We start from the raw sequence: 71,628 nt of genomic DNA, 5'->3' as shown, positions 1-71,628 counted from the left end.
GAGGTATGTGGTGTGAGAAGAGGGTGACTTCATTCTCTTGCCTGTGGCAACCCAGAGCTCTCGGCACTTTCGTGGAAGAGACTCTCCTTCGCACGCTGTCCTTAGCATCTCTGTGGAAAAACAGTTTATTTTCTTCTTTCTCTGTCCCACTGGTCTGTGCCTGTTTTGGATCTGGGGTGTAATATTTTCATTACTGAGCTTTTAGAGTTCGAGAAAGATACTGTACTGAAACGCTAATCATAGTAGAATACGTAGTTCCTGTGGTACACATGCGCGTGTGTGTGTGTGTGTGTGTGTGTGTGTGTTTCTCTCTCTCTCTCTTTCTCTCTCTGTGTGTGTTTCTCTCTCTTTCTCTCTCTCTCTCTCTCTGTGTGTGTGTGTGTGTGTGTACTTTCAATGATGACCCATGCTGGGGTTGGAGAGATGGCTCAGTGGGTGAAGGATTTGTTGTACAAGCCTGTGAACCTGAGTTTGGATCCTGAATCTAATAACAGACTATAAATCCCAGCGCTCTTATAGTGAGACAGGAGACAGAAACAGGAGGATTCTCAGAAGCTTCAGAGCCAGCCAGCCTGCTGTATATGTCAGAAAAACAACAGAGAGACTTTCACAAGTAAGGAGGAGGGTGAGGGTGGACCCACACAAGTGTGCATGTGTATGTGTGTGCATACAGGCATGTGCACACACACAGAAAATAATTTTTAAAAGGAATAAAAAATTTAAAAACTACAAAAGGGTAAGATAACAGGGATAAGAAGGAGTTAGTGGCCGTGTGTCTGTCCCTTCAGCCGGATGGTCATGTTGAATTCTGTCACTAAGCAGGAGGTGGCTTTAGCTACTGCCCGTCAGGAGACTTTGGCTGTCTTCAGGTGAGAACCACTATAGAGACAGAGGCTTGTGTGGCCTTAAGGAACCCTCTGGAGGACCACGAGGAGCTGCGGAGCTGGAGGCAGGTAGTGCGCTGAGGTGCAGAGGCTGGTCCCTCTCAGTCTCAGGCCCTCGGGGATGGAGGAAGCCGGTGTTCACCAGCCGTGAGGGGGGCGGCTGAAATGCTGTGTCAGGAGAAAGGCGGGGACTGGCTGGATATGAGGACTAGAGTTTGTTAAGTATAGGGGGAAAGGTCTTTTAAAGGTTTGTATTGTAAGGACTTCTCTCGGCCCCTTCACTGAAGAGCCTCTCCCAGCATTGCACAGCACCTGGTGGGGGCGCTGGTGAGCAGCGCTTCTCAATTCTGTGTGAGATCAACTCCAATGTTCCTCAGGAGCTGTACACCTTTTGGGAAGTCAGTGTCTCTTACTGGGATCTGGGCTGATTAGGGTGTGCTGGCCTGCTGGCCTGCTAGTGAGCCACAAGGTTCCTCCTGTCCCTACCCCTCCAGTGCTGGGCTGGGTGTATCTCCATGCCTACATTTTTGTGTGTGTGCTTGGGTCAAAGGTCCTCATGTTTGTTCAGCACATACTTTATTGACTGGGCCATCTCCTCAGCCCCTCAGACTTTATTTTTAGACCAAAAAAGTGTGTGTGTGTGAGAGAGAGAGAGAGAAAGAGAGAGAGAGAGAGAGAGAGAGAGAGAGACAGAGAGAGAGAGAGAGAGAGAGAGAGAGAGAGAGAGAGAGTTTTTTTTTTTTGCCTGCATGTATATCTGTGTACTAGGTGCATGCCTAAAGCCTGAAGAGGCCAGACAGGATGTTGGATCTCTGGAACTGGAGTTACCAATGGTTGTGAGGTACCATATGGATACTGGGAACCAGACCCAGGTTCAGGTCATCTGCAAAAGGAGCCATCTCTCCAGCTCCCTGCCAAACATTTTAACAATAATGTAGTGAGACTTTTGACTTCTTTAAAAAACCCAGTTATGAGCTGGGTGGTGGTGGTGGCGGCGGCGCACGCTTGTAATCCCAGCACTTGGAAGGCAGAGGCAGGCGGATTTCTGAGTTCGAGGCCAGCCTGGTCTACAGAGTGAGTTCCAGGACCAGCCAGGGCTATATAGAGAAACCCTGTCTCCGAAAAAACCAAATCCAAAAAACCAAAATAAATAAACAAACACCCAGTTATGTCATGTGAATGTGTTCTTGTTTTAGTCCCAGGTGTGGGGTGCGGGACTGCTTCAGATTGTCCACAGCTGCTGACTATGATTTGTTTCTTGTTCTGGCAGGGGCGTGATTTTGCCAGCCAAAGATAGTTTACATTTGGAATTCTGAGGACTCTTGAGAGGGTGTAAAAATGCCAGAGCCCTGAGAGGCCATGGCAGCAGCTATTGCTGCTGCTGGTTGCTGGTTGGAGATATCCTGATGATGAAGATCAGACTTGCCCCAAGGAACTCAACACCCCTACTCTAACAATATCGACGCCCTCTTTCCCTCTAACCTTCTCTCTCCTATCTAGTGTTGGGGGGGGGTCAGAAGAGATGAGGGTGGAGTAGGGCAGCAGAGGAAAAAGAATAAAATAGTCAAAAGTACAGTTACACACTAACTGCAACAACAGGCATGTCATGTTACAACAACCTGTACAGATACCACACAGGCCATCAAAACATGGGAGCTGTGCCTCCCAGTGGTGCCAATTCACCTCAGCTCTCCTAACAGTCCTCAGTGTAGTCCAGGGAGGCGCTGCAGTTGTGCCAGGAGGTCCCTTCAGGCAGGACTCTCCGGAGGCCTCCTGTCTTTGCCTCTCTGTCACCGCCTGCCTTCACCTGGTGGCTGACCTCCCAGGAAGTTCCCATCAGTATCAGCAACCCAGGCAGATAAATCTTCATTTTTAAACTCATAACACTTTTTAGTATAAAAATGATACCGTGTTAGGGAAAAAGTCAAAGGGGAAGGGGAAGATTGGAGAAGGAGGTTTTAGTGGGAGAGAGAAACTGGGGAAGGGAGGGGAGCAGGAAGGGAGGGTTGGAAGAAGGGTGATTGACAGAAAGGATGTTTGAAAAAGCCATATGGAAACCTACTATTTTATCAGCTTCCTGTAAAAGAGTTTAATTGGGACGACTCCACACAGGATAACACTTCTCCCAGAAGCCACAGGTCGTCAAATAAAATTCTCAGTGCCACATGTGGGATTCTCTCTCAGGTTGTAGGCCAGAGGTATCCTAGATACCCAAACAGATTCCTATTTTCTCCACCACTGTCTGTCCACAGTCAGAATAATGACCACGTAACAACAGGGCCATGGGAGAAAACTTAATGCTAACACTGGATTTCCCACAGCTATGCCCTGACCCTTCCTCTCCCAGAAAGACCGGCTCCTTCCCTGCCCAGTGTGAGATGGGGTGGAGGTGGCGTGGGGTGGGGTGCTGTGTGTGTGTGTGTGTGTGTGGCTGAGAAGACTCCCTGATAACCTTGTGCCTCCTGTTCCCTCACTCCCACCCCTGCCTTGCAGGGCTCTCAGGAAGAAGGGTTCAAGCCCTGCTTGTTGACCCTCACATGACAAAGCCCCATCCTTGTTCCCTGATCTATAACCCAACTCCCGCACACTCCTTCACTATCACAAAACTCCCTGTGGGGAAAGCAGCGTGGTCACGTGATCCAATCAGGTCTGGAAGCTCATCCCATGGAGACACCAGGGTCTGACCGCCAGGGCTAGAGCCTCAAGTCCTCCTTTCTGTGAGGAAGTGTGAGGATCAGATTAGAAGCCAGGTAAGAAAATTCGCACTTCCAGGACCTTGAGTAGAGCAGTCTGGTGTTTCGATGCCTACAGGGGTTCAAGTCCCTGGGATGACTTCTTTTTACCTTCGGGGCAGGATGTCCCCGGCTTGGGTCAGCTGTGTGGTTGACAGCTGGCTTCTGGAATCATCTCGGACAATCGATACTACAGGAATGCAGAGCGAAGGGCAAGCGCTGGGGGGAGGAAAGGAAGAGGAAGCTGCAGACAGCCGCGGCTGTCGCCCTGTCTTTCTTTCTTAAGTCAATTTTTAAATTTTTATTTTATGAACTTAATTAGGAAAAAAAACTCTTGCAATTAATAAATCACACCAAAACTAACCTGACCCAACGTCTGTACAACTCGATGAAGTCTTTACAGTTGGAATAGGCGTGATAGAAGCTGTGGAGAGGCACACTGATTTTTACACCTTCAGAATCAAATACATTCTATGCATTTATCCAACACCGAAACCAAAAATCCCATGATAGGATTAAAAAACTAGAAAAAACACTTAGCTTTATAGCCTCTCTTTCATAGTTCATGGGCATTACCTGCATTCAGCCTTTCCTGTTTTATTTATTTATTTATTTATTTATTTATTTTTTTAACATATTATACAGTATCTGTGTATACTGTGTATATGCACGTTTGTTTAACATATATACATATATGGTTGGCTAGATTCTACTAATGAGAGAGAACATGTGGCTTTTTTTCTTTCTGAGACTGTGTGACCTCTTTTTTTTATTTTTTGTTTTTTGTTCCCCCCCCCCCCCCCCCCGACAGGGTTTCTCTGTGTAGCTCTGGCTGTCCTTGAACTGACTCTGTAGACCAGGCTGGCCTCGAACTCAGAAATCCGCCTGCCTCTGCCTCCCAGAGTGCTGGGATTACAGGCATGCGCCACCAATGCCCAGTTGTGTGACCCTCTTAATGTTATACATTTTAGGTCCTTCCATTTTCTTACAGTTTTTTTAAATTTCTTTTTAACACAGTACAAAATTCCCGTTATCCATTCATCTGTTGATGGACAGCTAGGTTGATGCCAATTCTTTGCTATATGGATAAACAATGATGTTTCTATAGCAATACATATATAAGTAAATATATTTATTTCAATTATATAATCATACAATTATTGTAATTACATTAATAAACATAAATATTGCTATAAATATATGAATAAATATATCAATATTTATAGGTAAATATTTATAAATAAATAAAGGAATATAGCAGTAAATGTAAGGTACAAATATCTCTATGATAAGAGTGTGGAATTCTCTAAGTATATGCCCAGGAGTGAAATAGAGGGGTTATATATTAGTTCTATTTTTATTTTTTATTTTTTGAGGAATCTCCAAGCTAATTTCCACAATGGCTGTATTAATTTGCAGCCCCACCAGCAGTGAATAAGGGTTCCTTTCAACCTCCACATCCCTCCAACGTTGTGGTCAGGTTTGTTGATGACGGCCATTCTGAGTGAGGTGAAGTGATTATTTCAGAATAGAATTGATTTGCATTTACCTGATGGCTGGGGGCATGGAATACTTTAAAATAGTTATTGGGCATTTATGTTTACTTTCTGAAAACTACCAGTTCAGTTAACTTGCCTACTTGTTGACTGGTAGTTTTACCTCCTTGGTGTTTAATTACAATTCTTTGTAAATTCTGGATCTCAGCCCCTTGTGTCCGTGTAGCTGGTGAAGACTTTCCTCTCTTCTGAGGGCCTTGTGCTCTGAGGATTGTGTCCTCCACTGTGCAGACAATTTATTGTAACTTGGCCCTGCCTGTGATGCTTGGGATTTGTCCCTGCGCTGTTTGTGTGCTGTTCAAAAAGTTTTTGCCACCCCAGTGTCTTAAAGGGCACCCCCATGTTTCCTTTTAAAAGTTTCAGTGTCTCTGGTTTTAAATTAAGATCTTGGATCCATTTTTGAGTTGATTTTTGTATCAGGTGAAGGCTATACTCTAATTTCATCTTCTGCAGGTGGAAACCGGTTTTGCCAGCACCATTTGTTGAACAGTTTATCTTTCTCCCCCCAAAGAATGCTTTTGCCTCCTGTGTCAAAAACAAAGGGGTCACAGCTGTGTCATTTTATAGTCGAGTCTTCTATTCTATCTATCCCATCGGTGTACCTGTCCTTTATGCCAGTACCAGGCTGTCTTCATTACTACAGACCTAGAGCGTGACTTCTTCTTTCTAGAGAGATTTGACTCAAAGGGCTCAGGTAGCTCAGTGGTGGAGCACTTGCTCTGAGTTTAATCCCCAGCACCGCTAAAAAAAAAAAAAGGAGGAGGAGGAGGAGGAAGAGGAGGAAGAGGAATCTGGTCCAAAAGTTAAGGCAGAGATGATGAATGTGACATGAGAATAGAGATGCCACCAAGCTTTTTTGCAGCCCCAAGGAAGGAGCCACTACTTTGAACAAAAAAGTTCTTCCACCCTGGAAAAGTAACCTAGGCAACCATTATCATCATAACCCACGCATCCCAGTGTTACCTACAGTGTGGCAGGCTAGTCAGAGACTAATAATGTGCTATCCAGGGAGTGACCTTCACACTCAGTCACAGCCTGAGAGGAGGAAGGGCTTCGTTACCTTCTCCACCTTCTAGCAGGAAGCATGAGAAGGAGGAAGACTTGAGCTGCGTAATACAGGATGGGTGATTTCCCCTGAGTTCTCAGAGGTGGGTGGGTCTGTGCATTGCAGTTTGCAACACCCTGGGCAAAGAAGTCCGTCAGCCAGCTGTCATCGAACCAAAGCAAAAGAGGAATAAAAAGAGGAAAAGACACAAGGGCAGTTTCAATCAGCCAACTAGCTGATTAATGGATAAGCATGGCCCTGGGCAGGCAGGCTGTGGGGTGGGGAGAGGGTGGGGGTGGGGGTGGGGGGATTATAGGGGTGGGGTGGGGGTGATGGGGGTCAGGGTTGGGTTGGGGTAGGGGTGAGCATGGGGTCATGGTGGGGGTGGGGGGGTAGGGGTGATGGGGGTCGGGGTTGGGTTGGGGTAGGGGTGGGGGTTGGGGTGAGCATGGGGTCATGGTGGGGGTGGGGGGGGTAGGGGTGATGGGGGTCGGGGTGGGTTAGCGGACATCTCAGTTTTAGTTACTTATGGATTCTCTGGGAGACCCTGAAAGTGAAGCCATGCAGACTTTATGGACTTGCTCAGTTGGTTCCTCTCACAGTCCTCACATAGGTGGGGTCCCCACCTCTCACTCTCTAGAGTCTCCCAGAAACTTCCTCACAGGGTCAGTGCTATGGCAGCAGTCTGAGTCTGAGTCGATCCTTTTGAACATTAGACCAGTCAGTGTGGCTACAACGCTCGATCCACAAACTTGTTCCAGTGTCGTGTGTGTGTGTGTGTGTTTGTGTGTGGTGTGTGTGGTGTGTGTGTGTGTGTGTATGTGTGTGTGGTGTGTTTGTGTGTGGTGTGTGTGTGTTTGTGTGTGGTGTGTGTGTATGTGTATGTGTGTGTGGTGTGTTTGTGTGTGGTGTGTGTGTGTGTATGTGTGTGTGGTGTGTTTGTGTGTGGTGTGTGTGTGTGTGTGTTTGTGTGTGGTGTGTGTGTGTGTATGTGTATGTGTGTGTGGTGTGTTTGTGTGTGTGTGTGTGTAGGGGTGCTATCAGAGGAGAGCTATCAGAGGAGAGCACCGTGTGCAGGAGTAGAGAGTTCATCTTTGGAAATCATCACTACATAAAAGAGCAAGAAACTGCATCTAGTTGAACTGATTCCTATAAAAATGTGAAGAGCCACACACCCATAGGCATCACGGGCCGTCCCAACCCTCTTGGTTCACCTCATGTGTCACAGGCCACCTCATTCCATATGTAGTGTCAGATAACCCTCCTGCCACCCTTCCCACCTCTCCCACGCCATGGCCAAAGACCAGTCGCATCTCTTCCTGGAGATAAACTGCCCTGGTGTAGCAGAAATGTGCTTCATGGCCTTTAACTGTACATGTGCTACCATTCCTATGAGTATTTATTTATTTTTGTTTTGTTTTGTTTTTGAGATAGGGTCCTCTATTAGCTCTGACTGTCCTGGAGTTCGATCTGTAGATCAGTCTAGGCTGCCCTCAAACTCACAGAAATCCTCCCACTTTACCTCCCAGGGCTGGGACTAAAAGTGAGCACCACTCTGCCTGGCTAGGTGTGTGTTATTAACTCAACAAAGATGAAGCTTTTTAAGGCTGAGAATAAAGCAGGGTCTTGTTAGGTAGGCCAGGCTGATATCAATTTCAAGACGCTCCTACCCTCTGCTTCTCAAGTATGGTGACCACACCTAGCCACCAACATGGCTTTTGAATCTTGTCTCCCTAACTCCATTTCCCTTCTAAGTTCCCAGGTTGTTTTTGTTGTTGTTTGTTTGTTTGTTTGTTTGTTTTCCTATTACTTTGCACAGTATTCTGATTTTCAGGAATGTATATGTAGGACCACTGCATAATTTGTGGAGGCCCACCACAAAACTTCCAATGCCAAGATGTGACAGAGTACCAGACCAAGCAAGCAGGGCGCCTTTGTGAGGCATGGGGGATGGGCCACACAAGTCGTGGATTCCTGAAGTTAGCTGTAGCTACAGAACTGACAACTGCTGTAGCCTCTCTACTAGTGCTCCTTCCAGTGGGTTTGTGTATGTGTATGTCTGAGTGTGTACATGTGTGTGTATATCTGAGTGGGTGTGTGAGCACGTGTGTGTGTGTGTGTGTGTGTGTGCGTAGATCAGAGGACAACTTGTGGGAGTCAGTTCTCTTCTACCATTGTGTCCTGGGAATTGACCTCAGCCCATGAGTATTATCAGTATGTACCCTTGTGTTGTTAAGCTATCTTGCTGGTCTCGGCTTCTTTCATATTTAATCCATTTATCTGTTTATATATGCTTTGGCTCCACTCTGAAATGTCTCCCAAACTCGGGTGCTTTTCTTTTCGAGGCCATATCTTATTTCTTAACCCTGTTGGCCTCTATTCACGTTCTTCACGAGGTGAGATGCTTTCTCTACCACACCCTTTCTGCCTCTCCAGCAGCGGAGCCGGGGACTAGCTGACTGTGGAGTCACCCTTCTGAAATCGGATGCTCAAATAAACCTTTCTTCCTTCCAGTTGTTTCTCTCAGGTGCTCCCACAGTTACTGAAACCATGATTGGCATAATTCTTTTTCTTTCTTTCTTTCTTTCTTTCTTTCTTTCTTTCTTTCTTTCTTTCTTTCTTTCTTTCTTTTTCTTTTTTTTTTTTTTCTTTTTTTTCTTTTTTTGGTTTTTTCGAGACAGGGTTTCTCTGTATAGCCCTGGCTATCCTGGAACTCACTCTGTAAACCAGGCTGGCCTCGAACTCAGAAATCTGCCTGTCTCTGCCTCCCAGAGTGCTGGGATTAAAGGCATGCACACCACCTGGTGATTGGCATAATTCTACAAACACTCGGCACTTGTCAGTTATTCATGTGTCCATTTGACAAACGTTATCTTTTCAGGGATGGAGACTTGACTTGAGGGAAGGGATTCTGTGATGCCTACAGGAACTACTCAAGTAACCCAGAGACAGGGGAAGAGCCAACAGCCCGTGCTATTTGAGCCTTGGTCTTCTATGACTCCTGCATGGTGGGAGACAGTTTTTCTATGACTCAATCATGTTTCTGCAAATTTCAAGAACAAATGCACTGGCATTTTGTCCTTTTATTCTGGGGTCTTCCAGAAGGTTTATACAACAAGAGCATTGGAAGATAGGCAGTGTCTCCCTTAGTGGCAGAAGGTAGGTCTGTTTACTGTCCAATAGCATAAAGATAGCGTTTAGCTCTGGGGAAAGGCTGAACAGGTTTGTTTTATAGCTGTAGATAAGATATTGGTGTCCCTTACCTGGACAGCTGGGACACAATGTCACTTTGGATCACAGAACCCATCTGGGCCTGACTCTGTATTGTCTCAGACAAAGTAACGGTGGAACCAATAAAACCCTGAAGCTGCTGTTACCCGCTGTAACAGAGTTCTTTGTCTCTAACCCAGGTCTGGTGTGAGTTGTTTTGCTTTTGCTATTGTTTGTTTGCTAACATCTGTAAAACTGTGGCAGGCCAGCTAGTGGCTATGATATCAGACCCTTCACGGTTGCTGGCATCCATGGGTCCATGTTTTCAGACCAGTTGTTGGACAGTGAAGTAAATCCTGCTGCAAGCGGGCAAGCCTCTGGGGTTCTCTTAAAGACTGGGGTGGACTAGGTAAGAAAGCTAAGGACTGACTGGAGACCAGGCTGGCCCCACAGTGCCATGGCAACTCTTTATTGCCTACACTTCAGTCAAACCCGGAGGTCCTTTGGAGACCAGCCAAGGAGAGTGATGACCACAAAAGGCCACCATTGCAAGCTTCCTCTTCCCTGTAAGGAGAAGGAAGACCCAGGGGTAATCCCTGGGGCATCCTGAGTGTGTATGTATGTGTGTGGTGGTGGTAGTGGTGGGAACCTGGCCAAAACTTCCTGAGGTGGGTGGGAAGAAGGACAGGCCTGGGGTCCAGGGGACTCTACAAAAAGGTCCCCTCCTTAGATGGTGACATTCTCATGACACAAGGCATCTTTCAGCTCTCCTATGAGCTTGAGGACTCCAGCCAGTGAGAAAGCAGAGATGCCCCAAGTGCGGATACCCTCCGCTCAGAGCCCCCTCACGACACCCTCACACACTGCATGCTTCTGGACGGCAGCCACCACTCTGTGCACAGCCCTGAGGCTCTGCTCCAGTGTCCCCCCCTTTTCTGAAGGTGCTCAGTAGGACCTGGGGTTCAGCCAGGGATGTGGTTCCATGCTCAGGAGAACCTAGGAGAGCCAGCTCCTGTATGCCTCATATTCCCCAGTATGTCCCATGGGCCAGAGCATCATACTCTTCACACCCTGGGTGTGAGTCCAGAGGGGGCTCTGGACTCATTGCCTCGCTTATTCTTGTTAGTGCTTCTGAGCCTGACCTGAGTCGGGTCCACAGCTGCTAGACTCCCAATCCACCCTAGACAGGATTGCTTTTCCCGACCCCAGGAGGGAAGTTGGTCCCCTCCTGGTTCAAGGTCTGAGCCCTGTGCTGGAATGGGCCTTGTAGGTGTGCTTAGCACTTCTCTGCTGCCTGCCTCACTTCCTGCTGGCCTTCCTCATCTTTATGGGTGGGAGGAAAACACAGACTTAAGGTCCCGAGGAAGACATATTTCTGCTGTTCTTTAATGCATTCAGATGCGTAGAAATTCATCTTGCAGCTGGACAGTGGTGGCGCATGCCTTTGATCCCAGCACTTGGGAGGCAGAGGCAGGCAGATTTCTGAGTTCGAGGCCAGCCTGGTCTACAGAGTGAGTTTCAGGACAGCCAGGGCTATATAGAGAAACCCTGTCTCAAGAAACAGAAGGAAAGAAAGAAAGAAAGAAAGAAAGAAAGAAAGAAAGAAAGAAAGAAAGAAAGAAAGAAAGAAAGAAAGAAAGAAAGAGAGAGAGAAAGAGAGAGAAAGAGAGAGAGAGAGAGAGAAAGGAAGAGAGAGAGGAAGGAAGAGAGCGAAAGGAAGAAAAAGAGAGAAAGGAAGAGAGAGAGAGAGAGAAACAAAGAAAGACATTCATCTTGCCCCTCATCCTCACCAACAGGAGTTGCGTATTAATACTGGAGGCAGAGTGAAAAGCCTTTACTCCAATGCCAAGAGGCCTGAGGTGAAATGCCTTCTTCACAGCTAGGGTTCTCAGAAAGCCAGGCCCTTGCAGGCTAGAAGCCGACATTCAAGTTCAACTTCACAGACCTTGCAGCTGTCACCTGGGAGGTGGGAGGGCCTAGTTAACTGAGGGCAGTTGCTTTACCTGCCTCAAGGGAACCTGGGGCTTGAGATTCCACTGTCCAGATGTGTTAAGAAGGATCAGACATTCAGGGCCACCTCAGGCAATAACAGCATCTTTTAAAGACCCCCTCACCCCGTTTTGTTTTTAGTTGTAGTTTTCTCGGGCTGACTTCAAACTGACATTTCCCCCACCGGCCTTGGGAAGACTAGGATGATAGGCATTCCATCACACCTGGCTCTCTTAAAGCCTTTCAGAAGTCACTTTCAGTTGTATTGTGACTGGATGTACGTTTTATATACATGTACTGAATGGTTAGTATAGAGTACATACTGTATAGACTCCAATACATACTTAAACATCAACTGGCCCTGTGTTATCAAGCTGTAGATTAATTACCGTAAGATGGGGCTGGAAGCACTGGAGCCTGGATCTGCTCTGTCAGGTTGCATCTCAAGTTTTGCTTGAATCACTCTGTGAAACGGTCTGGTGCCAGAAGTTTTTTTAAAAGCCTCAAGTAAGGGGCTCAACAGTTAAAGAGTCTTTTATATAAAGAGATGTGGCATCTTATAACCATCTGTAACTCCAGTTCCAGGGGAATCGGTGTCCTTTTCTGGCCTCTTTGGGCACCAGGCACTCATGAAGTACACATACATGTAGACAAAGTATATATATATATGTGTGTGTGTGTGTGTGTGTGTGTGTATACACACACATATATATATACATACATATATATGGGTGTGTGGAAATATATATTCAAATTAATTTGGTCATATTCTTTTCTCTCTCCCAGTAGTTCCTAGATCCTACCCCCACCCATCCAACCTCATGTTCTCTTTCTCTCTCTCTCTTTTTTAAAGATTTATTTATATGAGTACACTTTAGCTGTCTTCAGACACACCAGAAGAGGACATCGGATCCCAGTACAGATGGTTGGAGCCACCATGTGGTTGCTGGAAATTGAACTCAGGACCTCTGGAAGAGCAGCCAGTAGGTGCTTTTAGCTGCTGAGCCATTTCTCTAGCCCCTCCCCCTTAACAACAAAAATCTTTATTTTTTCTTTGTGATAAAGAGTCTCATCATGTACCTCTGGTTGATTTGAAACTCACTATACACACCAAGGTGGTCTAGAACTCACAGAGATCTACCTGCCTCTGCCTCCTGAGTTCTGGGATTAAAGGCTTGAGCTTTAGTACCTGATCTCAATAAAAAAACTAAATAACTAAATAAATGACTCTCTGCTCCTCCCTAGAGACAACCCCAACTTCTAGAGTAGTGCGAGTCACACCCTCAGACATGATACTGAGGGTGGGATGATTGGATTGGGCCACTTTGGACCAGGGCTGTCTTCAGCTCTTGCTTACTGGATACTGTTGCCATCTTCATTGACCTGGTAGCTGACATGGTCTATACTTTCCAGCATGACTCTACCTGAGGCAAGTTCAACAGAACAGCCAAGGCTAAGAAAAGAAAATGTATCATCAACAGAAAGGTCATCACCTACAGAGAGAGAGAGAGAGAGAGAGAGAGAGAGAGAGAGAGAGAGAGAGAGAGAGAGAGACCTCTAACATCAAATGGGGTGATGCTGGTGCTAAGTGTGTCATGGAGTCCACTGGTGTCTTCACCACCAGGGAGAAGGCTAGGGCACACTTGAAGGGTGGGGCCGAAAGAGTCACCACCTTTGTCCCTTCCGCTGATGCCCCCATGTTTGTGATGGGCATGAATCATGAGAAACAGGACAGCTCACTGAAGATTGTCAGCAATACTTCCTGAACCACTAACTGCTTAGTCCCTGTGGCCAAGGTCAACCACAACAACTTAGGCATTGAGGAAAGATTCATGACCACAGTCTATGCTATCGCTGTCATCCAGAAGATTACGGATGCCCCCTGTGGGAATCTGTGATATAATGACTGTGGGGGCTACCCAGAACCATCCCTGTATCCGCTGGTGCTACCAAGGCTGTGGGAAAGGGAGCTTTCTGTCATGGCCTCCCATGTTCCTAGCTGTGGATCTGACATGCTGCCTGGGGAAAGCTGTCATGTATGATGACATCAAAGCAGTGCAGCAAACAATGGAGGACACCTTTGAGGACATCCTGCACTACGACGAGGACCAGGTTGTCTCCTGTGACTTTAACAGTGATGCCCACTCCTCTAGTTTTGATGCTAGGGCTGGTACTGCTCTCAATGACAGCTTTGTAAAGTTCATTTCCTGGTATGATAGTACACATGGCTACAGCAACAGGGTGGTGGACCTCATGGCCTCCAAGGAAGCCCTGACCACCCACCCCAGCAAGGACACTAAGAGCAAGAGAGAGGCTCTCAGGTACTGAGGAGTCCCAATTCCAATTCAGTCCCCAAACGCTGAGCATCTTCCCTCACGGTTTCCATTTCAGATTCCCAGAATAAGGGGAGGGGGCTTAGAGGGCCCTACTCTCTTGAATACTATTGATAAAGTTCACTGTACCTGGAAACAACAACACAAAACTGAAGTGGCAATTTCTGGTTTCTTTGGAGACTTAGTTGTGTCATGTGATGTTTTTCTGGAAGTTGTCTGATGAGAGGATGTTTTGTTGAAGCAGACGAGTTGAGAGGATGTGTGATGTCTGGAAAGAGTATAAGCAGAAACCAATAGACAGTGAATGATGTTCTTGCATTGGTTCATCTTGCAATACCGGTCTTAGCTGATTGGCGGAGCCTCGAAGTTTCTTCTGGATTGAGCTGCTGCTACTGATTGTGTTTGGTGTTTGTTGATTGGAGTGGACTGCTGCTACTGATTCCTGTTTGGTGTTTTGTACTAGACTGCTGATATGCTGACAACGAAGACTGGAATCTGCCCAAAGAACCACTTCTGAACAGGTCCGTGTTCCCCTTGCCCTATTAACCATCTTTCTCCCCTGTCTTTGATCGATGGGCTAAAAGGGAGGTTGAAGCATCTAAGAACCCTTATTAAAGTAGGTTTTTGAAAGTCTAAGCCTACTCAAACCCCACAGAAATCTTTTAAAAAGTCTCAAATAAGAATATCCTTTCAAACCTGTCTTCTTGTTCTAGTTACATCTCAGTTGTACTGCCTGTTTGTCTAAGCCTCGAATCTCCCCTAGCTTCCTATTTCTCCGTCTCTAAAACAGTCTCTGGGATTATTTATGTAGCTCAGATGTCTTCATTGAACCTTATTTGTTTGTTTTTGTCTTTTTGAGATAGGGTTTCTCTGTGTAGACCAGGTTGGCCTCGAACTCACAGAGATCCACCTGCCCCTGCCTCCTGAGTGCTGGGACTAAAGGTGTGCACCACCACCACCCAGCTCTGATTGAACTATTGATTGTTCTATCTCAGCCTTCCAAGCTGCGATTACGAGGGTGTCCTAGTCCTGCTCAGTGACTTTCTCTGTCTTTTCATCTCTACTTTCCTTGGAGGGCATGGGACTCACAAACGTTTTGAGACTCAACTGTGTCCTAAGCTAAACGGGGTGACTGCTAATAGCCCTGCTAGGAAGTCACTTGCCCAGAATGACATCAAAGTCCTTACTCTTTCTCAGTACCTACTCTGCCTTGCAGGGCACAGCAGAAGGCACCTTCAGAGACAATCAGGCTAGTGACTCCCCTGGGCCTGGGCAGCTTCTCCCACACCAAGGAAAGCCTCATTCCCTTACATGTGATGAGGGTTTTCACTGTTATCCTCTCTCCTCGCCATCTCCCAGGATGAGTGGGCAGGAAGCAAGACTGGAAGAGAGGATATCCCAAGTAACATTTGGGAGACTCAGTTTCTTTAAGATTTGCTTTTATTTCTAATTGTTTTCGTGTGTATGTGTGTGTCTGTGCAGGTGAGTGCAGTTGCTCAGAATCAAGGTATCAGGTCCTCTGGGGCTAGAGTTATAGGCAGTTGTGAGCTCCCTGATATGTCCTGGGTCCTCTGGAGGAGCTAGCTGTGAGTGCTGTTGACCACTTAGCTATTTCTCCAGTCCCCAGAGAAGCAGCCTCCCCTCCCCTCCCTTCCCCTCTCTTCTCCTCTACTGTTCTCTTCTCTTCTCCTCTCCCCTTTATTCCCCTCCCCTCCCATCTCTTACTTCCCCTTATTCCCCACCATCCCCACACACTCCTTTTTAGACAGTGTTTACTCTATAGCCCTAGCTAACCTGGAACTCACTAAGTCTCTCATGCTGGCCATCAGTTTCCCTAGTGCTGGGATTATAGGTGTGAGCCACTGCCCCTGGCTCTGAAAAGCAATTTTGAGAAATCAGGTTGATGTTGAGAAGTCACACTTTTCTGTAAAGGGAGAGTGTGACTTGGGGTAGGTAAAGGGAAAATGTCCAGGCCCTGTTCCTCCCACCTGGAGCTCCGTGGGGGATCGGCAGGGGCACTTGAGAGGTTGATTGACACACCCGGCTGTGGAATGCTTGAGGATGGGGTGGGGTTAACTCATTCTTAAAGGAATTGCCCTCCTGTCCCTGTGCCCTCTCTCATCCTTACTCTCTAGAGTTGTGCAGGTAACTAGAATTTATTAAATTCATATTTAACTGTAGCCAGTCCACCTTTGAGGGAAGATGGTCGACATCGGGGTTCAGGGATGGCTGGGATGGCTGACTGGTATCACCAGGGTCTTGCCCTTCTGCTTCTATCACTTCTCCCAGGTCCTCTTGGACACTGGGCGGGGGCACTCAGCAGGGCCTGAAGAGGCCACTGTAAGGCTGGAGTTCCAGAACAGCTGCCTGCTAGACTTCAAGCCCTGAGGAAATCTGGTTAGGAATTAGCCTGCTGTGTCTCTTGGTTACCCAGCCTGGCTTGTGACTCCTTGATGTCCAGGACCAGCCCAGGATGAAATGGGTCACTTGCTGGCATGCCCTCCCATAAGGTCACCAGTCAGCTAGAGCACTGTAGTAGGCAAATGTCCCCACCCCCAACTTCCATGTAATGATCCAAACATTTATTCTTCCCCAGTTTTATTTAAGGGATTTGTACTAGATCCCTAGAATGTCACCTAGAATCTCAGAATGTGGATTTATTTGGAAGTGTCTTAGAAGATGTTATTGGTTATGTCAGACTGATCATATTAGGGTGGACCCTTGCCCAGTGACAAGGGTCCTCCAGAAAAGAGGATGGATGCATGGGGGATGGGGGGATGGTCATGTGACAGTGAAGAAAGAGATTAAAGGGGTAAGTCTAGCAGTGTTAAGGACTGCTGCACATCCCAAAAACCGAAAGGGCAAAAATAGGCTTGCGACACCCTGACTTTAGACTTCATGTTCCCTTAACTGTGAGAGAACAGCTTTCTGTGGCTGGCAAATCTGTTACACTCGGAAGCTCTTACAGAGACCTTGGACCCGCCCTTATTGATCTTCCTCCATGCACAGCGAACAACAATTCATCAACGTCACAGACCCAGAGGCCTCCTTAAATGCCCCTCCCTTCATGCCTAGGTTCCTTTAGACAGTGGCTCTGGCGATGCAAGATCTTCTTCTTGTCCATTTCATCAGTCTCTGCGCTAGACACGATGCCTGGGACATGGGGTTGGGCAGTTATTGGCTGCTGGGTTGCCAGGCTGACCTCTGTCTAAGCTCTCCTCCTCCTCCTCCTCCTCCTCCTCCTCCTCCTCCTCCTCCTCCTCCTCCTCCTCCTTCTTCTTCTTCTTCTTCTTCTTGGTTTTTTGGATTTGGTTTTTTGGAGACAAGGTTTCTCTGTATAGCTCTGACTGTCCTGGAACTCACTCTGTAGACCAGGCTGGCCTCAAACTCAGAAATCTGCCTGCCTCTGCCTCCCAGAGTGTTGGGATTACAGGCATGCGCCACCACTGCCTGGCTTAACCTCTGCTTCTAATCTACTTGCTAAGACTCCCTGACTCTGTTCCCTCTGTCTCTCTGGCCTCTGGGTCAGCCGGTCTGTTTCCAGTGTGGAGAAAGAGCAAGTCTCACTTCCTAGCTGTCAGACTGCTTCCACTGCCTCCTGCTCTAAACCTCTGGCTGTTCCTCTAAATCTCTCTCCTTGTTCCTTCTTCAAATTGTTTCTGCGTCATCTTCTCTAGAATCTTCACCTGACTAAGGATCGAGGCTAAGGTATTCAGCAGAGATGCCTGCTATTTGGTCATGCACTATGGCTGGAAGTTCACCCAGGAAGGACTCTTGGGGGGACTCCACCTGTTTTGCAAGCTCTGTGCAAAGTAGTAATTATCCCATTCTGCTCTCCCATGCGGCTGTCAACATTAGGATAGAACCGACCCCCAAGAAAACATTTTATATCCTGTAACAAGCCAGTTCATGCCAGCTTCCTGCTATAACCTGTGGAGCAGAGCACACCAGGACTGGGCCTAACTTGAGGAAATGAGCCTAAGTACAGGAGGGGCTGTGGGTACCGAAACTGTCATCTCCACATGTTTTGTAAGAGAGGCAACTAAAACAACTCTGATTGTCTGACTCAGTTAACATGGTGGCATTTGGTGCCATATTATGTTGTCTTTAAAAGTATGTGAGAGAGCTAGGTATAGGAGCCCCCTGCACCCCCAGCACTCAGGGAGCTGAGGCAGGAGAACGGTGTGTTCCAGGCCACCAGAGCTACATAGCATGTCTCAAAAGGAAAAAAAAAGTGAATGAAATGTTTCTAGTAACTGAAATGGCTAGGTTTAAAGTTAGTTATTAATGTATGGATATAGTCAGAATTAAAGGCATGTGCCACCACTGCCCTGCTAAGAATAACATGAATTTAACCAGCCTTTAGTTCTAGCACATAAGAGACAGAGGTAGGAGGATTTCTGTGATTTTGAGGCTATCCTGGTCTACATAGTGAGTTCCAGGACAACAAGTGCTACAAAGTTTCTTGTGAAAACAAACAAAAATATGATAAATTAAATATGTATATATATTTGTGTGTGTGTGTTATGGGGTGAGGGTGCAGCACATTTGGGAGGAAGCAGTAGGCAGACAGTTTTAGTGAGTTCAAATCCAGCCTAGTCTGTGTTTCAAGTTCCAAAGTAGTCAGGGCTACAAGGTTAGAAGTGGTCACAAACAAAATAAAACAAAACAAACAAATAACAACAAAATATTGGTAAGCCGTCCTGGGGGAAAAGCCCAGAAAGTATTAATAGAGGACCTTGGGTTGGTTTTTGTTTCCTTTTGTTTTGACTTTTAAAAAATTCTGAGATTATAGTGATGCTCACCTTTTGTTTGTTTGTTTATTTAATTTTTTCAAGACAGGGTATCTCTGTGTAGCCCTGGCTGTCCTGAACCTCATTCTGTAGACCAGGTTGGCCTCAGATTCACAGATATGTACCCGTCTCTCCTTTCCGAGTGCTGGGATTAAAGGCATGCACCACCACTGCTTGGCTAATGATGTTCGTCCTCTCTTAAATATTTTCTATGGCTGGGCGGTGGTGGTGCATGCCTGTAATCCCAGCACTCTGGGAGGCAGAGGCAGGTGGATTTCTGAGTTCAAGGCCAGCCTGATCTACAGGACAGCCAGGGCTATACAGAGAAACCCTGTCCAAAAAACCAAATCCAAAAAACCAACAAAAAAAATATTTTCTATTGCTCCTTAATGAGCCTGTATTATCTTTATAATGGGAAAACAATGTGCCTAAATTACCAGACCTTCATATATACTAGGCAATCACGCTAACCATTGGGGTACATCCTCCAGTTTATATTTGTGGTCAGCTTTGCAGCTGGCCTGCATTCTTGCCTCCATGGGCTTGTTTGGAGAGGGCAGCAGCCATGGATGTGTTTCCGTCATGTTGGTCATGGTAGAGGTTTAGATCGGGGCAGTGGTTCTTACTGGCCTATTAAATGACTACAAACCGGCTTACTAATAACACTAAGAAGAGAGAACAGGAAATCTACCTGGGTTCGGCCACCTTCAGTTGGGTGAACCGGCACACCTCTTCCTTGGAAGAGTGACCTAACCTGTGGCTACCAGCATCTCTTTTAGCTCTAAGATGCAGCTGAGGCTTTTTAGTTTAGGTTTTAAAAGACTGAGCCCAGTCGTAGTACTCGGGTGGGCTAGAGTACTTTCTTTCCCACTTGCCATTGTGGTGAACTTCCTGGCCTAGGTTTTCCTTTTGACTAAAACCGGCCAAACGGAACAATTTGAGAATCCTGGGCTTTAAGCCAACCCTTGCCTCCTACGCCTCCTACGCACCCAAAGGAGCCCCTGGTTCATGGGTACGCTTGCCCAGATGTTGGCAAAGGGAAGTGAGCTAATCGCTTAGAAAATGCTTGGCACTTCCAGAGAAACTCAATCTTGGGAGGAGGACAGTCCTTTGTGCGTTCCAAATGCCAAATGCCTTCACCATGGACTTGGGACCAGAGCTGAGGGCATAGAACGTCCCTTTGTCACCTTGGCTCTCTCCTTTGTAGAGATATCAGCATACAACTCGGCATCTCGGGATCCAGCCATGGGACACGAGTGTCCGTGCCTCTCCTCATTATCTTCTACAGTGTGAGAGTCTTGCCTTTGCGCACAGGGAACAGGCATCAATCACGTGGTCAAGGAGCATGCGTGGTGGGAACAAGGCCCAGCAGGCCGTACCCCTACTTGTGGGCCAGTGGGAGAGGCCAGGCTATGGGGTAGGATTGAGATAGGTTTGAGCTCCACCTCAGAGGTCAGTTTTTCTTTCTGAAACGATCATCTCCCTTGAAGTCTCAAGCTAGGTCCTGTTGGGAATGGAGATGGAGTTGGGGTGACAGGGCCAGCCCAATATTAAGGATCCAACAGGAGGGCAGAGCAGAACTGACAGGGTCACAGCCCTGTGGGAACTCTGCGGTACAAGCTGCGCATCTGAGGAAATCGCAGGGTGAAATAGTCTTTACTTTGTTTGGTTGTTGACCACCTGAAGAAAGGGCATGATGGCGGCTCTCTCCCTGCAGCTAGTCGGCAAGTCAACTCACCGTCAGCCATGGGGAAGTAACCCGGAGCCAAGCTTACGCCGAGGACTCTCAGTTTAATTCCCTTCTTTCACTTTGGGCCCAGGAAGACCTGGCTCTGACTCCACCTTTCTGTGTGACTCAGGACAAGAACCATGAAGGAAGTCAGCTCTGTCTCACTTGGTCACTCAGCCTGACTATGACACGATAATGAATGGGGGAGGGGGTACACACTGACCTCTTGTAACCTCAGTCTTCCCTGAGTGAGACAAGGAAGTAACAGGCCCTGCCCCGAGTTGGGGGACACACTCTGGGGCCAGCATTTTAGCTGTAAATCTTTTCACTCTAGACGTAATTAGTTTGAATGACCGCTCCACTTCCTGCCCACATACTCTGATGCTTTTATTTAGTCTAGAGTAGATTCATTAGTTCTCCACGTTCTAGTGAGGTGTAAGGTTTGTGTTGGTGAGTTAGGTACGGTAGGGCTCCCTGAGAAACTAGAGGCTAGAAATTAGAAATGTCCTTAGAATGGTGGGAGTAGAGGGTGGGGTGGGGGAGGATAGCTCGGTGGTAAAGTACCAGGTTTGCAAGGCACAAGGACCTGGGTTCAAGGTCCAGAATCCACATTAAATATGCCAGGTGTGATAGTGTGCGCTTGTAACCCAGCACTTTGGAGATGGGGCTAGGTAGATCTCTTCCTCATGGCTGACCATGAGTTGACTTGCCAACTAGTTGTGGGGAGAGAGCCCCCAGCCAACTTGAGCTATTTGTCTAGGTGAATGAGAGAACTTGACTCTGTCTCCTTGGGAAAAACTCCACCACCACCAAAAAAAGAGAAAAAAGAGACTGAGGAATGGCACCCATGCTGTTGTCTTACGTATGTGCCCATACATGTCCCATACATGTCCATGTGCATGTACACATACATAGGGTGAACCCTGACTGTCTGTTTCAGCCAGCCTCGCTACCATTGGAAAACCTTTTAGTATCACTTCACTATCCAAACTTCTACAGAGTTCTTCCTGCTCTACCCTCCATCAGATTCCTGCCTGAAGCAAACCCAGCAGCCTAGAGCCATGGGAGGTCTTGACAGGGTACCTCTAGGAGAGGGCAATGGTTTCTTCCCCTAACCTACCTGTAGGATGCATTGGGAGGGCAGAAGAAATGAACAAAATCCTCAAGACTCCCCTGGGCAGAGAAAGAGGCATCACTACAGACACTTAACACTGGAAAATGAGCAAGCCATGGAGCCAGCCTCAAAGGGAAAGTCACGGAAACCTGAGAGAGACAGGGAGGGGACGGGGGAATGTCATAGACCTCCTCTCACAAGGTTCTGATCCCTAGTCCCAGTACTGAAAAACCTAATGGAGTCAGGAGAGACGTTTATGGGCAGATAAGCTTGGGTCTCCGCTTCAGACTCTTTCTTCTGTTTGCTACATTCATTTCTTTCTTCAGGGTGATGTCAGGATGAAGCGACAAGCCAGATGCCTTCTGCGGTTACCCTCACATTTGTAAGATACTCTCTCATCCATAAGCTCACTTCAATCTTACAGCTTCTCTGGTAAGTGTTATTATTTGCATGTTTCAGATGAGAAAAACAAGGCTCAAAGAGACTGTGACTTACCTTGGGTAACAAAGCTATGGCTAAAGCCCTGGTGTCCTGGTCAGCCTCTGGGAACGCCCTGAAACTCTCCAGTCTTCCACACATTGAAAAATGGAAGAGTCTCTGTATTAGGTTGACACTAGCTGTTACTTCAATGTGACCTTTGTGGATGAGAAGGTGTAATCTAGAGCGTGTCACCAAAACAACAAAACAAACAAATGAACACCATCACCCCCATCACCAGCATCACCACCACCATCACCACCACCACCACCATCAACAGCAGCAGTACCATCATCACCACTACCAACACTACCACCACCATCACCATTACCATAAACACCACCACCATAGCCACCACCAATGGTGAGCCAGGTGTGGTAGCACATTCCTGAAATCCCAACACTGTAGAGGCTGAGGCAGGAGGATCAAGATTTCTAGCCCAAGTTTGCTGGTGGCCTTTAATCCCAGCACTTGGGAGGCAAAGGCAGGCAGATTTCTGAGTTCGAGGTCAGTCTGGTCTACAGAGTGAGTTTCAGAACAGTCAGGGCTATACACACGCACACACACACACACACACACACACACACACACACACACACCACCCTGTCTTGAAAAAAATAAAATAAAAAATAAATAAAAAAAGAAAATAAAGACTTCCAGCCCAGCCTAGCCTATATAGCAAGACACTGTTTCATCAAATTGAAAGGAAATAAACAAAAACCCAGGTGACAAGTTTAATAAGTAGAAACTGTGAGGAAGAAATGGCTGGAGAAATGGTGCAGAGGCAAAGGGCACTTGCTGCTCTTGAGAGGACCTGGGCTCAGTTCCCAGCACCCACACGGCAGCTCACAACTGCCTGTAATTCCAGTTCCAGGGCCTCTGATGTCCTCTTCTGGCTTCCGCAGGCTCTGTGGTATGTGTAAACTCAAACACATATGCACTTATACATATTACATATGCACATAAATTATAAAATAACAAATCTGAAAAGAAAAAAAGAGCTGTCATAAAAGAATGACTCCTAAGGTCAAGGGTGCATATACAAACTTTGTCTTTTTTTGAAGGTTTATTTATTTATTACATATAAGTACACTGTAGCTCTTCAGACACTCCAGAAGAGGGAGTCAGATTTCCTTATGGATGGTTGTGAGCCACCATGGGGATGCTGGGAATCGAACTCAGGACCTTCGGAAGAGCAGTCAGTGCTCTTAACCGCTGAGCCATCTCTCCAGCCTCCACAGACTGTTTTCAGTGACAGCTTCCTGTTGTCCTGTCAAGGTGCCTTGCATCCCTCTCTACCACATGGCTTTCCTGCTCCTAAAAACAATGGAGTAACTTTGTTCATACTCAGGTGGGGGGGGGGGTGCCTGGAATGTCATACGTGTCTCTGTAGTACATACACATAGTATCTATGTGATAAAGTCAAAGCGCAGTTTGGACCTCATGGGATGTCTTACTCACACAGTCAGCGGGTGTTAGGCCTGCCGTGGTCTTCGGTGGCGGTCTCTGAAATGGAACTGCCTGCCGCTATGTGGCCTTGGCAGGGCTGGCTCTGCCTGAGAACGCCAAAATGCTGATTCTTATCTCGGGCTCTGTCTTTGCTCTGAGACCAGCCACTCCACAGACCCCCACTCGTAGAGAATGGCACCTTGAGGGGTTAGGAGCAGAGACTCAGGCAGTGGCCCCGGGTGAGGAGAAAGCTCCCGTTTTCCATCGCACAGCTTTCCCGAAAGCCCTCCACCAACTTTGGAATTCTGCCTTTGCTTGGGGCTCATGTCCTTTCTTGCTTCAGTCTGAGTTCTGAGAGACTGTCTAAAATGCTGAGTTCCAAAACGGGATGATCCAATCCTCCAATTCTCTAGGGGCACCGCCCCTCACATCCGGGTCATGGATATGCGGTCTACCTAGTTTCTATGTTAACCCTACTAACCTTGGCAAATCTTTCAAGCTGTTTCCCCCAGTGGCCTCAGATACTTCCTGTCCTGGACAGAAGACACCCACCATGTTTCACATACTGACACTGAGCTGATGGTCTAACCTCATCACCCCTTCCAAAAGATGGCGTCTAGGGTATTTCTATCCCACCCTTACTGCTTATCGTTGCCCGCACCCCCATGTTCATCAGAGTAGCTATACATCTCACTTTGTCTCCTGCCAGTCTAGCCTCAAGTTCTTTATCTCTGTGCTGTCTCTTCCCTCTTATCTCTGCCCTTCCCTCTGAAGTAACCGGGTGCCTTCTCCAGTAGCCATTGCAGACCCAGGAGAGGGAGGAAAGGTCTCAGGGACCGCAGGCAGGAAGGTGCCCTCTCTTTTCCCGCCAGTCTTGTTTCTCTTTCCCCACATCCCTCTCTTACCCTCCTCCCACTTGGCTCAGGCTGACAAGGAGCAGAGCCATGGGTGTACAGGTATTAATTTTTTTCCTGGTCGGGGGAAGGGGTGGGGATTGAGGAAAGAAAAGACTGGGCAAGGATGATTGGCATGAGGCCACGCCTTCTGTTGTCCTCCTCCCCCTGGTACACATTCTGGCCCCTTCAGGGAAATACACCTGTTTGGGGCCAGCAGCCAGTGGGGACAGGCCAGCCTCTGCTCCTCCTGCTGCCACCTCTGTGCTGTGGCGATTCCGGAGAGAGCCTAAGAAACTCTCTGGAGCCATGAGAGGGCCTCACTGGAGAGTTCCCTGGCTCTGCCTGAGCTGTCTGTATTCTTGCCTCCTCTTGCTACCTGGTAAGCAAAGCTTATGGGAAAGAGGTCTGGGGCAGAGAGGCCGGCTTCAGAGAGGAAGAGAGGAAAGAAGAGAGAGAGAGAGGGAGGGAGGGAGTGAGGGAGGGTGGATATGGGACAAGGTGGAAGGTAAGAGATTAATGGGGCAAACCCTAGAATGACAGTTACAAAGAAGGGGTAGAGCAGAGAGACACAGAGATGTCTTGGGGGCAGGAGGTGACCTGACTTGGGGACCCAGGGTGGAGGGGACCAGAACTTCATTTGTATAGAAAGTGAAAGAGGCAGGACCATAGCCGGGAGGTGAGAGAGCTGAGGAGACTGAGGGGAGATCAGAAAAGCTGCTGATATAGGGGAAGAAAAAGAACTCTTACAGAGATGTCACAGCAGAGCACAGGACAAGTGGGAAATAAAGAGCTAAGGAATTCGGCCATAAAGGAGAAAAGTGTAGAAGAAAGGAAGGAGGCGCCGGGTTTGGAGGATGGTGGGAACGGAAGCTGGGTGTGGGCAGAGGCAGCTGAGATGCTGAGAGCAGCCAGTGCGCTGTGTCCAAAGCCCAACCTTCTGCCATTTCAAAACTGTGATGGTGGCCTTGGCTTTAACTGTGCCCAGGGTTCACAGTGGTGGGCACTGTTGGGGATGTTCTCCGGGTCCCCAAGACTTCTTCTTGCCACTTCCCCCAACTGCCAGGCAGACTGCAAATTGGGGTTTCATTCTGTGCGTATGGGTAACTGAGTATTCTGGGAAGGCTGAGGATTGGGAACCCAGACCAGAGTCGGAGTCATGGTCCCTCTCGAATCTCAACAAGCTATGGGGAGCTTTCCCTGAGAGCTGGGGATCAAACCCAGGGTCTTGCTTGTGTTAACCACGGACTTCGTACCGTTGAACTATACTTTCTGCCCAGTTCTTAAATGTTTGCATTCTGTGATTCAAACTCAATTCTTAGAGGTAGGTGGGTGGGTGGGTGGGTGGTTCAAGGTTATATTCAGTTTGAGGCCAGCCTGGCTATGTGATACCCAGTCTCAACACATAAAATACAGCAAAATGTCAGTTCTACACTCAGGATATAGCTTAGGGATAGATTGCTTGTCTAATGAGCCTGAAGCCCTGGTTCAACCCTCAGAGCTGTGAAAACGGAACAAAACAGCAGCAGAAACAATCTGCAAGCACTTAAGGCCAGCTCCGAAGCAGGTCCAAAAGGCTGGAGAGATGGTTCAGTGGTTAAGAGCAGTGGCTGCTTTTCCAAAGGACCTGTGTTCAATTCCCAGTATCCACACAGAGCTCACAATTGTCTGTAACCTCAGCCCTAGGGGACCTGACACCTTCACCATACACACAGGTAGTACACAGCCAAACAAATAGGCAAAATACCCATACACATAAAAATAAGCATTAAAAAAAAACCCCTAAACCTGGTGGTTCAAGTCTGTTATCTAGCATTCAGGAGACAAGAGCATTACTGTGAATTTGAGGATAACCTGGGCTATGTAGTTAGGTCTGGGCCAGCTTGAGCTACTGTGTGAGAAGTTTTCTAATATATATCTATAAGTTTTCATATATATATCTACAAGTTTATATATATATATATGTTTTCTAATATATATCTATAAGTTATCTATCTATCTCTATCTCTATATCTATCTATATCTATATCATCTATATCTATATCTATTTATCTATTTCTCTATCTATCTATTAATCTATATCTATATATGTGAAAGGAGGGTGGTGCAGATAGATGACTCACAGAAGTGTGGCGTGTCCTGGAGCTGGGTCCTGTGGTAACAGGAACAGAGCTAGGAGGGTCAGAGGTGGAACATCCTGAGGGGCTTCATGGGAAAATCCCACCACTAAGCTGCTCAAGGCAGCTACTGAGGGTCTGTTCCTTCTGTCTCCTTGAGGGGTCTACTAAGACCCCACATATGTCTGGGTCTAAGCTGTCCATTCACATTTGTTGGCAGCAAAGGAACCATGTTTGCACAAGACATCCCAAGACCAAGTTCTCAGCACAAAGATTTATTTGCCACGGAGGACAAAGGTCAGGGAGTAAGAGATAAAGACCTGGAGATATTGGATGGAGGAAGAGGGGAAGGGGACAGTGGAGGGGGGAAGGGACATTTGTTCTGAGGTGGGGGTGAGCAAAAGAGTGTCTCTGCACAGAGAGGAGACAGACGTGGCCCATAGGCAAATGACGGTTCATAAAGGTAAAAGGGGAAAGCCCATGTTAGGATGAGGTGTGTAATTTTGATTGGACATTTCAATCAGGGTAGCCTAAAGTGGGCTTTGATTGTTGGACTTCAAAACTTTGATAGCTGGACCTTGGTATAGTCAGCCTCAGGAGGAGGAAGTGGCCAGATAAGGGAATGAATGGACGTTGGGGGCTAGCCTTAGGAATATAATCTACAGGTTTCTGGCAAGGCAGAGGGGGTGAAGGAGAAGGGCTAGGCCTGCCAGAGTCACGTGCGCCGTGTTCAGGCTGGCTGGAGTCCCTCCAAGGAAGACCTTCCTTTGGGCTTACGGCACCTCTGAATAAGGTACTAAAGTCATTGGCCCCAGGTCAGATAGAAAGCTCAGAGCTTCCGCAGAAGAGGTCCTTCCTGGTAAAGCCTGGGCTCTCCAGAGTGAAAGTTCTGGAAAGGTGAGGACAAAGGCGGACCAGACAGGGAGCACAACTCTGACGGGAATGACTCAGGAAGAAGCCTGGTAGCTATGCTTCCCGTTAGGACTGTCAGCGACCTAGTCACAGAGGTGATACGGCTGCTTTGAGTGGCCCCTGGGAAACTGGGAGGTCATTGCTGCTGCAGGGTGGATCGGACCCACAGCCACAGGATACACAGGAATCAAGGGCATCATTGGCTTTCTTTCAGAGAGCTTCCAAGTTTTTCATTGAGCTAAAAATGGTCTCCCCAGCCTGCAGCCAAGGCCACCCAAACTTCAGAGGCCTATCTGTCCCCTCCTGCCCCAAGGTCCCCCACCCCTGCTCAGGGAATTCCAGAAGAAGAGGATATTTGTACAGGAGATGCTGCCAAGGAAAGCTAGGAGATGCAGGCTGAGGACTCAACAACAGGCATGAGCTCAGCAGGCGGGGATCAGAGGCAAAGCTCTGTGGCTGTGCAGTCTCAGCCTGCTAGAAGGCAAACGAGTCTAGAGGAAGGGGCTATAATGCAGCAGTATCATGAGGATAAACTGAGGTAGCATCAAGAAGAGTCATGCAAAGGTGTTTGAAAGGGGTCCTTCTGACAGGGGCGGGGTTAGCAGGCAGTGAGGTTAGCAGGCAGCGAGTGCAATGGAGCCAGGAAATAAAGTGGCCACCTCTGTTGGCTCAGGTGGCAGGTCTATACACCTCAGGGACTAGCCTTCCTGTGCACTTGCAAGCACTGCCCGGCTCTATCTCAAATGTGGTTCATTGCCTGAACTGACCCAAAGGCCCACCCCAGCCACAGGCCAAACTCTGACTGCCATTTCCTGGGGGTTCTTTCTCCTGGGCAGGCTTCTCAGTGCCCAGACCTCTGAGATAGCATGGCCCGGGCACTGCTTGACAAATGAGTGGCTTGTGTCTTTGTTGCCAGGAGAGGCTGAGAAGCAGTTGACCTTTCCCATGCTCAAAGAAATGGTCTTTGCTACTGTGTCTGTTTTCTGGTTACTTGGTGGGTTGAATAGCTCATAAAGACACACAAAGCAGTCTGTGGGGCCTCTTCCCCTTAGACTGGGTCTGACACAAGTGTCAGCAATGGTGGCTGTGCTCACTCACAACAGACCCTGGTCTGTGTGGTAGGCATCTCTGTCCTCTGTGTGTGTGTATGTTGGAGGACACACAGGCATTGACTCTGACCTTTGGACTCCACAAACAGTGCCTTGTGGTGAATTCAGGAGATGAGGGCAATGCAGACTTTGAAGCAGTTCACTTCCTGAAAGCCTGCTCAGGTCAGTGACTTCAGACACCAAGATGGAGAAGTCATGTACTTGCCTCCCAGAGCTCTCTAACTTAGGTGATCTGTTTCAGGTCACATGGCCCAGAAAGTAAGACAGCTGGGACAAGAATCCAGGTTTCCCCAGCCACAGAAATGCTGGCAGGAGAGAACCATCGTTCATTTATGTGTTAATTTAAAGGGTGACCTGACGTATGCCCCCATGCACCTGACATTGTTCTCAGGTGGCCCTTGTGCACACAGTGAAGACTAAAACAGCCCCGGCCCAGCTTCCTGGAGCTAAGATCTTGCCAACTGCAGGCAGGTGTTAAATCATTACAGAAACGTTCCCCAGGGAGGGATGAAGGTAAAGGAGGTGTTGGGAGGGCTTTGTGTAGACTGAATCTGGCATGGTCTCTCTGAGTAACTGCTGTATGTATGAGCTGAGCCCTGATCATTGAGAAAACACACGGAGCATGTGCCAGGCATGAGTCAACAGGGAAAGAGCATGTGGGACATTCTCAAAGAGACTGGCCCACTGGGGGCTTAGAGAGGTGGCAGGAGCCCTGTCCTGCAGGGCCGACAGCTGTGGAATGGATTCTGGATTTTAAGTAACTAACATGGGCAGGCAGGGAGGGGATTTCAGGAAAGGGGCGACACATGTAGGCTTGAGAAAGCTCTGTGAGATGATTGTCCTGGGTACTGTGACTGAAAGTGAACAGGGCAGGGTAGCAATGGGATAAGAAGTCAGCCAAGAACCAGGGAGGCTCCAGGCAGAAGATGCTGGCTTGGCGGTGGCACTGAGACCCAGAAAGAGTGAATGATAGCAACCAACATTCTAGCAAGCCTGCAGAGACACAGAAATGAGGCGGCAGCAGACGTCGTTTGGTGAGCTTGGGTAGAGGCTAACTACTTCACGAACTTTACCTCTCTGGTGTTACAAACTCTGTCATTGACCCAGTTTCATAGGTAAGTACCCCAAGCCTCAGGGGAATCAAATAATTTGCCGGAGTCACACGGTAGATGTTGGTCAGCGTGCCTCTAGGTGCCAGCTCATAATCGCGTCGTGGACCCATTGGCTTCTGCCGTTTCCTGCCCACATCTTGCTCAGAAAGGACCTTGTTAGGGGATGCCAGAAGCTCCGTGCCTGGCAGGAGCCACAAGCAAAGCCACCTTGTTTCTCCCTTCCCTCCGTCCCAAGTCAAACAGCACCCGAACCGAGTTCAAGGGAACCGGCCAAATCAAAGGTCAGCATCGTTATCCCGGCTTCCTCGAGGGCTTTCGTTTCCCCTCATTAGTGGGTGAAGCCACATTCTCTGTACCGACCTTAAAACAGTAGATCTGCATCATCAAGGAAGACCTTCCAGAATCCATGCCTCACAGCAGACTCTAAAACAAGAGATTCAACCCTTCTTTCTAACTACATCCGATAGAGCCATCAAACAAGGCCAGTCAGCCCGGAGCTTCTTCACCTGGGGTGTTGTGCCTTGGGTAGGGTCCTCTTACCTCACTTCTCCCAGTATGTGGAAAACGATACATCCAGACACGATGCCAGGACCATCTTTGAAGCACCAAGACCCCCCCCCCCACACACACACACACACACAACCTCCACAAGCCAGTCCAGTGCCTACTTTCAGAAGTTTGACCTCCAGGCTCCGCCCTCTTGGTTTTACAGCTTGCCTGACTTAGCTCCTGTCTGAGCTGGGCATACCCACCCGGCCTAAGATTGCTACTAACAGCAAATATGCTAAGGGAAGGGCACACTTCTCGGGCCCCATAACTATCATCTGGGCCTTTTCCTAGTCCTAGGGTTACCATGACAATTGCAGGAGTTACAGGTGCCATTTCACTCTCCCACCAACCTCACTGACGGAACTAAAAGGCTAGGGCCTGGGGAGTGCATGGGAAAGATGTCCATGATGTCATTCTCCTCAGCCCAGCCCCGCTCCAGGTGGTCTGCCAGACTCTCCGAGTAGTTTGAGTATTTCAAGTTTGTCTCTTTCCTTGTCTTGAATTCTAGAATAAAAGAGAGACACACAGTGGTGCATGTAATGCCCGACAGTTGATTCTAGGCTGATATGCACACAGATGTAGTCCTTGACTGCCCATAGATGGTGGAAGGCTTGGCCCTCCCTCCCTCAACTTCTTCACACTTTCCGATGCATTTACTGCTAAAAAAACAAAACAAAACGCTACAGTTGGGTTCTATAGCTTGGACTCTACTCTCTCCCAGGCAACCCTGCAAAGAGATCACCAGCCAAGAGAGAACAGTGAGGAAGTGAGAGGAATTGTGGGAAATTTTCTTTATGACTCTTTCACCTCTAGTTCCAGGAGAAAAACCCAAAACAAACAGAGCAGGTGCTGAGACACAGCCTCAGCCCACAGAGCGTGCAAGGCAAAGCACGTTTTCTCTCTGGGATGTGACGCTCCACCCTAGTGAAATGTATTCTTCTGTCCTCTTCACCCCTGTTGCCACCACTCCTCCTGAATCAACAGCACACCCATCACCTGCTCATGACTGTGGAGTCACCAGAGGGCCACCAAGAAGAGTGATGTCCATTTTCACTTTCAACCTCGCCATCCCTGGAGGGGGCACCGCACAGCTGGGAGGTGTGGCTTTGTTGAGGCTGGAGTGGTCAGAGCGTGCGCTGAGGTCTCCAGGACACAGCCGTGAGGCTAGGAACCAGAGCCAATGGCTTTACCATCCCTGGGTGATGCTTCTCCTCTCTTAGAACTTGGGAGCTTTTATGTTTTAGACTGTCCCACGTGGACCATCAGACAGTGGTTTTGCCACTGCATGAGTGCAACAACTCACTACTCACACTGATCCCCATAGAAACAAGAGCCAGAAAATAGTCAGAAATGTCCCAGTGCCACGTTCTCTGCCCCTAAAAATGTGTGCTTGGCTTGTCCTCAGGCTCAGCTTCCCATCAGCACGGTATCAGCTGGCATCAACCCGGGCCAGCTCAACCGCCATCGCTCACCCCCTCCTGGCACTCCAGATGCCAGGTGGCAGTCCTGGAACTGAGCAGGAGCTCACATCCTCGGAGCCTTGTCCCTTGCCTTGGTGACCCTTAACCTCTGCTTAGGAGATGTTGGGCATGATACTTAGCCTAGAATTCTCACTGTGCAGCATGGGCCACTATCGGTGACATAAGGGGAAAGGCATGATGAAAATACCAGGCATTCGTATTTTTATTATTCAGGGAGTTTATACGTACTACCTATCAGTGGCAGACGAAGCAGTTCAGTGTGAGAGCTAGTTAGTCACAAAAACAAGTTGATGCTCAAGGACTCAATATGGAGATGCGCCTTCCATTTATCTACCAGGAGTCAAGGAGCGCCTCGAGGATGGGCATCTTATAGAAGCCATCCTGTCATGCATACAGATATACTGACTATTTTCAGACACTCAGCTACAACCAAAAGAAGGTCAACCATCTGCAAGCGGCCAACCTCTGAGAACTGCTTTGGTAAGGGTCTTATATGGCAGCTAGACCTGTGCTCTTAGCGTTGGAGCAATTTCCTTCCAAGGCAGGCAATCCTGGTCCTTGTAGCTAACATCAACCCAACAGCAGTATGAGGGAGGCATTGACTGGGTATGTATTAGTCAACCTTTCATTACTAGATCAAAAATCTCAGAGGCAGGCTAACTGATAAAGAACACGGTTTATTTAGCTCCCAGTTTGGAATGCACACGTAGGCTACAGTGGAGGACCCCATGGAAGAACAGTCAGTGCACCGATGAGACTGTTCCACCAAAACAGGAAGCCAGAAGAGAGGCAGGAGTCCCATGATCCCTTCCCAGGGCGTGCTTCCTGGTGACCTAAGAGCTCCCGGCAAATCTTCCTGGTAAGGATCTCACCATCACACTGAGAAGCAAGGCTTCAAAAGATGAGACGTTGAGGGACAAGCTGACGCCATAGCCAAAGCATAGCGGACAACAGGAAACCAGACGTAGGGAGAGTAAGGAAGGAGTTCGCATGACACAGCAAAGTACGCGAGGGGACATGAGTCATGTGGGGGAATGATGGTTGGCACCAGTCTACAACACTGGGGACAAGGGAGAGGAAAAAAAATGGAAGGTGACTCAGAGGGCTTCAGCCTGGACACCTGGGAACAGTAATTAACAGTTAACATCAGGAGGGGGATGGAAGGTTTGTCTTAGGGGTTTGCTGCACAGCAGAAGCTATGCAGATCTCTCTGAGTTCGAGGCTAGCCTGGTCTACAAAACAAGTTCCAGAACAGTCAAGGCTACACAGAGAAAGCCTGTCTCAAAAAACAAAAAACAAATTACAGCTGAGCATTGGCTTAGGTTGTTAAAGTTGATTTTGTGGGAAATCCAAGGCAATTGGGTGTTACTTTGTGGGTGTTACCCTTAAAGGTTGGTTGAGCACAGGGCGGGATAGAAGTCTTAATTCTCAAGTGAGGTGCATTATTACTTCTGGCTTTGATGTCCAGCAAAAATTCCAGTCTCTTAGAATGTAAGATATAGTCTCATAATATATCTCCACGCCCATCATCTTGCTTTATAATGTTTCTTAAAGTGTGGTCCATGGGCTGTAGGGACCAGAATCACCCTGAACCAAAAATCAGATTCCAATTACACACAGAAAACTAGACTCTCAATGTCAGTCCAAGGACACTTCTTTAGTCATAGATTAGCTCTCACTCAGTAGCCCATCTTAAACTATCTCTAGTAGCCCAGGTTAGCCTCAAACTTGAGTCAATCCTTGTTTCAGCCTCCAACGTGCTGGGATCAGCGGCCTGAGCCACCCCTATTTTTTTAAAAAGATCCCCCATGGAGTCTGATTTACCTTATTTTTTATAAAAAAGATTTCATTTATTTTTAATTATGTGTATGTGTGTGTGCCTGTTTAACTTTATGTGTATCACACTTACACAGGCTCCTGGGGAAGCCAGAGGGTGTCAGACTCCCTGGAACTGGAGTTACTGACAGCTGTGAGCTGCCTGGTGTGGGTGCTGGGACCTGAACCTGCATCTAGGAAAGCAGGAAGCACTTTTAACTGCTGAGCCTTCCCTCCTCCTCCTCTTCATTCTATCATTTGAAGATCACTTTCTTACGAACATTAGCTTCTCTTACCACCGTTTAATACTTGAACACGGCACCCCTAAGATTAGTAGATAATCTGCATGTCATTTGCCTAAAGAGCTCACCGGTCGGTGGAGGGCACAGCTTAGGATGTATTGTTTAACTAGCGATGAAAGACGGAAGCAATCAGTGCGTGTCTGTTGTATTAACACAAAGCCCTTCCTTCCCAACGCAGGCTTACCAGAGTGAGAAGTTTTTTTTTGTTTTGTTTTGTTTTGGTTTTGGTTTGTTTTCCACTTATATCCCAAACATTAAAACCCAGGTCAGAAAATGAAAAGGAAGCATTTCTTGCCTTCTTGTCTGTTTTCACAGGAGAGGGGCGGGGCACACACGTATATCGTGGTGTACCTGTTGAGGTCACAGGGAAACTTGTGAGAGTCAGTTTTCTTCTCCCCACTACATGGGTCCTGGGGATCAAACTCAGGTCATTAAACTTGGTAGCAAGCACTCTTAATCTCTGCTCCATCTCAGCAGCCCAGAACTTTTTTTTGAGACAAAGTCTCTCCATATAATTCAAATTAGCATCAAACTCAAGCAATCCTCCAGTCTCAGCCTCCCAAGCACTGGCTTTACAGATGTGCACCACCAGAGCTGGCCTTCAGGACTTTAAAGGGAGGGCACGAATAATTCGAAGGTTTTCAATAATTCATGTCCCTCGAGGGTCACAGTCCCCGCTTCTCGTGGATTATCTGTTGATCTTCGTGAGGTCATGCATTCATTTTCCTTTTCTGCTCTAAATCCAGCTTGTCCATAATATACTTTTAAAAATCTGTTGTTGGGTTTGGCTTGCTACTATTTTGTCTAGGACATTTATGTGGATGTTATTACCAAGATTTATTTGTCTTAGTTTTTCTTTCTGAAGTATCTTTATATAGTTTAACATTAACGTTACATAAGCATTGTAAAATCGGCCATAAAGCATTCTTTTTCCAAACTCCAGAAGAGACTATGTAAAATTGAAGCTACACAATCCTCCCATGTCTGATAAGGATGCCCAGCAAGGTACTCTGTAGCTCCGCCCACTCCTTTGTCTACAACAGTTTAGACAGGTCCCCCCCCCCCCCCAGGAAGCAGCTCTATTAATAAAGTACACAGGTTTGCAGGTGAGTCACTTGACTTGTGTAAATGAGAGCCGATTCAGAACTCCTCTCACTTGAAAATCTGAATGACTCTCAGGAAGGGAATGAAGGAACTGGGCGTGGTGGCTTAGTCCTAAAATTCTACACCAAGGAGGTTGAGGCCTCAAGATGGCTGTGAATTTGAGACCACCCTAAGATGTGGTCTCCAGCACAAAGAAAAGGGAGACAATCCATTTCCTTTCAAAAAAGAACAACACTATAAGGTAATATCTTCCTGTAGTCAACTGAAGCCTAAACACATTAGATGGAAAATTCCAGAAATGAATATTTCAATAGGTTTTAAATAACTTATCAAAAGATATTCTTACTGCTATATTTTATTATTGTTGTTGATCTCTTCTAAAGCCTAATTTATAAATTAAACTTTAGTGTAGTGTGTATGAATAGGGGAAATGATTATATTAAATAGGGTTGGATACTGTTCAAAGTTCCAGGCATCCACCTGGGCCTTGGAAATGGATTCCCTGAGGACAGCAGGGATTACTGTAATCCAAGAACAAAGAGTTACCTCTGTAGTAAGACATTGTCTCCTTCTCCTCCCGGAGTTTCTCATTGTCTGTTCACAGTTCCAGGTTGATTTTACCCCTTTCATCTCCTGGGAGATACCCTCCAGTCAGAGAAGTCTTGTTCATTTCAACCCTGGGACGATAACCAGGGCTTCACATTTGAAAAGCACGTGTTTTATTACTGAGCCACAGCCCCAGCTCTGCGATTTTTTTCTTCATTTTGGGGTGGGGTTTGTATACAGAGTTTTACTATGTAGTTTAAGTTGTCTTCAAAGTCACTAAGTGACTCAGGAGTATCAAACTTAGAGACTTAAGATCCTCCTGCCTCAGCCTGGGATTACACACAGACACACAGACACATAGACACACACACCCATACCCACCCACACCCGCACACACAGAGATACACAAACATGCACACACACACACACACACACACTCACACACGCAGATACTCTCAGCTCTGAGGTGTGAAGCCACCCTGAGAAGCTGGCTTCTCTGTGGGAAGCCTGCACTGCCCCCTCTCATTGGTTAGACTGACTTCCCAGGACTGTTCCCAAAAATATTTCTGAGTCTCTGAGCTAGCACAGGTTTTGTTGGCTAGCCCAGGCTCACTCAGCTCAGGAGGATACACAGGCATCCCAGAATCCCTTTTTCCACCCGAGGCTAGGCTACTACTTCCTCGCCATGGAGAGGGACACTGAACACTGCCTCCTTTGTTTGTCCCTCTCAGGGCTGTTTTGTTGTTGTTTGTTGTTGTTTTGATTTTTTGGATTTGTTTTTCTCTGTGTAGCCCTGGCTGTCCTGGAACTCACCCTGTACACCAGGCTGGCCTCGAACTCAGAAATCCGCCTGCCTCTGCCTCCCAGAGGTGCTGGGATTAAAGGTGTGAGCCACCACCGCCCAGCTCTCAAGGCTGTTTTAAGGGAAGGAGAATTTGACAACTTTAGCAAGAAAGATTGGTCACTTCCAATCATGCCAGATAGATTAATGTTTAATCTTTATTTCTAAATTCCTTGCAGGGGCAAAGTTGATGATCTCTTTTCAATTAAAGGACATGTCCATTGATACAGGATTTTGAAAAGCATTCATTTATATTATTGACAAATTTACTAGGAAGCCCTAAGTGTGTGAACTAGAGTTCTAACCACTTAAGGCATGCATGGAAAGTTACCAGAACCACAGCTCTACGGGCTTTGATTTTAGTTAGCTATAATAAATCTTTTGATTAAGAATTTTAAAAATAATTTAAAAAAGAATTTAAAAAATATTTTAGTAAGTTTGTATTGATTTACATATTACAGGAGCTAGGCATAATATTTCTACATGGAAATATTATACCTATGACTTTAGCCCCAAATTCATCATCCTTTGGCCACTCTCTTCTTTCCCAATATCAAGGATATTTTAAAGTGTTTATTATTATTATTATTATTGTTATTGTTATTATTATTATTATTATACAGGGTTTCTTTGTGTAGCCTAGGCTGTCCTGAAACTTGCTCTGTAGACCAGGCTGGCCTCAGAGATCTGCCTGCCTCCCAAGCACTGGGATTAAGGTGTATACCACCACTGCCTGGTTTATAGTTTTTATTCTTAATCACGTATGTAGTATGTATGTATGTATGTATGTATGTATGTATGCATGTATGTTTGGGTGTATGTGAGTGCAGGTCCTTGCAAAGATCAGACTAGGGCTAAATTCGTAGGAGACTGAGCTGCTGGATGTGGAGTTTGGGGGACCCAACCCTGGTTCTCTGCAAAAGAGGTGTGTGCTCGTAAACATTGCTCTTGTCCCATGACTTCTAGAATTTTCACATTGCCCATTGTGCCTTGGAGAAAGCAGCAGCATCTTCAGTGGTGGCCACCCTCTCTAAGGCATGCGACCGCCTGACACTTGAGTGATCCTCAGGATTCTGCACTTCCCACTCTCTTGGTGCCGCTATCCCATTCATGTTCCCAGGCTTCCTCCTCCTCTCCTGACTGGGTCTGGCACACTGAGCTCCAGAACCTGGTGTTCTAGAGAACACCAAGAGAATGTGGTGTCTCTTCTCCAGAACTTTGAATATGGCAATGAAGGATGCGGAGAACTCTGAAGAGCCTGGGTATGGGTCTCGTCTTCCCAGGAAGAGCTGGAAGTTTTGGAAAAGTCAGCTCTCAGTCTCTAGTCATTTAGAATACTGGGGGTAACCGCTCGCTCTTATGCAGATGTTGTGAAAACCAAACGCATGCGTGGATGTAAACACGCTTTCTACACTAAGTGGTTGCTGTGTTAACTCACGTGTGGTGTAACCACTGCCCCATCCTTGCTTTCTTATGGTTCTCTTTCCCTCTTTCCCTCCCCTTCCCCTCCCCTCCCCCTTCCTATCCCTTCCCCTCCCCCATCTCTTCTACTAGGAAACAGGTTGTCATGAAGGACTCAGCAGGTCACATGCACTACTCATCTATAAAATGGTGTGAATAGGATGTCCTCTAAGGCTCTGTTGTGATTTTTTTTTTAAGATTTTATTTATTTATTTTGTGTACACTGTAGCTCATCTCCAGACTGTAGCTGTCTGCAGACACACCAGAAGGGGGCATCAGATCTCATTATGGATGGTAGTGAACCACCATGTGGTTGCTGGGATTTGAACTCATGACTTCTGGAAGAGCAGTCAGTGCTCTTAACTACTGAGCCACCTCTTAATTCTCATAGGCCCTAGGTATGTTTTTTCTTTTTGGTTCCCTTTCCTCTGAGAAGGAAAAAAAAAAACCTAAACTGTATTTTCTACCTGTATTGGTGAAGATGAATGCAACTGAGGCAAGCTAGAGCCACGATAAGATTGATTCATGAGAGTTATTAACCAAAAGTGTTTTTGTGGATTCCTAAAGGTGCCTTGGAATCCAATAAGGCAGGGCTTTGATGTGCAGCTTACCTTCCTGCACAGCTTTAATTGGAGAGATTTTGATCACATGATCTGTGTGCATGTTTTAATTATGTAGTGTTGCAGACAGTGGCGGATGTCTCTTGGCTTCCAAGTTTAACCTGAGGAGAATAGAAGTTTTATGGGATCCATCAGATGTTACTATCTTTCAAAAACATCATTAATGGAAGCAAAACACCATTGCAAGTTACTGCAATATTTACCAGTAAATTGCTGTGTGCCTATGTGCAGAATTGATAACCGTGGTTAAATAAGTGAAACCTCACAGGAATCACTATTGAGAGAAATTAAATGGATCATTAGCTGAATGAAAGAATTTGGATGGAACTTTCCATTTACCTAAATGAAACTCTGCAAAAATAATAAAGTCCTTGTTTGTTTTATTTCAAGAAGATGCTCTAGCAACTCCATCAACAGAGAAGACACCCACATCCCTTTACAGTAGCACCAGCACATCTCAAATGAGCTCAACAGACTCTACAGACAAAACGAGCAGTAACACTGAGCAAACATCAACGATGGTTCCTCAAAGTTCCAGATCAACAGTGTCTCAGAGCCAACACACGGGAAGCACGGAGACCAGCAGCCAGCCTGAAACAACCACACCCACAGAGGTGACCACATCAACTCCTTCAGCCTCCTCACTTGACCAAAATCAGGCGGATACAAGCTCCCAGGGAACACCCTCTCCTGGTGAGACAACCACCTCACATGGTATCAGCCTGAGCACCTCTCCTCCAAGGACATCAGACATGTTAACCACAACACCCTCCCCAGAAAGCAGCTCAGTTGACACAGGGAGCACAACTGCAACAACTACTCAAGGTTCTACACCTGCCACCACACAGGCTTCAGTGACACCTTCAACCCAGAAACCCTCAACATTGTCAACACCCATCACCTCAACTCAGAAAATTTCAACCCCTTCTCTGAGTCAACAAACTGGAAGCATGGATACCAGTAGCCAATCTCAAACCACCACAAACACAGAGGTGACCACAAGTGGCCAAACTCTGGCAGAGACAGGTTCCCAGAAACCACCCTCTCCAGATGCAACAACCACCTCACATGTGCCCAGTGTGAGCAGCTCACCTCCAAGGACATCACACATGTTAACTACTTCAGCCTCCACAGAAATGACCTCAGTAGACACAGGACATACAATGGCAATAACTACTCAAGGTTCTGCACCTGCTACCACACAGGTTTCAGAGACACCTTCAGCCCAGAAACCTTCAACAGTGTCAACACTCAGCACTTCTACTCAGGAATTAATTTCTTCTCAGAGCCAACACACTGGAAGCACGGAGACCAGCAGCCAACTTCAAACAACCACACCCACAGAGGTGACCACATCAACTCCTTCAGCCTCCTCACTTGGCCAAAATCAGCCAGAGACAAGTTCCCAAAGAACAATATCTCCTGGTGAGACAACCACCTCATATACTCCCAGCAAGAGCACTTCATCTCCAAGTACTTCAGATATGTTAAGCACTTCACCTTCCACAGAAAGCACCTCAGTAGACACAGGACACACAACAGCAATAACTACTCAAGGTTCTACACCTGTCACCACACAGGTCTCACCAACATCTTCATCCCAGGAAATGTCAACAGTGTCAACACCCATCACTTCAACTCAGAAACTGTCCACCCTTCCTCAGAGCCAACACACTGGAAGTATGGAGACCAGCAGCAAAACTCAAACAATCACAACCACAGAGGTGACCACATCAACTCCTTCATCCTCCTCAGGTGACCAAATTCAGACAGAGACAGGATCCCAGGGAACACCCTCTCCTAGTAAGACAACCACCTTACATGCTCCCAACCTGAGCAGCTCATCGCCAAGTACATCAGACATGTTAACCCCAACACCCTCCACACAAAGCACCTCATTAGACACAGGGTACACAACGACAATAACTATTCAAGGTTCTACACCTGCCACCACACAGGTCTCAGTGACATCTTCAACCCAGAAACCCTCAACATTGTCAACGCCCATCTCCTCAACTCAGAAATTGTCAACTCTTCCTCAGAGCCAACACATTGGAAGCATGGAGACCAGCAGCAAACCTCAAACAACCACAACCCCAGAGGTGACCACATCAACTCCTTCAGCCTCCTCACTTGACCAAAATCAGCCAGAGACAAGTTCCCAAAGAACAATCTCTCCTGGTGAGACAACCACCTCATATACTTCCAGCAAGAGCATTTCATCTCCAAGTACATCAGATACGTTAAGCACTTCACCTTCTACAGAAAGCACCTCAGTAGACACAGGACATACAATGGCAATAACTACTCAAGGTTCTACACCTGCCACCACACAGGTCTCACAGACACCTTCATCCCAGAAACCCTCAACAGTGTCAACACTCAGCACTTCTACTCAGGAATTTACATCTTCTCAGAACCAACACACTGGAAGCACAGAGACCAGCAGTCAACCTCAAACAACCACACCCACAGAGGTGACCACATCAACTCCTTCATCCTCCTCACTTGACCAAATTCAGAAAGAAACAAGTTCCCAAAGAACAACCTCTCCTGGTGAGACAACCACCTCATATGTTTCCAGCATGAGCAGCTCCCCTCCAAGGACATCACACATGTTAACCGCTGCACCCTCCACAGAAATCACCTCAGTAGACACAGGACAGACAACGGCCATAACTACTCAAGGTTCTACACCTGCCACCACACAGATCTTGATAACAACTTCATTCCAGAAAATGTCAACACTCAGCACATCTACTCAGGAATTAACATCTCAGAGCCAACACACCGGAAGCATGGAGACCAGCAGCCAGCCTCAAACAACCATCGCCACAGAGGTGACTACACCAACTCTTTCAGGCTCCTCAAATGAAGAAATTCAGACAGGCACAGGTTCCCAAAGAACACCCTCTCCTGGTGAGACAACCACCTCATATGATATCAGCCTGAGCAGCTCACCTCCAAGTACATCAGACATCTTAACCACAACACTCTCCACAGAAAGCACCTCAGTTGATACAGGGAGCACAACTGCAACAACTACTCGAGGTTCTACACCTGCCACCACACAGGCTTCAGTGACACCTTCAACCCAGAAACCCTCAACACTGTCAACACCCATCACCTCAACTCAGAAATTTTCAACCCCTTCTCTGAGTCAACAAACTGGAAGCATGGATACCAGTAGCCAATCTCAAACCACCACAAACACAGAGGTGACCACAAGTGGCCAAACTCTGCCAGAGACAGGTTCCCAGAAACCACCCTCTCCAGATGCAACAACCACCTCACATATGCCCAGTGTGAGCAGCTCACCTCCAAGGACATCACACATGTTAACCACTTCAGCCTCCACAGAAAGCACCTCAATAGACACAGGGCACACAATGGCAATAACTACTCAAGGTTCTACACCTGCTACCACACAGGTCTCAGTGACACTTTCATCCCAGAAACCCTCAATAGTGTCAACACTCAGCACTTCTACTCAGGAATTAATTTCTTCTCAGAGCCAACACACTGGAAGCACGGAGACCAGCAGCCAACTTCAAACAACCACACCCACAGAGGTGACCACATCAACTCCTTCAGCCTCCTCACTTGGCCAAAATCAGCCAGAGACAAGTTCCCAAAGAACAATATCTCCTGGTGAGACAACCACCTCATATACTCCCAGCAAGAGCACTTCATCTCCAAGTACTTCAGATATGTTAAGCACTTCACCTTCCACAGAAAGCACCTCAGTAGACACAGGACACACAACAGCAATAACTACTCAAGGTTCTACACCTGCCACCACACAGGTCTCACCAACACCTTTATCCCAGGAAATGTCAACAATGTCAACACCCATCACTTCAACTCAGAAACTGTCCACCCTTCCTCAGAGCCAACACACTGGAAGCATGGATACCAGCAGCAAAACTCAAACAATCACAACCACAGAGGTGACCACATCAACTCCTTCATCCTCCTCAGGTGACCAAATTCAGACAGAGACAGGATCCCAGGGAACACCCTCTCCTGGTGAGACAACCACCTTATATGCTCCCAGCCTGAGCAGCTCACCTCCACGTACATCAGACATGTTAACCCCAACACCCTCCACACAAAGCACCTCATTAGACACAGGGTACACAACAACAATAACTATTCAAGGTTCTATACCTGCTACCACACAGGTCTCAGTGACAACTTCAACCCAGAAACCCTCAACATTGTCAACGCCCATCTCCTCAACTCAGAAACTGTCAACCCTTCCTCAGAGCCAACATACTGGAAGCATGGAGACCAGCAGCAAACCTCAAACTACCACAAACACAGAGGTGACCATAAGTGGCCAAACTCTGGCAGAGACAGGTTCTCAGAAACCACCCTTTCCAGATGCAACAACCACCTCACATGTGCCCAGTGTGAGCAGCTCACCTCCCAGGACATCACACATGTTAACCACTTCAGCCTCCACAGAAAGCACCTCAGTAGACACAAGGCACACAACAACCATAACTACTCAAGGTTCTACACCTGCTACCACACAGGTCTCACAGACACCTTCAGCCCAGAAACCCTCAACGGTGTCAACACTCAAAACCTCTACTCAGGAATTAACATCTCAGAGCCAACACACTAGAAGCACGGAGACCAGCAGCCAAACTAAAACAACCACACCCACAGAGGTGACCACATTGACTCCTTTATCCTCCTCACTTGACCAAATTCAGAAAGAAACAAGTTCTCAAAGAACAACCTCTCCTGGTGAGACAACCACCTCATATGCTTCCAGCATGAGTAGCTCCCCTCCAAGGACATCACACATGTTAACCACTGCACCCTCTACAGAAATCACCTCAGTAGACACAGAACATACAACGGCCATAACTACTCAAGGTTCTACACCTGCCACCACACAGGTCTTGATAACCACTTCATTCCAGAAAATGTCAACACTCAGCACATCTACTCAGGAATTAACATCTCAGAGCCAACACACCAGAAGCATGGAGACCAGCAGCCAGCCTCAAACCACCACTGCCACGGAGGTGACTACACCAACTCTTTCAGGCTCCTCAAATGAAGAAATTCAGACAGGCACAGGTTCCCAAAGAACACCCTCTCCTGGTGAGACAACCACCTCACATAGTATCAGCCTGAGCAGCTCACCTCCCAGGACATCAGACATGTTAACCACAACACTCTCCACAGAAAGCACCCCAGTAGACACAGGGAGCACAACTGCAACAACTACTCAAGGTTCTACACCTGCCACCACACAGGCCTCAGTGACACCTTCAACCCAGAAACTCTCAACATTGTCAACACCCATCACCTCAACTCAGAAATTTTCAACCCCTTCTCAGAGTCAACAAACTGGAAGCATGGATACCAGTAGCCAATCTCAAACCACCACAAACACAGAGGTGATCACAAGTGGCCAAACTCTGGCAGAGACAGGTTCCCAGAAACCACCCTCTCCAGATGCAACAACCACCTCACATGTGCCCAGTGTGAGCAGCTCACCTCCCAGGACATCACACATGTTAACCACTGTACCATCCACAGAAAGCACCTCAGTAGACACAGGACACACAACGGCCATAACTACTCAAGGTTCTACACCTGCCACCACACAGGTCTTGATAACAACTTCATCCCAGAAAATGTCAACACTCAGCACATCTACTCAGGAATTAACATCCCAGAGCCAACACACTGGAAGCATGGAGACCAGCAGCCAACCTCAAACAACCACAACCCCAGAGGTGACCACATCAACTCTTTCAGCCTTCTCACTTGACCAAAATCAGCCAGAGACAAGTTCCCAAACAATCTCTCCTGGTGAGACAACCACCTCATATATTCCCAGCCTGAGCACCTCACCTCTAAGTACATCAGGCATGTTAACAACAAAATCTTCCACAGAAAGCACCTCAGTTGACCCAGGGAGCACAATTGCAAAAACTACTCAAGGTTCTACACCTGCCACCACACAGGTCTCACAGACACCTTCAGCCCAGAAACCCTCAACAGTGTCAACACTCAGCACTTCTACTCAGGAATTAACGTCTTCTCAGATCCAACACACTGGAAGCACAGAGACCAGCAGCCAACCTCAAACAACCACACCCACAGAGGTGACCACATCAACTCCTTCATCCTCCTCACTTGACCAAATTCAGAAAGAAACAAGTTCCCAAAGAACAACCTCTCTTGGTGAGACAACCACTTCATATGCTTCCAGCATGAGCAGCTCCCCTCCAAGGACATCACACATATTAACCACTGCACCATCAACAGAAATCACCTCAGTAGACACAGGGCACACAATGGCAATAACTACTACACCTGCTACCACACAGGTCTCACAGACACCTTCAGCCCAGAAACCCTTAACAGTGTCAACACTCAGCACTTCTACTCAGGAATTAATGTCTTCTGAGAGCCAACACACTGGAAGCATGGAGACCAGCAGCCAACTTCAAACTACCACAACCACAGAGGTGACCACATCGACTCCTTCAGCCTCCTCACTTGGCCAAAATCAGCCAGAGACAAGTTCTCAAACAACAATCTCTCCTGGTGAGACAACTACCTCATATACTTCCAGTGTGAACAGCTCACCTCCAAGTACATCAGACATGTTAACTACAACACCCTCCACAGAAAGCACCTCAGTAGACACAGGACATACAATGGTAATAACTACTCAAGTTTCTACACCGGCTATCACACGGGTCTCAGTGACACCTTCAATCCAGAAACCCTCAATAGTGTCAACACTCAACCCTTCTACTCAGGAATTAACGTCTTCTCAAAGTCAACACACTGGAAGCATGGAGTCCAGCAGCCAATCTCAAACTATCACACCCACAGAGGTGACCACATCAACTCTTTCTGCATTCTCAAGGGGATCCACTCAAACACAGACAGTTTCTTGGGGAACATCCTCCTCAGGGAAAATAACTACCCCATCTACTTCTAGTAGGAGTACCCCACCTGGATCCACATCAGAAATATTCACCACCACAGATGCCACCTCAGGAAACACAGGGAACACACTTGTAACTGGAAGCCTCAGTGTGATCACATCAAGAGTCGCAAGCACAAACCTAGTTGGACTGTCAACAGTCGTGCACAGCACCTCTACTCAGCGAGTGTCTACACATTCTCAGAGTCACCAGACTGAAGGCATGGGGATGTCCAGCACGTCTCAAGCCAGCATCCTCACAGAGGTGACCACAGAAAAGCACGTTGCCTCTTCCCCTGGACCCATTGTGACAGAGACCTTTTCTCATGGGACGTCTTCCTCAGGTGGGTCAGCTCCCTAGCACTGCAGGCAAGGGTGAGGTGAGGTTCGCAGTGGAGAATGGTGACCAGTTCTCCATTCCTTCTGCTTTCTATGGCTATGAATGGAGGCGCTGGCTGTTGACCAGTGTAGAGACAAACATTTTAGCTGTTTCTCCCAGCTCCTCATTTTCTGTGACTCTCATGTTCTCAGGTATAAAACCCACTGCCGTCTTCTCTCCCTATATGTCCAGGATTGACCACAAAGTCAGACAATGACAGAAGCACGGCACACTTGGCCACCTCCTTGACACTTAGTACTCCCAGCACAACCACAGCCTCCAGGTCAACAGTGCCCCCAGCCCCTCCTTCACCAGATCAGGGTAAGTGATGCCAATGAGGTAGAACGCTGGTGTCTTCTACCTGAGCTGGATGGAAAGGCTGGAGCTGTGGTTGCTAGACTGTGTTTGTCAATCTAGGTCCTTGTGTGTAGCTGAGGGATCCAGTTTTTTTTTAAATTTATACTCTGTTCTATATAGTCCACAAATAATCCACCGTTTCCCGTTGTTTCTTAAACCAGTAATTCTCAAGATATGGGTCATGACACTTTGTGGGTCAAACAACCCTCTTACAGGAGTTGCCCAAGATCATTGGAAAACATATTTATATTAGGATTTTTTTAAGATTTATTTATTTATTTTATGTATATGAGTACACTGTAGCTAGATAGATGGTTGTGAGCCATCATGTGGTTGCTGGGAATTGAACTCAGGACCTCTGCTCACTCAAGCCCCGTTCATTCCAGCTCCACTCCCTCTGGCCCAAAGATTTATTTATTATTATATGTAAGAACACTGTAGCTGTCTTCAGACACACCAGAAGAGGGCATCATATCTCATTACAGATGGTTGTGAGCCACCATGTGGTTGCTGGGATTTGAACTCAGGACCTTCAGAAGGGCAGTCTTAACCACTGAGCTGTCTCTCCAGCCCTACATTACTATTCTTAACAGTAGCAAAATTTTAGTTATGAAGTAGCAACAAAAATAATTTTATGGTTGGGGGTCACTACAGCCTGAGGGACTGTATTGAAGGGTCACAGTGTTAGGAACGTTGAACACTACTGTCTTAAAAGACAGATGAATACTCAGTCTCACATCCTTACTTTCTTACTCACAGTCTCTGCTCTCTGGGATTAGCGATTACAGGGAACAAGGAGACAGTCCCAAAACTGGGTACTGAACATTATTTTGTGCATTTCATTGGGCTGGGAGTTGGAGATAGGAAAATATTCAAGGACTGATGAACTGTTCTATAGATGAAAGACCAGGACACTAGGGACAAACAGTCAAAAACCCGTAAGGGATATGGAAGTAGGGTAAAAGTGAACAGGAGGCTTCCTGGTGAGGAACTAGGGGCGAGGGAGAGCATCCTAGATAGGCAACAGTCTGAGCAGAGAGAATAAAGCCACGGGAGCGACATGATGGTCCTTGTGTTGAGTTGGGTGGAGAGCTCCGAAGCATTTGGAATTGCCCAAGAACTGAGTGAGGAAGGGAATCAGGAAGGGTATAGCTCTGCACAGGTGGCTGGCATGGAGAAACTTGGGAGAGCCAAGGGAGGCATCAGTGAGAAAGCCAAGAGACTGTGCTAAGCCAGTCAAGGCCGTGCAGTACAGAGTTAGATCCACGTGGGAAATACTTAAGACATAGTTTCCCAAACTGGAATCCGAGGACATACAGGGTGGCCTCGGGCAATTCAGTGTGTGTGTGTGTGTGTGTGTGTGTGTGTGTGTGTGTGTGGGTGTGGGTGTGGGTGTGTGTGTAAGGGGAAGGGGTATGTCTTCAAATTTATCTGGAGAAGTACCACTGTAGGAAACAGGTTTCATTTTATGAAAAGGTCTTTAAGTGACTAGTCTGCTGTTTTGGAGTTTCGTCTTTTTACCCTTTAGCAGTTCTGACTTCCCAGTCAGAAGATGTCCTACAGTGATATCCTACGGTGATATCCTACGGTGATATCCTAGCAGCAGGACTGTTATATCAGGATGCTCTACCCTGGGGGATGACGAGGGTTTGAGGGTTCCAGGGTTCCGGCTGAGAAGTAAACAAGATGTGTCTGAAGAGGGAGGGTTGCCTCTGGAAGAGGGGACAGGTATGGGGCAGGTTAGGGGAAGCTCTCTCAGGATCCCGAAAGGAGGGAAGACCGACCCTCAAGGACTCCGCTCTCTCCTCTCTCTTGGCCTAGGCATTTCCCTCTTCCCCTACGGGCCTGAAGTCGGAGACAGGAAATTGTTTGCCAGGACTGTGGATTTTAACTCACCAGTCTTCAAGATCCAGATTGGCTTTCCCCTTGGTTCCTCCCTGAGGGATTCCTTCTACGTGAGTCTCTGACTGAAGCTTTGTGTCGGGTCTGGGGCTTGTGTTTCTCTGAGGAGATGGCCTGTGACAGAGCAGAAGAAAGGACGGAGGTCACTCTTGTTCAACACTTTTGTAGCCTTCTTTTATGTCAGATTTTCTAGTTGTGCAAAGCCACACCTCCCTGCCTGCATGGACAAAAGCATCCTTACCCTGGTAAAAAGGGATCATGGCTGTTTGTCAAGGTTTTTTTTTTTTTTAATAAGGAAGAAGCTAAGCTTGGAAACTTGATTGTTTCACACCATTTCTATTTCCCTGGGTTCCTTCCTGATTCCCTGGGAATGTGATCCTGCCTTCTCTTGACCTCAGGGAGAGGAATAGGGGACACTTTATGAGAGCTCAGCACAGTGACAGAAATGAGGACGTTGACTCCTTTATCCTCATCTGATATGTCACAAGCTTCAAGATAGGGCGAGACACTTTACCAAGAGGGCGTGCCTCTGAGGGAAGCTGGGATGCACCACAGAGGCAGGACACCATCCACTGCTTTGGACTGATGCTAGAATGTCCTGAGAGGGATGAGTATTTGTGAGGTTGCCAGATTTTGAGTTCTCCTGGAAGTCAAAAAGTGCACCAGCGGACCGTCGATGTTGACACCTCTGACCCTCTGTGAAGATGGGCTCTTAGGGGGAGCGCCTGCGAGGAACTGGCCTTAGACTAGGATAACCCTTCCCTCATTCCTCCCTAACCAAGAACCCCTGTGCTCAGTTTACAGATAATGGTCAGATCATTTTCCCAGAGTCAGACTACGATGTCTTCTCCTACCCCAACCCACCTCAAAGAGGCTTCACGGGAAGGGAGCACGTGGCCATGGTGGCCCCATTCTGGGGTGATGCTGATTTCTCTAGCTCCAGGGGAGCCATCTTTTACCAGGTGGGTCATTGAAGGCCTTGGCAGTCAGGAGCTCCCGGCATCCTGCCCAGAGGGATGAAGGGCAGGCACTTCAAGGGCATTGTATCCCAGCCTAGATCTTCATGGAAAGGGACTGAAGTTTAAATACAGGGTGCAGAGGAAGCCGAGGTAGAATGTAAACAGACTCTGGGACGCCCTACTTCAGCAGTGTGAAGACCTGCAGGTGACAGGAATGGAGGTTGGGTCCCGCACAACCCCGCCCCAGCTGCACCAACACTCCTGAATTAAGTTAATAAGGCCAGCCCGTGAAAGTACGTAGCAGCAGATGTCATAGCAAATATGCTTTGTGTGCCTGCGGCTGACAAAGCTCCACCTTGGTTTCAAAAATGGGCAGACTTGCACCTGTCCTTAAGGAGTTACAAGCTAGACATGGGAATGTAAAACTAGACACACATGGTCGCACCATGCAAGCTGATTCGAACTAAGAGATGCATCGGTTCAATTCCAGAAGGCTCGGATTTCTGGATAGGGACCCTCTAGTTCACATGCCCCAGATTTCTCTTAATCTTAAAATCAAAAGGGTTTGTAAAAATTCACACTTGGGGAAAAGATGTTCAGGTAGCCATGGGCATCGAAGTGACTAGCATCCCCAAGCAGGAAGCAGGGATGCCCTTAGGACAGAGATTTTTCAATCTTGCTACTGCTGCGACCCTTTAATATGGTTTCTCAACTTGAAGTGACTCTTAGCCATAAAATTGTCACTGCTACTTCATACCTGTGATCTTGCTACTGCTATAAATCATAATGCAAATATCTGATATGTGACCACTGTGAAAGGGTCGTTTGACCTGCCCCTCCCTGCCAAAGGGGTCACAACCCTCGGGCTGAGGAATGCTGCCTTACAGACATTTGAGGGACCCTCACCCCCTTGTTCTTACCTACCTTCCTTTCCTAGGAATATGTCACACTTTACGATGAACACTATCAGCTAATCCGGGAGGTGGAGACTTTGATTAATGAGTTCACAAGTAGCTGGGGCTACAAAGCCAAGTGGACACTGAAGGTCACCTGGGTCAATGTTCCTGCCTATCCTGCCCAGGGGAGCTTGGGGGTGAGTGGATCATGGATGGCTCCTGTGACCCTTCTGGGAGCCGAACATCCCGTCTTGTAGGTGGGAGCTACCTTTCCAGAATACTCGGGCTGGAGAAAAGATCGCTGGTTACACTATCCCTGAGAGCAGGGTCTACTGAGTGTCCATGGTGGACCAGGCCTGCCTCGTGTCAGAAACCTCAGCTGCATTTGCGGGCAAGAAAGTCTGGTCACTGATGACTTCATATGACTCACACGGGTCAGCTTTCCTTTGCTGTAGTGAAACATCAGTACATGGCACGCAACAAACAGTTCACCAACTGCCCAGCTGGCATAGATAGGACATGTATAAGTTCTCCATAAGACACGAGTGGAGGGGACACCTGGACAGTGCCCTTACATGTCTAGAGGGAGAGATAAGGAAGGCTTCTCACCTCTGAGGTCTTGTATAACCTCTCAGGCTCATGCATCCTTCTTACAAGTCTTCTTGAAACTAGATTGCAACTCATAGCCCTTTATCTCCTCTCCCTGAAAATAAAGTTACAGGGAAGAAAAATAAGGCATGCTAAGAGCTTCTACACCCAGGGTAAATGTCACCCAGACCACAGCAAGCTTGCCAGCATGTTCAGCCCTGGGGGGGGACCAGGAACAGGTGATGTCCCTGCATCTGCTCAGAGGTGTGGGACACCAGGGAGGAAACCTCAGATCTCTCATACACATCTCCATTTGTCTTTCCCCAACTTCCAGACCAATACCTACCAAGCCATCCTCTCCACAGATGGGAGCAGGTCCTACGCCCTGTTTCTCTACCAGAGCCGTGGCATGCGGTGGGATGTGATCCAGGGACCATACAACCGAGTGCTCATGGGCTTCTCCAGGTAAGCCGGGATCGGCTTGGTGTCAGCACTGGACCGTGAGAGCTGTGAGCCCTGCTCACACTCCCAGCCTGTCCCTGAACACGCAGTTCTTCCTGAAGAAAATCCCCCATTCATCCCGGCACTGTTCCCATTCCAACACCTGTGCACCAGAGCCCTTTAGCCTTTGACCTCTCTGGTTTCTTCCCACTGACAGCACTTCCCACTGGCTAGCAGCCACTTATTACACCTATTACATGATATACATTATTTATTGTTTGTTTTGGGGAATCTCAGCCACCCACGAGAGCTGACAACTATCCTACAGATAAAACCCCTATCCTATACGTAAGAAAACTTAGGTTCAAGCAGATGAGTCATTTGCCCAGAGTCGGAGAGTTTCATAGTGGCAAAGGGGGCGTGAGAACACAGGCCCCGCCCTCCCGGAGTGGAAGTTGTGATCCCTGCAGGTTAGATGGGGAAGGAAGAGAGGAGAAGGGCCATGGCTGGCTACCTGTGGCCTCCCACACAGGAAGGAGCCACAGCCTCTGAAAGAACAGCTCCCTGAGGCCTGATTGTGTGGCGACTGGTTGTGAAGGTCACACATGATCATTACTGGGCAATGGTCACAGATGGGCTTCTTTTACTTTAGGGTGTGTTCAGCCTGCCTGGCATGGCTTTGACTGGTTTTTGATGTGCAATGAAGGAAGGAAGCATGTGATTGCCCAGGCAGCTAATACCACACCGTCCTCACTGAACCCAACAGAGATGTCAGGCGTGTATGACTTTAGCCTGTGTGACTGTAGAGCAAAGACCAGGAGTCGCTTTCTGCGGACATGCTCCTGCAGCGGCACTGGGGCTGCAGCAGCAGATTTCCTTCTATCCTGGACCCACACCTCGACAGTGGAGGTGGGAGGCCCTCGAATCTGCTCTCCACTCAGATCGGAGGGATTTACAAATGTCACTGCATCGAAGCCTTGAAATGCTCTGATGTAGTTACGGCTGAAGTCTCTCTCACCCAGATATAAAACCCCCAAAGTCAGACCAGATCACCAGTCTGGCAAGTGCAGAATCAACGGTTCAAAGTGACTGGTGCCCCAGTACTGACCTTGAAGCCCCCCTACCTCCCCACCCCCGCCCGCAGTATGTCCTTAGATAGCTTCAAGGGAAACAAAGAGAAATCTGGCCTCAACCCTGTGGCTTCCACACCCTGTGGTGCTGAGTGAGCCTGCTGATGTCTCCCCGATGAGATGTGGGATAAAGCAGACCCTCCACACCCCACCCACCTTCTCTTCCTTCTCCCCCTGGGACTGTGGCTCAGTCTGGCTGCCCACCTGACTGAGTCATGGGCTACCAGCTGCTGACTGGGGGTTAGCTGGGATGACTGACAAACTTAACAAATGAGTAGCTTTCAAAATGAGGGCAAAGAGCCTGAGTATGTGACACAGAGCCCTGAGAGTCTTCCCTTTGCCCGCAGTGGAGATGGATATTTTGAAAACAGCCCGCTGACATTCCGGCCAGACATGGAGAAGTATCGTCCAGATCGGTTCCTGAATTCCAAATTAGGTAAAAGTGCCCCCCACCGTAAATGAGCTGACTTTAGTCTCCCCTTGCCCTCTATACCATACTCCATGACAGTCCTAGACAGATGTAGCCTCTCCATCACCCTGAAGAGTCCTGCACAGACCAACCACCTACAGGTGCATCCACAGCTGATCCTGCCTGGGCCTTTCATACCCTCAGTCCCTATAAATCTCATTCTATAGAAGAGACAAACCCTGTCTGTCTGTCTGTCTGTCGGCACTCTGGTCCTGGACGGATGATGACAAGGTCATTGCAGGAAGGGAGATCGGTGTGAAGTTAGAATAACCCAAATCAATGTCCCATTCCAGAGCAGGAGTAAGAGCCTTAAAGAGGTCTAGCAGGAGGCATTGCAAAAGACCGGCATTCACTCGGCCAGCATTTATTGAGCACTTATTATCTGCCAGACGGTAGTTAACAGGCAGAAAGATGAAGAGAACGAGGGAGAAGGTCGACCATGTTGACTCTCAACAAGCATTCACTGTGGCGGAGACCCTAGTGTCCAGAGGCAAACTGTGGCGTGTCCTCTGAGACTCAGTCTAATATATAGAGGCCCCAGCGGGAAAGAAATGTCAGCTTCCGAAATGTGATGGAAAAATGGGCACACTAACGTTCAGGAGAGGCCAGTCATGCAGATCATAACGTGTGACTGTGAGATAACGTGTGACTGTGAGTCCAGGTCTATTTGATCTGGGACAAAGACGTTTGGCAATCAGACAGACAAGTTGGGTGGGATGACAGGTGGGTGCCACCCTGTGGAAGAGCATCTCTGTTACATCAGGGCTCTCTATCAAACACCTCAGCTTATGTCTTAGGGTAGCTCATGAAGTGTGTGTGTGTGTGTGTGTGTGTGTGTGTGTGTGTGTGTGTTGTGTACAGAGCATTATAAGCAATGTTATTCTTCTGAAAACAGTTGCTTCATTCATGTGGATATAGGGTTGAAAATCTCATATACTAGACCATATTTTGTTCAGGGGTGCAGGGAGCCTCTAGAGTCCACTCCTCTCCCTAAAGTTGTGTGTACAGTATGAAACTTCCAATGAATTGAAGGTTTAAACTTCACAACCCCACTAAAGATTTTTCTGGTTTCTTCTCCCTTCCCAAGATGGTGTCTGGGCCCAAAGGAGGCTTCCCCAGACTCACAGTGACGGAGCAAGGCCCCACTAGCCTTGCCGAATTCTCTGTGGCTTTCCAGCTAGTTTCTGGGCATGGCCCTCTGTCCTGGTTGCTTTGGCCACTGAAAGTGAAGGTGGCATGACTGGGCGGGTGTGTGTCTCTAGGGGAGGAAGTGAAGGCGTTTGAGAATTAGAAGGCATGACAGTGAGAGACAGCTACAGCTAGCCCGAGTGAGAGAGAGAGAGAGAGAGAGAGAGAGAGAGAGAGAGAGAGAGAGAGAGAGAAATGAGGGAAGGTAGGTAGGTCAAGATGATTCATAGTAATGTCCCCCTGCCCAGCACTTGTCCGAGTTTTGCCTTAAGGTCCAAGATTTCGAGCCTTTGGAGCTTAGTTCAAGGTGGTTCGGAGATAAATCATTGCCAATCTGAAGTGGGTCCCGCCCCAGGAAGAGCTATCCAGAGGGGCAGGACACGGATGGAGGATGCAGCCATGAGTTTGCGTTGAGCCTAAAGCTGGAGCTGAGCTTGCAGCCTGTGTCCTGTCATAAGGGCTGCTTTCCTTGATTCGCAGGCATCCGCGGACTGCAGGTCTACAGGCTACACAGGGAGGAGCGGCCCAACTTCCGGCTCAGGTGTCTGCAGTGGCTGGAGAGTCAGCCTCAGCAGCCCAGCTGGGGCTGGAGAGCCATTTCCTGCCCTTGCTCCTGGCAGCAGGGACGACGGGACTTTCGGTTCTGGCGCACCAACAGAGGTGATACCTCCTTCCTGCCCTTCACAAACCCACCCACCATCACCTCTGCTCACACCTGTCCTGCCGCTTCGCAGGCACCCTGAGCCCCTCCCCCCCACAGACACAGCCAGCCCCTGCCCACATCACCCTGCCCACATCACCGGCCACAAGCTCCTGGGTCTGAGGATGTCTGGTCTCTCGGCAGGTTGGTGGGACAGGCAGCTGTGCAGTTTCTCCTCCGGGCAAGGGGGCGTGTGCTGCAGCTATGGAGCCTGGGGAGAGTTTCGAGAAGGCTGGAGAATGCACAGTCCTTGGCAGTTTGGTACGCATCTTCCTGGAGGTCTCAACCCCACCCGCGGCTCTTCTCGGACAAGCTATAGGACCTTCCGGATGAAGCCTCTTGGCCCCCCCCCCCACCCCCATGCTGCCCAGCTGCTTTCTGTCTGGTCCCAATCCCCTGATCTTGAGAAATTCAGAAGCCGCCATCTTCCTTCCTTGTATCCTCTCAGATTAGGGCAGAATGTATCGTCTTCCACCTTCATTTGGCCCTGTGCCCTCAGCCTGGAGTGGGGAATCTTTCTAGGCCAAGGAAGAAAGCCTACTTTGACGTTATCCTCTGATCCCATGGTAACAGGATGTTTTGGGGGAAGACTTAGAATCACCTCACCACAGAGACCTTCCAAGGGAGCTAGGGCACACAGAGGAGAACAGGTGGGATAGCTTACATCTGCCCACCCTGGGGACGGCTCTAATCTCTAGTGACTTCATACCGTCATCTCTGTTCTCTCTTCTGCTGGCTCTCCGAGAGCTTGTACCGTGTGCCTTGCTATGTAATGACACTGCCATTCATTCAATGAGGACATAAAATGTCATTTGATCATAGGTCACTGGCAGCCATTTGGGCGCAGAAGGATATGTAGTGTGCCACGCCTGCCTCCAAGGGTGTACTCCTGCCGCTGATACCACCATACTCTTCCAAACCCGCCAGTTGCTTCCCCGGGGCCCCTGCCCTCTGATAAACTGTTCTTCTCCACAGACGAGGAGCAGGAGGCACAGAACTGGTGCTGCCGCTGGAACGACAAGCCCTCGATGTGTGTCCAGTACCAGCTCAGGCGGCCCCGCATTAGCTGCGCTGGGTACAGACCCCTACGGCCCGGTGAGCATCGTGGTTGAGGTAGACTAGCAAGGGATCCACTTCCTAGGGCAGAACTGCAGCCACAGGGTGATGGTGACAGGCTTTGTGTGAAGAAGCTAACAGTGAACAGAGGGAGACTTTGGACATGGCTCTTGCAAAGGGGTGAGGACTGAGGCCAGGAACTACACGTGAAGAGGACTTTGGGGTAGATTCTAGATGCCCGGAGAATTTGCCCAAGCTTGAGTCTGCCAAGATGGATGGACACCTTACCTGCTGGGGGTCTGAGACCATGGCCCTAACTGGCTACCGTGTATCCTCCTTTCCTTTAGCTTGGACATTCGGTGATCCCCACATCACCACTTTGGATAATGCCAACTTCACCTTTAACGGGCTGGGGGACTTCCTGCTGGTCCAGGCCCAGGACAGAAATTCCTCCTTCCTGCTAGAGGGCCGCACCGCCCAGACTGGCACTGCCAACGCCACTAACTTCATTGCCTTTGCGGCTCAGTACAGCAGCAGCAGCCTGAAGTCTCCCATCACGGTAAGCGAGGGGGTACCCAGGGTATCCTTGCATTCCCTTCCCCGGAACCCCTCAGGGGCTGTCAGCTGGACACTGGAAGAGGAAGAGTGTAAAGACAGGAGAGATTTGCTGTCTCCTTTTCTCACTGCCGTGTCCAAGCACAGGACAGAAAACCACTGAAGGAAGGAAGGGCATGCTGGACAACTTTCTGTCACGTCGACGTAGGAGTCATCTGTGAGGAGGGGGCCTCCATTTAAAGAGATGCCTCCATAAGGGTGGGCAGCAGGCAAGCCTGCAGGGCATTTTCTCGATTAGTGATTGATGGGGGAGGACCCGTTGTGGGTGGGGCCATCCCTGGCCTGGTGGTCCTGGGTCCTATAAGAAAGCAGGCTGAGCAAGCCATGAGGAGCAAGCCAGGAAGCAGCACCCCTCCATGGCCTCTGTGTCAGCTCCTGCCTCCGGGATCCTGCCCTGCCTGAGTTCCTACCTTGACTTCCTTCAGATAAACAGTGATGTGGAAACATAAGCCAGATTAACCCTTCCCTCCCCAGGTTGCTCTGGTGCTGTGTCTCTTCATAGCAGTAGTATCTCTAATTAGGACAAAGGGTTTCTTTTGGTTCACAGTTTATGGATGAAGTCAGCGCATCATGGCAGCAGGAGTATGTGAGGAGGCCGGTGACATATTTATCTGCGGTCACAGCGGGATGAATGCTGGCCCTCAGTTCTCTTCTTTGTGTTCAGTCTGGGTCCCCAGCCCATGCAACGATCCTGCCCACATTTGGAGTAGATCTGCCCTTCTCAGTTAAATATCTCTGGAAACACATAGACACAACCAGAGATGTGTTTCCATGGTGATCCTACATCCTGGGAAAAGGGACGCATCTATAGTGGAGAGAGCAGAGTAAAACCCAGGAGTGTCAGAATTACGAGACCAAACACCAATCCCTTACTGTTTGGTGTTGACACAGTTGTGGCTGGGATGCCAGTGAGCCTCTGATGTCACTGTTTGCTTGTGATGCAATGGGGACAAGGGTATCGACTGCTCCACAAGGCTGCCGTGAGACAGCCTGGCACCCCCTGAGCTCTCCACACGGGGATAAGGATATATCTGTGTAGCCGGCCCAGATTTTAGCCTTGAATTGCTCTCGAGAGCCTCATTTCCAGGCCCGTTTTGCCTGCTGGTTGGGCTTAGGCCTCCCCCGATTCTTTTCTAGGTCCAGTGGTTTCTTGAGCCCAATGACACAATACGAGTTGTACACAATAACCAGACTGTGGCCTTTAACACCAGCGACACCGAAGGTAGGCTCTGTAATGTACATCCTCAGTCCCCCGGGAGGGGTGTGGTCGGGGTGTGGGGCACAGTAGAAGCTACAACACCCAGAAGAAGAGAATGTTTGCCCCACCTGCTGTCCCTAAACCGCTCCACTGGAAGACCTTCGCCCAGCCTGGGCATAGAGTTTTCCTTGTTTCCTATCCCAGAAGGGAGAAGGGTCTAGAAGCTGGTCTGGATGGTGTGAGGCCTTGAATTGAGGCGTGGTCAGAATACCCCAGTGCCCTCTTTGCCATGAGACCAGGGGGCATGGTGGCTGCGGTGTCACTTGTTGTCCTGTCTTCCAGACTTGCCCACGTTCAATACCACTGGTGTTCTGCTGATCCAAAATGGCTCCCAAGTCTCAGCCAACTTTGATGGGACAGTGACCATCTCTGTGATTGCTCTCTCTGATATCCTTCATGCCTCCTCCAGCCTGTCAGAGGAATACCGCAACCACACACAGGGCCTTCTGGGTAAGAGGCAGAGCTCAGCCTATACCAAGGCAGCTACCCCTTCCACGGGCCTTGGACTTCTCTGTCCCGCCCAGTTCTTCCTCAGTGCCCTAGGTCACAGAGGGGCTGATTCACACGCTGTTTTAGGCTAATTTCCTGTTTGTTGGTTTTCTGGGTTTTTTTGTTTTTGTTTTTTTAATTGTCAAATAGAGTTAGATTTCCAGAAAAGTTGCAAAGACAACACAGATAATTCCTGTATACCCTTCACTAAATGGTGGCTAATTTTATTCCTTTGTATTACCATGGTGCATTTATGAAAACTGAGAGACCAACATGGGTAAATATTTCTCATTTTTAATGGGTAAATAATTCTAATTAACCTCTACCCTTTTGTTTTTGCCTACTAGTGTGTTTTTCATGTTTTAGAATCCAAAGCAGACTGTATTTATTAACTATGTCTCCCAGCTTCTGTATGTCTGTATCAGTCTTACCTAGTTCCTCATGACACTGACAATTAAGAAGAACACTGGACCGAAGATTTATGAAGAGTTGGTTGACTGTCATCCCATTTTTGTTTTTCTGATGTCTTTCTTAGCCATTAGACTGTGGTGAGGCGGTTTCCCATCATATTGAGAGTGCAGGGCAGCCACGTGGCATTAGTGGTGGCAGTCTAGTTCATTTGTTTGTGGTAGCATTTGCTGGGTTTATGCACGGAGATGCTATGGGGTAGGCGGGGGCTCAGCTGTCCCCTTCCCCCCTTCCTCCTCCCTACCTTTGCTGATTTTAGTCTTTCCTCTGTCCTTCCTCCCACATTCTTCTTGGCTTTCTTCTCCCTTTTTAAAGCACAATGGCAGGGTGTGAGTGCATGGCCCTCTCCCACCTCCTGAGACCAGGACAGATGCAGCTGCCCTGTTGAACGCTCCCTGGGAAAGGGAAGCGTGTGGTGGTGAACCTCCTGCTCTGTCCCACAGGAGTCTGGAATGACAATCCAGAAGATGACTTCAGGATGCCCAATGGCTCCACCATCCCCTCAAACAGCTCTGAGGAGACCCTTTTCCACTACGGAATGACTTGTGAGTCTAGGGGTTTTCAGGCCACTGGGGCAGGTCAGTGAGGGAGCTGCTGTGTTGTCCCCCTTGTGCTTGTGGGAGCTTGTGCATCCTTGGTAAGGTCTAGAGATTTTGTCACTGTCCCATGTCTGTCCCCTGCCTCCACCCTAGCTGCATGTCTCTTCCAAGAAGGGAGGAGAGGAGTGGGTGGTCTTCACTCACTGAAGCAGGGATTTCCAGACTCTGAAGCCATCCTGTTCCTACCAGCTCTCAGGCCACCCCTCATGCACAGAGCCATATACAGAGAGCTAGGGTGGGCACAACTGAGCTATGGCTAGCGTCTCATACCACCCTTGTACCTCCTGTGTCACAGGGCAAATCAACGGGACAGGCCTCCTTGGGATGAGGACAGATTCTCTGCCTTCCAAATTCACCCCCATCTTCCTGTCCCAACTGAATCAGAGCTCCTCGGGTGAAGACTTGACCTCTGGGTGCAATGGCGACAGAGAGTGCACGTTCGACATTCTGGCCACGGGAAACAGAAACATTGGACAAGGCACCAACTCGATCCTTAGAGCATTCCAACACATGAATGACACACTCAGTAAGTGACACAAGGAAGGTCAGGGAGACCTTTCCAGAGATGGGGAGCAGATGAGGACCCCCACTTCATGACACTTTCAAACTCCACATTTTTATTCCTTTAATGGGCCAAATCCTACCAACTCCCTCAGGGCCTCTGATGGACAAACAGCCTTCCCTTCACTGCCCTATGTACTATCTCCTCCACCACCACCCAGAACTCCTCTCCTGACACCGCCTTCTCCTCCCCCTCCCACCCAGTGGCTTCTTTGGGCTCACTGGAAACTTTGCACATCCCATTCTCTGGCCTGCAAGGCTCTTTCCACAGACAGCCACTTTTGACACTGCCTTCTTAAGCCCCCTGGACCTCCGGGTCTTATATTTCACATTTATTCACGCTCCCTTTCCTGATTTTTTTTTTTTTTAGCATTTATAACTACTATGAGCATTTTATAATTTATAATTTCCTTAGGCCTCTTTTTTTATCACTTGTTCATTGCTATAGAAATTAGTGCTATCTGTATATCACATGCTCAATAAATCTATTGATAAAACTTATTAATACACAATGGGATGAAAATAACAGGCTTCCGAGATACAGAGCGTTAAGAGAGTTTGACCTCTCTTTCTGGGAAGATGGAAAGTCTGTCTATATACCACCCTCATGGGTTTCCGCTCTTCTCAGGGGGTAAGACTGACCATCTGTTCTCAAGGCCCAGAGTGGCATTCTGTTCAGGAGACTAGGGGCTGGAGAGATGGCTCAGTGGTTAAGATCAATGGCTGCTCTTCCAGAGGACCTAGGTTCAGTTCCCAGCACCCATACGTCAGCTCACAACCATCTGTAACTCCAGTTGTAGAGATCCAACACCCTCACACCAACACACATTCATGCAAGCAAAATGTTGGTGTACATACAATAAAAATACAATTCTAATTTAAAAAGAATATTTTAAAAAAGAAAAGAAAAATGTAGCCCAAAGGTTAGACAGTGTGGCAATACAAAACCCAACACACTCTGCACAGTTTGTAGAGCATGGAGGAAGACTGAGTCCTGATCCTGGACTTGGTAAGGACTTGTAGGGAGAGTCCTGGGGAAAACGCAGAGAGGGAAGGCTAGAGAGCGCCCTGGGCATAACGAGTCTCCGTGTGTCTCTGTTTCAGACCAGTACCCGCCCTCTATCAACTGCAGCAGCAAGATCCAAGCCTACAAGGGGCAGACAGTGACCACTGAGATCACCAGCGACTCTAAGGATGTCACACTCAGCCTCTCCAACAAGTGTAGTGGCTTTAAGCTCTTTGGTATGAATCAGTGACTGGCAATAAGATGGGAGGAGCCATCTGGACTTTATTTTGTACAGCACCCTGCCCCCCCCTTTTATCATTTGAATATCCAGGACCAACAGACATTTTCTTTTCCTTTCCTTTCCTTTCCTTTCCTTTCCCATTTTTCTTCCTTTCTTCCTTCCTTCCTTCCTTCCTTCCTTCCTTTCTTTCTTTCTTTCTTTCTTTCTTTCTTTCTTTCTTTCTTTCTTTCTTTCTTTCTTTCTTTCTTTCTTTCTTTCTTTCTTTCTTCTTTCTTCTTTCTTTCTTTCTATTTCTTTATTTCATGTATGTGAATACACTGTCGCTGTCTTCAGATACCCCAGAAGAGGGCATCAGATCCCATTACAGATGGTTGTGAGCCACCATGTGGTTGCTGGGAATTGAACTCAGGACCTCTGGACGAGCAGTCACTGCTCTTAACCACTGAGCCATCTCTTCAGCCCAACATTTTTCTTTCTCCCTCCCCTCCACTCTTCATCTTTTCCTCTCCCTCTTTTCTTCTCCCTCCTTCCTCCCTCTCTCTATCTGGGACAGGGTCTTTCTACAATCGCTCAAGCTGGCCTGAAATTTCCTGTGTAACCCATGCAACAAACAAACTTAAGGTTTCCCACCTCAGCCTAAGAACAAGGGTGATGGTGGGCGTTCGACAAACTTAGAATTACCTGAAAAGGAGATCTCAAGTGAAGAATTATCTAGATCAGGCTGATCTGCAGGCATGTTTGTTGCAGGCATGGGGTGAGGTGAGGGTGTCTTGAGTGTCAGTTATGGTGACCCATGAACGTGGGTGGCACCAATTCATGGCCCGAGCCTTGAGCTATTTAAGCATGAAGAGACTGGTGGAGCTGAAGCTGTCAATCGAGCAGCAGGCATCATGGGAGATTTGTTCCCTGCTCTTGACTGGATGTGAGGACAGGATGTGACAACAGGCCAGCTTCCCCTCTGTGATGGACTTAAATGTGGATATGTACAGATATATGTACATATGTAGATATGTACAGATGCTAGAGGTGTGGATCCCCTGAGCTGGAGTTATATAGGCAGTGTGAGGTGCCTGAGGTGGGCCCTGGGAACCGAACTCCAGCCCTCTGAATGAGCAGTACCTGTTCTTAACCGCTGAGCTATCTCTCCAGCCCCTGAGAAACAGCATTTCTGAAGATTGGTACTCACAGCTGGTCATAGCGGCTCAAGCCTCTAATCCTTCTGGGAAGAAGGAGATTTCCATGAGGCCAAATCCAGTCTGGGATACAGAATGACACCCTGTCTCAAGAAAAAATAGCAATACCTCTAGTTCAGATGGGTGGGCGTTCCCCAAGTGAGTAACAGGAGGGGTTTAGAGAAGTTTAACTGAATGGGTAGACTGAGTCTGGATACACACAGGTCGTTTTGCCTCCTTTTAATAACATGCATTTTTTTGAGACAAGGTCTCATTAGCTAGCTCTGGCTGTCCTAGAATTCACTATGTAGAACAGGCTAGACTTGGACTTAAAGAAATCTGCCCACCTGCCTCTGCCTCTTGGGATCAAAGGCATGTCCCATCTTGCTCAGCTATATGCATCATTTTTAACCATCATGGAGCACTTAGCAAATTATTAGAATAATAAAGTATGAACATTAAAAAGACTAGTTTAGCCTGGTGGTGGCAGTACACGCCTTTAATCCCAGAACTCAGGAGACAGAGGCACTCAGATCTCTGAGTTCAAGGCCAGTATGGCTTACAGAGTGAGTCCCAGGACAGTCTCCTTGAAAAACAACAACAACAAAACAATAATAACAGTTTTTGGAGCTGATGAGATGCCTCAGCAGGCAAAAGCACTTGCCACCAAACTGATGACCTAAGTCTCATCCTGGGACCTGTATGATAAGAGGCAAGAACCAAGCCTTGCAAACTGTCCTCTGACTGCCACATGAATTCAACAACATGAATACATGTCCCCTTGTTCCCCCCCACAAGATAAATAAATAATAAAAATCAATGAGTTTAAAACATTATCATATCTACTAAAAGAATAACACACTGTGGAATAAGATCGAAAAAATACAAATAAGTTACTGGTACTTTTTGTTGTTTTTACGGCAGTTAGCCATGCCTATCTGGCTTTCTTTGACTGATTTTCTGTGCTGAGACTAATACAGCCCATCTTCCCCTCTTAGTAACGACATCTGAGAACCAGGGCTGGCCATGTGACTTGGGTTAAAGGACCGAAGTTGGAAGGGATGGTGACACTCTTTGCTAAACCAAAATCATCAGGGACCTTTCTCTGGGCTCTGAGCACCATACTGTCTCGTTTGCTTTTTGGAGGGGTCACTCTGTCGACACCTTCGTTGTTCCTTATGGCGTGACCTTGGCACACAGTGGCATTCTACGGCACTCTGTCACCCTGGGCATCCTGGAAAGCGATGGCGTAAAGTTAACTCCCGTCCACCCCTACTCTCTGACCCTTCCAGGCTGATCTTTATTCCCTGTAGTCTGATGAGGTACCCAAGGCCTGGAAAGTCAGAGGAGGGGATGCTGAGAAGGCAGAAGAGATGCTGGGGGTGGAGCCATCCCACCCTGCAGTTTGGGGATGCCTTAAGAGGACCATGCTTGGTCCCCAGCATGACCATCCTGATACAGCCACAGGCAGGCCTGCACTCGGGGGCCTCTCCGTAGGCAGTGGGTAGCCTTCCCTTATGTGTATTTCTACTCATACCCAGCACGTTCAGCATGTGCTGCTTCCCTCCAATGACCGCCATCACCCTGGGAATCCCAGCTCTGCTCAAAAGGATGCCTGAGGGTGTGGGAGATCTGACTGTTAGACGCCAGGACACACTGACCACAGAGCAGAGAGCTCTCCCAGACACAGAGGTCTCTTTTTCTCTGGACAGAAAACGGGAGTTTGCAGTGGACACCAACATCCCCAGAAGCATGTACCCTGGAGATTCTAGCGAGAGACGTCAGGACTAACTTGTTATCGGTCCTCCAGCCCAAGATTGTGGCTTGCTTCTGCAGTAGGGAGGACCAGTGTCTGTACCAGGAGACCAGCAAAGAAGGCAATTCTTCCCTTGAGGTGAGTCGTGGGAACTGGGCTCGGGGCAAGTGGATCGATACTTCCAGCTGCATGCGTGCGTGCGTGCATGTGTGTGTGCGCGTGTGCGTGTGCGTGTGCGCGTGTGTGTGTGTGTGTGTGTGTGTGTGTTCTCTCCTGGGCAAGGTGTATGTAGGGAGGAGGGTGGAGCTGTGGTGGGCAAGTGGTGTAGGGGCCAGCCATCCTGGGCTACAAACACCTATGTGAAGTGGAACTTTCATCACTGCTTAGAGCACCTTCCATTCAGTCAGGCTTAAAAACGTTCCCCTTGGCCTTTTCCATGGTTTCTCATCATGGCGCTGAGGTGTAGGAGAGCAAGGCTTACCTGTGCTTCTGGAGAGAGGTCTATAGCCTCCAGTGTGGCTGCCCTGACTCCCTCCAGACCACGGGACCTGAGCCTACTATGCCCAGACACAAGAAGCCCTTACAAGCATTATGGACAGGAGCTCACCTCTCTTTGGGGTTGGGAAGAGAGGGTGGGATGCTGCTTTATGTCTCCCAGCTCTGTTTGCTATTTCCTCAATCTGAGGAAGTGTACCTTCTTCAGTTTGAAGAAAATCATCTCTGTCCATGTTTGTGGTTAAGCTCCAACGATTGGTTTGTGACCCAAGTCCAACGATTTTGCCTTGTTTCTACTTTGTGGTTTTGCTCTCTCCCTCTCTGTTTCTTCTCCTACTCTACCAAGGATTCCAGGGGAGAGAGGCGAAGCTGACAGCCTGCTTCAGAGCCAGGCAGGGGATTGAATAGCTTTGGGAAGGGATTCACAGTCTTTGCCTGTCCAGGAAGGTGCCGGAGGGACTGAGACAGCAGGGCTTCTCACGGCAGAAGTGTCAGGGCAGAAGGTCTTTAGCCTGTGGACACCAGCAGTCCCGCTGTTACTCAGGTGACCAGCTGCAAGTGTGACGGGGACACCTTTGGCCGCTTGTGTGAACACTCTAAGGACCACTGTGCTGAGCCGTGCTTCCCCGATGTGCCCTGCAATCCTGAGACAGGCTGTGAGGCCTGCCCTCCAAACATGACTGGAGATGGACGCCATTGTGCAGGTGAGCTTGGGACAGGGCCCTGGCAAGCCGAGGTCCAGGTGATTTGTCAAGGGTCTGTGACAGCCAAACACAAACTGATGTTTCAGTCTTTGGCACCATGTCTTCAAATACCTCATGATAAGAAGCTGTGAGGAGGGGCTTAGAAAGGGGTGGGAGATAGTGTGGGGAAGCAGGAACTGAGGATGAGGCTGTACCGGAGCAACCTCAAGACACTGCTGGAGAAAACATGGGGAAAGACTGATGGATAAGGCTAATGAACCAGAGGCAAGCGAGGCTCTCAGGGACCCGGGCATCTTCAAAGACACAATGCTCAGGGGCTCTGCCTTTCACGAGTCAGGGCATTTGGAGGCGTTGCTGTGGGGACCTTGGGACAGAGGAGCCTCAGTTTTCCTTTGGGTTCTTTCCTATGCGTCTGCTCCTCTTCCTCTGAGTCACTGTAGTCACCACGACAGAGATGACAGCGCAAATCCTCTAAGGCAGTCAAATACAACCAGGACACTGTCGCCTTGTGGGCAGAGTCCAGAGTGGGGGGACCAGGAGACAGATGTGAGGGGAGAAGGGAAGGAAACGGACTGTGATCCTTCTCCTGCTGGCTTCTCGGTCTGTCTCTGGCAAGGCTGCTCTGGTCAACATGCCATGCCCTGTGCAGAGGAGAAAAACCACTTACCTGGCAGACAGAAAGGTTGCTTTACAGAGAATTGCTTGGGGAAGATGTGGGGAAGATAGTTTGGGGTTCAGAGTGGCCCTCAAGCATAATACAGAATGGGCAAGCATGGGGGGGGGGGAAACAAACAAGCTAGCCTAGGGTTAGGCTCCGACGGGTGGCTCGTCACCCGTCAGCTGCCTCCTCGCCCTGTGGTTGATCCCCCTACTCCCTCTACAGCTCTGGAGGACTCTGGACTCTGCCAAAACCATTCCTGTCCTGTGAATTACTGCTATAACCATGGCCACTGCGACATCTCTGGGGCTCTAGACTGTCAGCCCACTTGCACCTGTCCCCCTGCCTTCACTGATAACCGCTGCTTCCTGGCTGGGAACAATTTCACTCCCACCATCTACAGAGGTATGGCTTACTGCTCCTGCCATGTCAGCCCCTCTCGTCTCTCATGTCTGGGAACGATGGGAAAATCAGGGGATGATGGGAAAATCAGGGCCTGACACCCAAGTTCCTCAAAGGCACAGATCAGAACTGAGGTGAGTGAGTCTGTCCCAAATGCAACCAGGAGACTACCATCTTCTGTGTGGTGAGTTTGGGGCTAGAGGATACAGTGAGGAGAGCTATCCCAGCGTGAACCATGGGCCTCAACCATCAGCAGCAAACTAAGGCAGAAGAAGCCTCTGAAGTGAAGGGAGAATCTCTTGTGCAGAGTGTTGAAGCGTCTCCTGTCAATAAGATGTTGTTGGCCTACTAGCTTAGGCAGGAAATTTGGGATAGTCAGTGGAGAGAGATTTTCTCCAAACTCTTAGGAAGAAGGAAGGTGGCATGAAATTGAGAAGAGATGACCAACCCCTTGGCGGGACTTAGAACAGAATAAATTATGAGCTATCGGGACTGAGCCAAAGCTTTTGACCTAAGCATTTATTCATAATAATTCAGTCTCAGAGTTGTTATTTCCGGGAACAGAGAGGCTGGGTGGAAAAGCTCACAGTTACACAGAAGGCCTGGTCAGCACAGGAGCAATGGGGTGTTGGCTTTCGGCGACCTTGCCATGGTGGACGGAGCTGTCTCTCTGAGCGGGCACGGGGGAGATGTTGGATAAGTCTGGGAACTCCATGGGCCTGAGATGAGTCTTCTTTATCTTCAGAGCTTCCCTTGAGGACCATCATACTGTCTCTCAGGGAGGATGAGAACGCCTCTGCAGCTGATGTCAACGCCTCGGTCAGTACGGGAGTTGGGGGGGGGGCTCCCAGTGGGAAGTGGATCTTGACAGGGTCCCTCAGGGACGCAGGGTCGCAGGGACACAGGGACCATGCTGTAGTCTGCATGTCCTTCAGTTACCTCAGTTTCCCAAAGGGGGGTCCTCTTGCCCAGGGGCGGTTTAAGGGCCTAGGATGCCAGGAAGCTTCAGGATTAGAGACCACAGAATGTGTTAGAATCACCGGCTCACCCTGAGAAGAATCTCGGGTGGTACGTCAGTCCAGTCTGTCCATCTGGTTACCCATCATGATTCACACTCTCTGGCTGCCATGTGGCAGAATTTGACTCCTCCCTGATTTCCCAGAGGGAACCGGGACTCCTTTGATACCACGTCCTTGTCTATACCGCCATTAAGCAAAGTATCCAGATTGGTGAACTCTAGACTCCCATACACAGGAACTCGGAAATCTGCCCTGCCTCTCTCTATAGCAGGGGCAATAATTAGACAAGCTATTTATAGCATCTTTGTATATAAAAGTGGATGATAGTAAGTGGTACCCATCAGTAGGTTGTGTCAAGATTTAAATTATAATAGTGTAAAGCACTTAGCACTGAAACACAACAGGCATTCAAAATGATTGTTACTATTAACACCCTGACTGCCAGAGATGTTAAATCCCAACGAGCCAGGTCTGGTGACATTCACCTGCTGCCTTGACCAAAGACTCTTTGGATAGAACAGGTGACATTCCTGGCACAAGGCCATCTCTAGGGTTTAGCTGAACAGTTTGTGTTTGGTACACATGGGGGGAGAGGGTGGGCTGGGATCAGAGACAGAGCAGAGGTGTTCATCTCAGATGTTCCCCTGGCAATGTTGGGACAGAGGGCAACGGATGCCACGCTCAAGGACCCGGTCCAGCCTCTGACCTGGGCTTGGGTGTGGGATGAAGAGAGCAGCCTGGGCCCCACATTCAAAGCTGGGCGAGGCCTCTCTAATCCTGTATCCTCCCATCCCCCATCTTCCCCCATCGTAGGTGGCGTATGTACTAGAGAACCTGGACATGCGGGCTTTTCTCTCCAACAGCTTAGTGGAACTGACTCGAACGTAAGTGAGGCCATGCCCCGTGGCTCCCTTTCCCTCTCTCCTGCTCCTCAAACCCCCACTGTGCCCCCTCCATACAGATCTTCCGGAGCACAGCCCTCGAGCAACTCCATTCATCACTGGAAAGTCATCTCCCACTTCAAGTACCGTCCCAGGGGCCCGCTCATCCACTATCTGAACAACCAGCTGGTAGGCGCTGTGATGGAGGCCTTCCTCCTCCAGGCTCGGAAAGAGAGGCAGAAGCGGAGTGGAGGAGTCAGGAACACCGTCCGCTTCTTCCCCATCTCCAGGGCAGACATCCAGGACTGGAGTGCTCGTGAGTCACTGTGTCTTGGGGACAATACAGGGATTTGTTGGAAAAGAAGAGCAGTGTAGAGGGCCACCACAGATCTGCAGGCCATGTCGACCTTCGAGAGAAAGTAACGTGTGCAGGCCCACGCCTGAAGCAGGTTGAGTTAGCTTGGCTGTTTGTGAATCTTTGAGTGAAATGTAAAACATTTCCCACAACAGCTATTTTTAGACTCAGAGCAGGAACACAAGATGTTGCCGGTGGACCCATGTGAAAATGTCACTGGTATTTATTCCAACCCCAGGCTGCCTGATGGCTTCAATGTATTTTGTCACTTGCTTGCTTGGGTTTGGGGACAAGATCTAACTGTGTAGCTCAGGTAGGCCTCAAATGTGGGGATTTCGGGGATAACACCACAGCACCTAGCTGGTTCCACTTCCTTTAGTAAAAGCATTCATGGACTTCTTAAACTATCATTGCACCGAACACACAGAGCCTCCCCTCACTGGAGAATCTTAAGCTGAGGATAGAGACTGGCAGGAGAGAGGCCTCCATCTGAAAGGATGTGGCCCCCACTAAAGCCAGAACTCCATGGTCCCAATGGGAAAATGGGATGGGGTTTCTGGCAGCCTCTGGTTCTCCTGGGCAGGGAGCAAGGGAGACAGAGGAACAGCCTCCTCCCTAGCTTCTGGAATGGAGCAGAGAACAGGATAGGGACTACGCCCAATATGGGAGAACTGATATTCAACTTGGGTCCAGCACCTGAAGAATCACCTCGGGTCCTGCTGCTTCTAGAATCCATTTTATGCTTCCTGCACTTGGCAATAAGGTGAATACCGCGCATTGGGTAGCTGCAGTGGGGAGACAGGCGCAGTAAGGGAGCAGCCCCGACTGTGTTCCTTACAGAAAACGTATCAAGGCACCTGAGAGGCTTGTAGGGGGATCCGAAACTCAGTGAGAGCTCTGGGTGTGTAGCAAGTCTGAGGCCAACCTGGGCTACATGAGATCCTATCAGGAAGAATGAAAGGAAGGAAGGAGAGCCAGGTGGTGGTGGTGGTGGTGCACGCCTTTAATCCCAGTACTCCGGAGGCAGAGGGAGGCAGATGTCTGTGAGTTTGTAGCCTGGTCTACAGAGCAAGTTCCAGGATAGCCAGAGCTATGCAGAGAAAACAGAGGGGGGGGGGGGGCAAGCTAGGGAAGAAGAAGCTGGTGTTTGTAACAAATGTTAAGTGTTGTGGGGATAGCTACTTTTTATTGAGGGTTTATTGTGTATCCAGTCTTGTATCATACACACCACGGGCAGTATCTCTTTTAACATCACAGCTAGGTTAGGGATGTTTTTATACTTTGTTTTTAAAGGTAAAGAAACTGAGGCTGACTTAGGAAAAGGTCCCTAAATCCTAACAGTGAGTGAGCCGGAGAGTCTGAGTTTCAGCCCAGTTCTGGCTAACTTCTGAGTATGGGCTCATCACTGCTGGCCTTCTCAGACCCTGAAAACTGTCATTCTCTTGGTAAAACTGTACAGTGGTTCATCCGTTGAGCACTCTGGCCCCCATTACACAATATTAATAGGATCAATCACGGAGAACTGAATACCTACAGATACAGGACTCTGCGCACTTGACCAGAGGTTTCTCAGGATGAACACCTGCCTGACCGAAAAGCTATGAATTTATCTCTGTGGTTTCCTTACTCGATGTATCTTTTTCCTGGCTACAGTGGACCTAAGTACGCTGGACGAGTACTTCAAATGTGAAGGCTATGAAGGCTACCACCTGGTCTACAGCCCCCAGGACGGCGTCACCTGTGTGTCCCCGTGTAACGAGGGCTACTGTCAGAATGGAGGCCACTGCGAGCACCTACCAAATGGGCCCCAGTGCAGGTGGGTGGGGGTCTGGGGCAGGGAAGCATAGTGCTGGGGAGCTCAAATTTGACGAGACACCACAATAAGCCCAGGAAGAGCCAGGCCGTGGTGGCGCACGCCTGTAATCCCAGCACTTGGGAGGCAGAGGCAGGCAGATTTCTGAGTTCGAGGCCAGCCTAGTCCACAGAGTGAATTCCAGGACAGCCAGGGCTACACAGAGAAACCCTGTCTCAAAAAACAAAACAAAACAAAACAAAACAAAACAAAAAAACCAAAACCAAAATCAAAAAACAAACAAACAAAACAAAACAAAAAACCCAAACCAATAAGCCCAGGAAGGCAATAGTCACTCCCAAGACATGACACTAGGATGACTCCCCAGGGGCTGGAGGACAAGAAGCAGAGAAAGGGGGCAGTGGGAGAAGGGTGTGTGGCACTCCTCTGCATGGAGGAGAAAGATGTACATTGCTTCTGAAACCCAAGCTAGTCACAAACGCTTACTCCACCATTCTGGACATGGGAAGAACTTCACTGTAGAGAGAGGGGGCTCCAGTGGGCACCCAGGAAGTAAAACGCCTGGGTACCAGAGCCTCCTAACAATGGATGCACTCTAGACCTGTGGAAAAGAACCAGTGTCTTAGCTGGTCCCAGTCCTGCCCAGGGACCCAATGTGGGGACACCCTGGAAAACTGGTTCCTTAGGCCTCCTCCATACATTAATAAACTGCGTCTTCCCTGAGACAGGACTCTAAGACTGCAGGGACGCAGGGGCTTGTCTTCCAGTGTCCCCTGTTTACTCTTGTCCCACTCTTAGTCCAGGACTGGTCAAAGGAGGCGGGCTGTGTCGAGGGTGGGTTGCATCCTTTGGGAGATAAGGGAATGAAAGGGTTTGTGGATGACTGGGCACACATACCTTTGTCTGTTACCGTTCTGAGCCATGTGCTACCCAGACCTCGTTTCTAAGGCTACGCCTCCCTCTTTTCACTGGTGACCTCAATTCAAAATGGCCTCAGGGCTAGCTGGATCCACCCACCCAGTTGATAGCTCTGCGGGTCCTGCCCAATGACCCCTGGCCCCCAGGAGCGGAAGGCCTCCTCACTGACCACAACTTGTTCTCTCTGTCCCCAGCTGTGCATCCTTCACCATCTACACATCCTCGGGCGAACGCTGTGAGCACCTAAGTGTGAAACTTGGGGCGTTCTACGGGATCCTCTTCGGAACCCTGGGCGCCCTCTTGCTTCTGGGGATCTTAGCGTATGTGGTCTGTCACTTCTGCGGCTGCTCCATGCACAAGTTCTCCTACCCTTTGGACTCAGAACTATGAGGCTCATCTCAGATGGGCAGCTGCACCCAGGCTACCTCAGGCCCCGCCCTCAGGCCCCGCCCATCAGTCCGCCTCTGCTCTAGAGAGCGGAAAGGGCCTGCTGCATGAAGATGGTTCGAGATCCTTCAAGAATGAACAAAGGGAGTGAAACCAGACTCTACCTGTTTAGTAAACCAGGGTACAGGAAAAGGTCACGATGAGCAAATACGCCGATGGATGGGTTCCTACACAGACACATCAGAAAGGAGGCTATTGCCTATGTATGAGTGCATACTGTGTGTATGTGCATGTACACACACACACACACACACACAAAAACAGTTAATGGATGTCTGGCTTTACATTTACCAAAATCTTTTTACATATCAAACCGGCTTACTTCTCATTAAAATCTATTTAAATAACGTCTCTATCTTTTTTATGTCTTCAAACCTTGCATTCCATTCCAGATTTCTTCTGGAAACTGAAAGATTAAGCATATCGTGTTCTTCCACTCCTCATAAACATGGTTGTGGGCTGGAGAGATGGCTCAGCGGTTAAGAGCACCAATTGCTCTTCTGAAGGTCCTGAGTTCAAATCCCAGCAACCACACAGTGGCTCACTACCATCTGTAATGGGATCTG

At 48.4% G+C, this 71,628-nt stretch overlaps 1 protein-coding gene across 1 annotated transcript; it reads left to right on the top strand.

The window, feature by feature from the left end:
- The first annotated feature begins 24,513 nt into the window (after positions 1 to 24,513).
- Muc4 (mucin 4, cell surface associated) lies at positions 24,514 to 71,005 on the top strand. The gene is made up of 29 exons (XM_052158144.1): positions 24,514 to 24,586; positions 38,567 to 40,531; positions 40,661 to 41,285; positions 41,403 to 41,979; positions 42,231 to 42,501; positions 43,807 to 43,935; positions 45,712 to 45,840; positions 47,698 to 47,831; positions 48,576 to 48,740; positions 49,675 to 49,830; positions 50,556 to 50,686; positions 52,140 to 52,228; positions 53,930 to 54,089; positions 54,274 to 54,410; positions 55,125 to 55,244; positions 55,553 to 55,764; positions 56,958 to 57,042; positions 57,361 to 57,528; positions 58,479 to 58,580; positions 58,930 to 59,160; positions 60,300 to 60,437; positions 63,327 to 63,508; positions 64,410 to 64,569; positions 65,453 to 65,632; positions 66,375 to 66,448; positions 67,462 to 67,532; positions 67,610 to 67,845; positions 69,538 to 69,700; positions 70,810 to 71,005. Exons 1-29 carry the CDS (start codon positions 24,514 to 24,516, stop codon positions 71,003 to 71,005), a joined length of 7,059 nt encoding a protein of 2,352 aa, XP_052014104.1.
- The last annotated feature ends 623 nt before the right edge of the window (positions 71,006 to 71,628 follow it).

Source organism: Apodemus sylvaticus, chromosome 15 (assembly GCF_947179515.1).
Source record: "Apodemus sylvaticus chromosome 15, mApoSyl1.1, whole genome shotgun sequence".
NCBI classification, from domain to species: Eukaryota; Metazoa; Chordata; class Mammalia; order Rodentia; family Muridae; genus Apodemus; species Apodemus sylvaticus.
This window is presented reverse-complemented; position numbering and strand designations above follow the sequence as displayed.

Excerpts from the sequence above, each read along its gene's own strand:
- Muc4 (XM_052158144.1), top strand. The coding sequence starts at position 24,514 with ATGAGAGGGCCTCACTGGAGAGTTCCCTGGCTCTGCCTGAGCTGTCTG. Across the intron at positions 40,532-40,660 it reads CTCACAGACACCTTCATCCC|CAACTCCTTCATCCTCCTCA; the intron begins AGAAACCCTCAA and ends AGGTGACCACAT. Across the intron at positions 63,509-64,409 it reads AAGGCAATTCTTCCCTTGAG|GTGACCAGCTGCAAGTGTGA; the intron begins GTGAGTCGTGGG and ends GCTGTTACTCAG.